Source organism: Triturus cristatus, chromosome 4_1 (genome assembly GCF_964204655.1).
Source record: "Triturus cristatus chromosome 4_1, aTriCri1.1, whole genome shotgun sequence".
NCBI lineage: Eukaryota > Metazoa > Chordata > Amphibia > Caudata > Salamandridae > Triturus > Triturus cristatus.
In genome coordinates this window covers 209,429,615-209,501,703 of record NC_140585.1, presented here as the reverse complement: position 1 = coordinate 209,501,703, position 72,089 = coordinate 209,429,615, and positions in this window count along the sequence as shown.

Genomic DNA, 72,089 nt, shown 5'->3' with positions numbered 1-72,089 from the left:
TGGTGGTGGGTGTAGATTTCTTCAACCGGGAAAAAAAAGAATATTAAAACTGTGCAGGGCCCCTATTTCTTATCCGGAAGAATGCCTGTATGACTACAATCCGAAGGATAACGACCAGGTCCAGTAACAAAATGCACCTATGGAAATCAACACTGTGTGTATTTACTAATTTGTGACTCAGGTCTAATAAGCAAACTACTACTATTGAACTTTCTGCTTATGGTGAGGCTCATAAGACATAAACATATGTGGCCATTCCTCATTAACTGCTCTAGATTGCAACCACACTAGCCCAAAATGGTAAACTAAAGTAATACCACACTTTTCTCTGCACACTGAGGTGCATATTTATAAGTCCCTAACGCCACCGGAGCATCACTTTTTCTGATGCTCCTGTGGCGTTGCACCATTCCCCATATCTACAAGGTGGTGTTGAACCACTTAATGTGACTTAACACCACCTTGTGAAAATTCCCCTTTCTGCAGCAGTCCGCTGTGGCAAATGGGCGGGCAATGGGTGTTTCTGTGGGTGTTCCATCGCAACACCCATTGCTTTTTGACTCTGCCCCAGATTTATAAGGCTGGGGCAGTGCCAGAATCTAAGGTCAGGTAATATGTGGTTTTAGGATGGTGATACGAGGAGAAATTATAAATTTCTCCTTGTGTTTTGCTCTTTCTTTGTGTGCTTCACTCTGCAGCACACATAGAAAGAGCAAATCACCTTGAATGCGTGTTTATGTGCAGCAAGGTGGCACCTTCCTACACATAAACAATGGCCCCTGCAGTGCAGGCACCCTTGCAACATGGCAGCTTAGTGCCTGCGCTGGGGCTAGTCAGTTATTTTAGCACCAGTGCTAGGGGAAACAAAGGGGTGCCCCGTATTTTAGTAAATACAATGCATCCTTGCGTTTTAAAAAGGTCAACATGCGGCGTTGCTAAATTTGAGTTAATACTGCGCTCCAGCATTTTCTTGTAATTATCTCCCTCTGAGTTCTTCCATGTCTGAGTGTTACACTTACTTTAAATGTTGCGCTCGCTAAGATCTGCTGTTAGTGTTTGAAGCATTTGGATGGCTTTGGAGGTGCCAGTGTTTAACAATTAATTGGTCTTTTAATTTGGGGAGATAGAATGACACCAAACAGGCTTTGCTCCAGTGCACATCACAGAAAGATGCCTGCACTAGGATATAGAGTCAGGAAATCCATTGTGAAGCAATTGGTGAACATACTTAACATACACATTGTTTATGATTGATTTCAAATACCTGAAATAGAACTGAAGAAGTTGAATTTATCTTTTTAGGTATTTCTTTACTGTTGCTAACAATTAATGAAAGGTGGACTTTCTTGAAACATTCAATTCTTTCATTTTTAATAGAGAGAAAAAAACATTATTTTCTCCATTCGCTGGTATGTTAATTCAGTATTGTAAAATCAGTTTGAAACATTCAGCTAATAACAGAGGGAATGCTGTAAGATGGGGGTGAAAGACTTACTCAAATAATTAACACAATCCTTGTCAGGGTGAACTAAAAACAGTCACTAAATTAACCTGGGCATAACCCCCTATTAGCTTTCACGAAAGCAGTCAGGCTTAACTTAGCGGCAATGTGTAAAGTATTTATGCAGCACACAAACAGTAATAAAGTGAAAAAACAACACAAGAAAATTCTCAAACCAATCTAGAAACATAGAACATAGTCTAATACATAAAATGACACCAAAACTAATCAAATTCAACCAAAATAACTGGAATATACATTTATGTGAAAATAGCACTAAGAAGCAGAAAGCGGCACTCGCGCCTATCTACTTGCACTAGACCAAAAGAAAGTCACAAGCTTCTGCCGTCCATGATTGATGGGATGACGGGTTGGAATCATGAAACACGTTAGTCCCGCTGAAGAGTCATCTTCTCGAGTCTGAAATTAAAAGTTCAGTTTGTTTCGGAGGGGCCATGAGGATGAGTCTTTTGGTACAAAAGTCAAGCACCCCAGGCGCTCATTACTGTATCACAAATATCTGGTTAGCAGTTCAGTTGGTGCTGGTCAGCTGGGCAGTTGAAGGGACGCATCTGGTAGCTCGTGGTGTCATATAGCTCATAGAGGAGGTCAGACAAAAGACCCTTGGAGAAGCCTCGGCTCTAGGTAAGCAGGTCCAATCTTCCTTCTTCAGACAGCAAGGAAATCCTTCAAGCAGCTAGGCAGTCTTTTTTCTGAATCTTCCCCAGGTCCAGATTTGTTTTGATGAGATGTTCTAAATGTCCCCTTTTTCTACCTGTTGTCAGCCTTTGAGTGTTTGAAATACCAGATCACTCCCAAAATTGATTCTGGTGAGTTCTTCCCCTTCTCATGGTCCTAGCTACAAACTGTCTATGGTGACAAAGGCAAGGGCAGGCATAGTATCAGGTTCCTTTGTGTTTGCTGCAGGCATGGCACTTTGAAATGTATTCAGGGCAAGGTACAGCTCTTTCCCACCCATCCTGTCAGTAAGACCCTCTCCCCTCACACCTAGTTTCCGTTTTCTCTCATTGTCTAACTGCAATATACAACTCACAACAGTAGATCTTTTTAAATTCATGTGACCCAAGACACTGGTAGAAAGGCACAGATGGTTCTGACAGAAAAATGCCAACTTTAGTAAAGTGGCATTTTCAAAATGATAACTTAAAATCTGACATTACGATCAAAGAGTATTACATAACATTAATTTCAGTTGTAAACTTAATTTCCCTATTTGCTCCTCATCTGAAGTTAGCAGTTGTTAAGTGTAATAAGGCAACTCAGTGTTAGCCTATGGTTGAGAAGGCCTTACGACTGTGAAAAATGACTTACGTAATTTTTCACTGCATGGGGCATGTAAAACGTAATACAATATGTCCTAATTTTTAAAAGTCATGCACCTGGACCTATGAGACGAAAGGACTACCTTAGGGTTGGCTAACAAGTATTAAGAAGCAGAGTTTAGGCCTAGCATAAGGTTTATTTTTCTAGATTAAAATATCAGTTTAAAACTGCACTAAGGCTGCAGTGGCAGGCATGAGCAGTGTCTTAGAGGGCTTCTTAAGGGTGCAGCTCAAGGAGTGCTGCTGTCCACTAGTAGCATTTAATTCCCAGGCCCTTGGTGCACATACTTTAATATTATTGGGATATAAAATTAAATGTAATCAATCAATCAATCAGGTTTCGTATAAAGCATGACTACTCACCTGAGAAGCTCTCAAGGAGATGACTGGGGGGAGCGGTCTGCGGTTCACTCGATGACCCAGGTGTGAAGCGATAGTGCTTGCCTGAGATGCAGAGCAAGGAGTTCAAGGACTTTGCAGCGACGTAGGAGAAAGTTCTCCCTCCAACTCTGGTCTTGCGGATCTGTGGAATGGTGGCTAGGGCCAGTTGGATGGAGCGGAGATATCTGCTGGCAGTGTAGAAGTAGAGGTGGTTGTTGAGGTATGCAGGTCTGGCACTGTGGAGGGCTTTGTAGGAATGCGTGAGGAGCTTGAGGTAATTATTTTGTTGATATGAAGGCAGTAGAGTTCTCTCAGGAGGCAGTAATCTGGCTGTGGTGTGGGATGTTCAAGATAAGTCTGGAGGAGGTGCTCTGGATATTCTGCAGTTTATTTTGGAGTTTGTGGGTGGTAATGGCACAGAGTGGGTTGCCGTAGTCGAGTCTGCTGCTGATAAGTGCATTGGTGACTGTTTTCCTAGACTCAGTGTGGATCAACAGAAGATCTCATGAAGCAGGCAGAGGGTGTGGACGCAGGAGGATGAAACGTTGCTGATTTGGTGGTTCATCGAGAGTGAGACATCCAGGATCATGCCAAGGTTTCATGACTGGTTTATGGGTGTGGAGGGGATCCAAACACTGCGGGCCACCAGGAGTCATCCCAGACAGAGGGGGTGGTGTCCAGGATAAGGACTTTGGTCTTGTCTGAGTTAAGATTGAGGCAGATGTCCATTGTGGAAGTTGGTCTTGGCTGCTGTGTGTTCGTCTGTGAGGTAGAGAATCAGCTGGTTGTCATCGGCATCGGAGACAATGATGAGTCACTGGATTCTGGCAATGGCTGCAAGTGGGCTATGTAGATGTTGAAGAGGTTGGGGCTCAGGGAGTATCCCTGAGGCACCCCACATCTGATCTCTGTGGGTTCTGAGTTGAACAGTGGAAGTCTGATTTTCTGTGTTTGGCTGGTGAGAAAGGAACGGATCCATTTTAAGGCTTTGTCGCAGATGCCGGCATTGCAGAGTCTTGCACAGAGGGTGTGGTGGGAGACGGTATCAAATGCGGCTTGGAGGTCCAGGAGGATGAGGGCAACAGTTGTGTCTCAGTTGAGAATGGTGCGGATGTCATCTGTCGTGGCAAGGAGAGTGGTCTTGGTGCTGTGGTTCCTTCTAAAGCCCAATTGGGAGAGGTCCAGGATGCGGTACGTTTTGATGAACTTGGGGAGTTGGGTGCTAATTGTTTTCTCATTTACTTTGGCTGGAAAGGGAAGCAGCGATATGGATCTGTAGTTCTTGAGGTACATCAGGTTAGCAGAGGATTTCTTCAGCAGTTGAGGGTGCTGCAGAGATCAGGTGCAATTGAGGTGCCAACTCTGTTGAAGATGTGGTGAGGGCAGGGATCGGAGGTGGGTCTGGAGTGTATGCTCTTCATGATCCTGAGGGTGTTGTGCGAGGTAAGGGTGGCCCAGTTGGCCAAGGTCTGCTGAGGTCTGGAGCAATTAGATGTTGTGAGTCTTGGGTTGCAAAACTGTTGTAGATCTCCTTGAGCTTGTGGTGCAAGAAGGTGGCGAGGTTGTTGCAGATGTTTTGAGAGGCAGAATGCCTGCTGTCTCTGTGCTGGGTCTGGAAAACCCTTTGACCATGGCGAAGAGTTCCTTGCTGTTGTGTGCATTGGCGTTGGTGCATTCTTGGATGTCTGCATTCATTGTTGCTCTGATGAGGTGGTGATGAATGGTGACGGCGGATTTGAAGGCTGCATGGTCGGCCATGATCTTGCTGCTCCTCTATCTTTTCTCAATTTGTCTGCAGTTGCGGCTGGACTCTTGGAGGGAGGGGGAGAACAAACTGGCTTTCTTGGAGGGCTTCTTGGCCGAAGGATTCCTGAGGGGTCAGTTTGTTGGTGCAGTTGGAGAACCAGTGGTGGAGGTTGTGTGCTGAGGTGCTGGCGTCCATGGATGTCAGTGGTGGGATTTTGCTGAGGGAGGTGTTGAGCTGGTCTTTGGTGACCTTCTTCCAGCGTCTGCTAGGATCTTTGTGGATGTATTGACATATGGTGGCTTTGGTGAAGGAGAAGCTGACGAAGTGGTGATCGCTGCAGTATGGTTCGGAGGTGTGGTTGAAGGGGATGTTTTTGCATGGAGAAAGGATGAGGTTGAGCATGTGTCCTGCTGAGTGGGTTGGCATTATGACCAGCTGTTTAAGTCCAATGGTGGCAAGGTTCTTCAGTAGGGATGAGGTATTGTGGTTGTCAAGGTTGTACATGTGGAAATTGAGGTTGCTGAGGCAGATGTCGTCCAATGAGTTGAGAGCATGGTGAGCAATGAAGTCGGCAATGGCTTCGCTGAAGGGGCGACGGGCTCCAGAAGGTCTGTAGACGAGGGTGCCATGAACGGTGGCGTTCAGGTTGGTCGGGATCTGGAAGTGAAGGTGTTTCATGTCAGGTGAGTGGTCGCTGGTGCTGGTTGTGAGGCAAAGGATGTTTTTGTGTGCGTTGGTGATACCTCCTCCCAATTGATTGACATGGTCCTTGTGAATGATTTTGCAGCCTTTGGGGATGGTAGTTGTGAGGTCCGAGCTGAGGTCTGGTTCATCCAGGTTTCTGTAAAGAAGACAACATCGGGAAGATTGAGTCAAGAAGGTGCCAGTTCTCCACGGCCTGTCTTTTGAGGGTACAGGTGCTAAGCAGAATGCAACTGATGAGGTCGGGTCCAGTTCCTCTGGGTCATGGGATTGGTAATGGTGGTGTGTGTAGGCTGGCAAAGGTGCAGTTGCAGTTGGGCCTTCGGTGTTGTTCGGTGATACAAGGTGGCAGGCGGTGAGTGGTTCAGTGTGACTGGCGTGGAGGGTACAGGAGTCATAGTGGTAGATGGTCCAGGAACCAGGGCGTGTGGCGCTGGGTGCGGCCCAGACATGGACAGGCACAGACGAGCTTGCATTTGGCACACGTTTGACACATCAGCAACGCACAGCTAACTGCACACACTGTATGCCTGCGAATCAAGCACCATTTAATAGAGTTTGGGGAAGGCTGGACAGCTGGGAGGCAGGAAGTGGCAAAATAGCACTGGAGGAGGCAGGAATGTTGGACACAAGCAGCGGCTAGGGCACAGAAAGGAAAACAAAGGCAAAAAAGAGGAGAAAAAGGATAAAGTGAAAGACAGCAATAATACATAAGAAAAGCAAAAGATAGATGAAAGGGAAGGTGAAAAAAGAGCAAAAAGGCAGAACACAGAAAACAGAGGGAAGAGAGTTGCAGCAGAGCAGAGATGCTCCCCACTTGGACACCAGGGATCAGGGGCCTTAAACACAGGGCCTGGTAGAGTTAGGGGCAACAGCTACCAGGCAGAGCTGTGCAGTGAGGGAAGCAATTTACTGACAAGGTTAGAAAGATTGCTCCTTCACTGCTCAGTGGGAGCTATTAAGTAGTGTTTGGGGAGGGCTGGACAGCTGGTAGACAGGAGGCAGGAAGGTGGAAGTCAGAAAATGGCACTGAAGGGGGTCAGGCAGCGGGGGGCGAGCAGCAAGGGCTACGGCACGGAAAGGGAAAAAAGGCAAAAAAGAGAAGAATTAGCAGAAAGAGAAAGAAAGCAATAATAGATAGTAAAAGCAAAAGGTAGATGAAAAAGAAGGTGAAAAAAGAGCAGAGGAGCAAAAATGCAGAAAACAGAAACACAGCGATGCACCCCACTGGACCACCAGGGATCAGGTGTCTCGAACACAGCACCAGGAAAGTTCAGGGGGCAAGAGCTGCCAGGCGGAGCTATGCTGCAATGGGAAGTAATTTACTGACAAGGTCAAATTAAATGTACCAATCAGGTGTAGGCCAATTTGAACATGTTTTAGAGAGAGACCACAAGCACGTTATCACAGGTTAGAAGGGGTAAAGTGCACAGAGTCCTAAAAGACAGAAAAAACTAGTGCAGCAAGGGAAGGAAAAGAAAGGCAACATATGGGATTACTCTGCAGCAAAGACCAAGTCTAACAGTATCCATTAGCATTTATGTAAAGCATAGCCAGCATGCCAACTACAGTGCTCACAAAACCTCATAGTGTCGTGCTCTTCGACTCCTCGGGATCGGATCGATGCTCAATATGGTCCCCCTCTCGATAGCTTCAAGTCTGAGGGCTATTATAGGCGCAGATCAGTGAAGCGATCGAGCGAGGGAAGGAAAGGGAGGGGACAGCGGGGAAGGAGACCTGAAAAGACACAAGAAAACAACAACGTTATAATCCTAGTGTCCCCACCACTCTGTCTCTACCCTGACCCCGTGTGTGAGTGCCAGTGTTAAGGGTAATCACCTGTAAAGAAAAAGAAGGATATGTGTGGCTCCTAGGTGCAGATCACGCTCTCTGCCAAAGAACCTGAGACCAGTCAGACAAGGCCTCTTAGTACTCCAGAACATACACGTAACACTAAGATGGAGAAAACAGCGTTATTATCAGGTTTTATCTGCGTAGCCCCGGTCCCCATGGGACCCTTGCTCTTTGTTTGACCTACCCAGATTTATCTCTGATCATACGTCACAGAGGTTGTATGAGATTGCCTCATCTCACCCACAATCCCCTGCTAAGAAAACACAACAAAACACAATGATTAGTTATCTCTCATCCATTGAGATTAAATGGGACCCGCCCATCGATCGACGAACAATTCAGCTGCGTGTCAAAGCATTTTCCTTCCGCGGACGTGCAGAAGGCCGACAGGGTATTAGGGATCCTGACACATAGACAGGAAACTATTGAGTCAGCTGTAGACAATATGTTGCCAAGAATGCAGAAAGGAGGTCATGAAATGGCTACTATTCTGGAAGGGTTAGGCAGGATTTCACCAAGAAAGCCCACAAATATTCATCAATGTATACAGTGAACCACACTTGTAATATATAATTGCTTCTTTTGGGAAAAAATATCGTCTCTTGTCGACATATTGTAAAAACATTTACAAATTTCCCACAAAATGAAAATGCAACAATTAGAATAAAGTGAAATTAAATTACTGTCATAAGCATTTCATGTTCGCTGAACAAAAATATGTAAAAAAGTTTGAATTAAAAAACAGTCTGCTTTTTGTACTGGTGTCAGTCGTTCAGGTTAGACGAAATGGTAACTACTGATTACTCATTGACGGATATCTTATTGACCAACTCATGTATAGTATGGTAAATTATTATTGCTTTTGCATTATTACACAATGACTGCATTATTTAATGCTGTCTCTTGTAGGTTTCCTTAAGGAAGTGAATTCCACCCATTAAAACACACATTTGTTAAAACATTTTGAACCTCTGCTGTGAGCTAGAGCCCACTAATGGCATCTCACCCACTGTATTCTTTCTTTATAAGACAGATTTGAGCTGTAACCTTCAATGCCCACCATGAAAAATGAGATAAGCAGCTGTGAATCGCTGGGATACAGGGATTAGGGAGGTTGTGCGTTAACGTATGCTGACACATAAAAACCTCTACCTGAGATAGTCAGGCATGTGGGCGTGGATAGCACTGGGACCGAAGGCAGCCTATCCTAAATTAGCATGATTTTATAGGAGACTGGCAGGAATGGCACCACTGTTCCGGATAAGGTATATCATGTCTAATATTTCACTTTACACTTTATAGGTTGAATTGTGATTATATCTCCAGGTTGGCTTGCGGTACAACGTTCAATGATTCTGCTATGCAGCAAATGAGCGGGCTGGAATTCAAATATGGGTCTAGTTTTGCCATAAATCCATTCATGATTTGATCATCTATGTGACTTTATTTGATTTTAGACTACACAGTTGCTAATTCTCCTGACAGCCATATATTTTGATTGACCTCTTTAGTAATGAGACATAAAAGACAACTTCCAAGCAAATATTGAGATATTGGCAAAGTATGAAAGCCAGGCCATATGGAAGCTTGTTGACATACTGTGTCACGGAAACAAACCAAGGAGTTTTTCTTACAAGCAGCTGTCTACTATCTATACATAGTAATGGTGTTAGTACCTCTAGTTATCCACCAACCTCAAAGAGTCTTGTACCCTTTCTAGTGAGTCAGGACCAATCAGGTAGGATTAAGGGAAGACATTTAGCTTATAATTAGGACCTCTTTCCAAAAATATATGTTATCTTTTAAGGTAGAAATGTACCATCAGGGAATATAATTCTAAAGATATCTCATATAATTTCATTAGCTGTCTTTTTGCCTTAATTTCTAGTAAATCTGCTATGGAAGGACTATCCAGGACATGTGGGGCAGGCAAGTACAGATTTGAGCTTCTCTTTATTTTGTTTATTTTTTGGCACTCCAATCCTGTACTGGCCAGTGGGTTGGATACATCTCTGGGCTTCTTAAAAGGTGATCTAGTGTCATGGTTAAAGTAAATGGGTATGTAATGTCTACTTCTACTTCTAGATGTGGTATAAACGGGAGAGGATGAAAGCAGTAGTGGCACAGGGGGCCTGTGTGCCCAAATTGGATAGCTCACATTTTGATGCTGCTGTAAAACCTATGATTTTAAATGGTTGTGTTAACATGTTTCATTTAATGTGCTGTTTTTTACGCACTTAATCAACTTTGATTACGAAAGGATTTCATGTTGATGAAAAATTGTCAGTCTGAGGTTAAGGCACTACGAACAAGGTTATTGAAGGCTTTCCTTGCTATCAACAGTGGCAGGTGAATTCAGATTTCTACTGATTCTGCTTGTTCATGCCCTTAACAACACAGTCTATTTCCCAGTGCGCATTAATGACTGATGCTGTGCACATCACAACACAAATTGTATCCTTTTGGATGTCAATGGAAATATCATTGATTACCACAAATTTAACATAATGGCTGTCAGTGGGCTAAATTTAATTGGTTTGCAAAATATAGGTGAAAGATGGGACAACTAGTCCCTGGAAAAGTTCTGTATTGTCTGCATTCACTGACAGCAGAAGTCCTTAAGTTCTGAAACTCTGGCTCCATGCAGAGACATCTTGACAAAGTATGCATGCTTGTAGTTCTATGGTAATCACAAGGTATTATATAGATAAAAATGTTCCTTAGTCATCCCACTAACTGAAATATCTAGGAACAGCATATGTACCCATCAATCTTTTTTTTATATACCTTCCCATAAAGTTCTGTAGTATTACACTGGGGCTTCTAGGAGGGATAGGTCTCCAGTCTGTTCTCTAATTTAAGAAGAGATCACATTTTGAGCTCCTAATTGCTTCGGAATACATGCATCCCGAATGATCAGTCTGAGTGCTTCCTACCTGGTTCTTAGGTTGTCCACAGATCTTTCATTTGGAGTACCATACCCTGTTTTTACCTCTGTAATCTTTGATCTGATTATTAGGTTATCAATAGTCAAATTTGTGAAGTGCCACCAGCAGTTGCTTCTGGAACTTTGGTCTGAGCCCAACAGGTGAGTGGTCAGACTCTGAGCTTCATTTAAAGAATGATCGGTGGCCAGCCAACAAGCTGAGATGATAGCCTCCAAACTCTTGCTGATCACTGCATGGCAGCCCACTATAGTTAGCAATCTTTGCCTACATTGTGAAGAGCTCTATGCCTTCAAAGACGCCTCTGTCACAGAGGTTCCTCTTGCTGAGCTTCTGTCATGCTTTATACAAATGCACCAAAACCCACAAAGCATGAGTTTGTTTTGGAAAAACACACACCTATTGACCCTGACACTACCAGCATTTTTTTCTAGAGTATGGGGAAAGTGTTCTAAGTACTGTTCTAAGTACATGAAACGCCCAGCCTAAATAGGGCAGACTGTCTAAACTGACACACACTGACAGCCAAAGTCCATCTGGCCATTGCTTGTTTTCTTCCAGCTATGCCATCAGGGCCTCCAATGATGGAAATTCAATGGTTCACTTAACTCTAAATAGAGTGGCAGACTGTGAGTTTAGCGTACATAGTGCTCTTGCTGTTTGTGGCACAGTGTCCTGCTCACTGAAACCTAAATGAGCCCCTCTGTCCAGACAATGAGTTTGACTGTACTTGTCTATGCACAAACATCTCTCGTTCTTTTAATAATTGGTTTTCTATGGCAGGGTTGTGTAGATCATAACAATAGCATGTCTCAATTATATCATGAAGGAAATAGCTGTTTTGGGGTCATTCGCTCAATGGGGAGTCCTAAAGCCCCTTTCTGTATGCATATGTTGCATGTTGTGTTTGGAGTGTGGTGTTTGTTGTGTTTGAGAGGACATGAATTCCTGCCAGGCACATACACCTTTCTCTAGGGAAGACATAAAAATGGCAATCTGAGTTATGATTTGCAAGGCTTGTTCATAACCAAAGGGTATCATTTGTAGCATGTTTAATTGGCTCCATTGGGAACATTGATAACACAGAAGCAGTGGTACCTTAGCGAATATTACGTCTCACAAGGAAATTGGCACATATTTAAATGACACAGCCGTACCAAAGATGTATTCAGACCAGTTTGTGGGTCAGATGCATCTGTGACCTAGGTGAGGTTGTTTTATTTGTAGCTCATGGTGTTTTATTTGAGATTACACAGATTATTATTTTGATTAACAGAGAGGTGGGTGAATGGTCCGATTTCCCTTTATTTGTGCACAATAGTTATTGATTCATTTTTCCATTGCTTGTCCTGCAGAGTGTAATGTGTCTTACATATAGCATTATCCTTTGACTACTTTGGTTCTGACACTTTTTTCATATTTTAAGTGTTGTGTGGGTTAGAAGAAGTGAATCACTGACATCACCTATATTAATGCCATTTGTTATAAAATAAAAAATGTGCAATATATGCCCTTGCACATATTATCCTTATCCAACTGGTCATTTGTGTTATTCACATGATTGTTTTAATGGTAGTATGTGTTAATTAGCCATAGTCCTTTAATACATGCTTTTCATTGTCTTTATGATGAATAATGCAGGAGACTGGTTACACTTATGGTTTAATGTAAGGTTCTCAGAACAGTAAATTAGGATAAGTCTGTTTGTTTAAGGGCCTTAGTATGAGTCTGGCGGTTCACAGACCGCCAAATTCGCGGGTGCGCTGCAGTGGCAATCTTCCCACTGCCCCATTATGACCAGGGCGGTCAGGCTGATCTGGGTCAACCGCAACCTCCAGGGATCAGAGATCCCTGGTGGTGGAGTGGTGGTCTTGAGGGTGCATATGCTTGGTAGGGCCGCTGCGACCTGCAAAGCATATTAGGAGTTTTCTCACCCCCACACATTTCATGGAGTTCCGAATACCATGGGGCCCGCTGGTGCCTCATGTCATGTGGATGCAGACAGGGGGGCACAGCATGTGACCTCCTGTTTGCATACACACCAGTACCTACATGGCATGCACTGCAGTGGTAATGCCATGCAGGTACTTACTTTGAAGTTCCCATTGCGGTGCCTATTTCATAAGCACCGCCTTGTGAACACCAAAGAGCAGCCCGCTGGAGAGGAGAAAACTCCTAATCTGGTGGGCAGTTCAAACTCATAATAAGGCTCTAAGATAAGATACGCTGACATCTTTGGTTAAAAGTGGTTTCTAAGACCCGTAATATCGATTTGATTAACAGTTGCCTGAGGGGTTCACATTTTAGAAATGAAAATGCTCTTGGCATTCATTTAGGACTAGTCACATAGCCCCCATCATTTCTATTGTTTCTATTATAGACTCAAAATGTTCTTTCATTTCAACATATACCACATTCTTTATTTACATAATAATTTGTACGGATGAAATGCACAATCTCTAATGAAAGGGGCTGCTCAGGGGCTGTTGGCCCTTTCCATCAATATTTTATAAAAGGGCTGATATGCAGGATTGGTGCCGTCTGAGTCCCAAAGAATGAGGGCCCAAGACAAATAACCGCAACTAATGCAGGGCTCTATTCAAAGTTAAAACCATGAAGGTGTTTTTAAAATTTAAGCATCACCACAGAAAGCAAGAGGAAGTTAGTTAGTCAGGTTAAATCAGCATCAATATAGCTTACAAGCAAAGGTTTTGACATGAAGAATAGACAAAAAACGTTGGCAATAAAAAATATTTTAAGTACATAATCAAGTAACAGTTCAATACAGTGATTCTAAGTATGAAAGCAGCAAAATATCAAAAATGTACAGAATGTAATAACAAACTAACATAGGGGCTGCTCAATTTAAAGGCAAGAATGAAGGCACATGAATAATATAAATCAAATACCCGTCCGTTATAAGGACATGCTTGATAAAAGTCTCAAAAAGTGTGGCACTCATCCCAGAATAGGTACTTTTTATAGTTCAGAGGAGTGAATGAGAATGCTCTCAGCGTAAGGTGGGTAGTTTCCGAGGACTGAACTAATAAAGCTACATCCCATAAACCAGAGAGTATTTTGGACATTGTGCTTTGTAAAACAGGCGACTGAATAAATATTAATAATATAATGTATCTGTTAGCCTACATACTAGGGGAAAGGCATTGCTCTACTAAATGATAATTTATATAAATTAATAAATAAATGGGTGGGACTGAGATCAGCACCAGGCTTGGCCATTTGCAAGATTACAGGAGCGTCTCCATCATGGCTTCTTTCAAAGCACAAGTTCTATACAGAAGGGGAAGTCGCACTTCAAAACAAATCCTATTTCAACTATTTTCTAGTTGATGGAAAATAATTGCGGCAGGGCTTTAAATTTGTCTGTATAAACCAGCATTACTGGTATTCGAAGACCTAGCGACATCGACGTGATGACTGGTCATGCTAACTGAAACATCCACACAGGAAGGCTAGCATTTCAATTATTAAATCTGCTCTAACGTCATTAGCGATTGAGTATGTGGAAGTTGGCGAATACAACGCCCCTGATCAACCGCGATCAACCAAACCACAAAAGTCAGAGAAGATGAGCAAAGTCACCAACTAGATTTTGAAGTTCAAAAGCAGTTTTCCTTCTGTTGAGCAAAAACACATTAAACAAAGTCCTGCGCAAGTACACATATCAGTCCTAAATAGGAAAGTTCCACTGATGAATGCTTTACATACCCCATGTAGACACCACTCATAATACCAGCACATAAGATACTTGAGCTCACAGGTGGGCTCCAGGACAGACATTATCCCATGAAAGGACTACAACTGAAAATGAACTACAATCGACTATATGCACAAAGCAGATCTCAATATAAGACCAAGGTGCTCTCCCAAGCAAAAGAGAAAACATTTCCTACACACTCAATCAACAGGATGAGGGGAGACATAAATGAAGAAATGACATGCTGAAGACCATGATGGACAGAATAAACACAACATATAGAGGTATATAAGTGGAATACTTACATTAGGTCAACTCTTTAAGCGTCAAGATATTCACAATAAAGAAATATATTAACATGGAAGATATCGGACAACTCTCCAAGGCATACCTGCCTAAGAAGAACTGAACTTCATCTAACTTGTAAATGGCAGTGACATCTAGCACACCATAAAACTAGTATTCATAGGTTTACATATTAAGGACAACTTCTGCTCCTCTACCCATACATTCCAAGCATGGACAGATTTCAGGAACTTTTGGAGGTGTTTTAACCAATTGTGGCAGCTAGGGAAACTGGTGCTGCACCACCTGAAGTTATCACTTTATTCCAAGCACAAGTTGCCTTTTCCAATGACCAACTGCTCATTGGTCATACAACAGAAACATTAAACCTAATGTTTGGAGGAGCACAGGTTCAGCAGTAAACTTGACCCTGCACGAATAGTTAAATTCTAAATGTTTTTAAAGTGTGCGAATGCCAAGGGGCGTCTTGGCGCTCATTTCCAGCTAGAAGTAACACTATGTGGGCCCTAAATAAGCATGTGGATAAAAAAGCCAGGTTTTTGTCATTGGATTAGGCTCTTAGATGCCGAGGCATTCTATTCAGAAGCTTGCACATTGAGAAAGTAAAGCTTCTGGCATCCCAAGATGTCTAAATCATTTTGGGTACTTCTACTTTTGTTGACATGGTTGATTGAAGAGATTTTATTGGAGTGTATCATCTGAAATTCTTCTTAAGGTACTCAGCACATATATCGTCAAGGGCTTTGCCAGCCATGACTAAAGTCTTAAAAGCTACTCGTATCCTAAAAGGAAGTCAGTGTAATTCTGACAAGTGAGACAGATTTAAATTTAGGGAATTTACTAGAACATGGGCTGCTGTGTTTTGTAAAATTTGCAATTTGCAATTTGCAATTTATTCAGATATTGTTGGTGGATGCCATATAAAGAGTGTTACAGTGATCTAACCTGGAAAGCCCAAAGGTAATGATTACAAATTTCGGTATATCGGATGGTATAAATGGGTGAACCTTCATCAGGGATTTTAACAAGAAGAAACAGGATGAGTTGAATTTAGTTATCTTTCCAGAGAAGGTAGGTTTAGCTTTGGAGATTACCCCAGATTCCTAACTTGGTGAACCGGCACTGGGAGTGGGCCTAGATGTTGGGGCCACCAAGATGCTGTGACGGACGGTGCAGGTAAAAGCGATGGTGCGGGGGGAATCGACAGACAGTGATGAGGGAAAATAAAAAAAAATTAAAAGGAAATACACTTACCTTGCGCTCCCCACTGCCCACCGCTCTCACCTGCACTGGCTGTCACTGCATGATATATCCCAATAGGAAGTGTCTTTCCCAAACAGAAGAACGTCCACTTTCTCTGAATTTGACAGTCGTTGCTCATCCATCGAACTACTTTGGTCATGCAGTTATTAAAACATTGAGCAATGTCATCAACATCAGTTGAAATAGACAACAGAATTTTTATATAATCTGCGTACTAGTTTGTGGAAAAACCAAAGGATCAAATCAACAAGCCAAAGGAACAACAAAAATATAAAAAAGGGTGGGACTCAAGGAGGAACCCTGAGGAACACCACACAGCAGTTAAAAAGGTTCCACTGTAAATTCATCAAAGAGATGGATTGTTCTCAGTCTGAGATAAATGAGTGCAAGAGCTTGAGGGCTGAACCCCCAATGCCCATGGCTTTGAGTCAGGCCACTAGCACCGTGTGACTTACTGTGTCAAAGGCTGCGTATAGGTCGAACAGGATCACTGCAGCCTTTCCTCCATACTCCACAATTGATCTAACTTCATCAGTAGTGACTATAAGTACTGATTCAGTATGTTGGTTTCTCCTGAATCCATATTGTGTTCCGTGCAATGCACAATTTGTGCCTAAGATAATTGAGAATTCATAATTTAGATGTCTTTCCAAGATTTTAGCTGTCATTGGAAGACGTGAGATGGGACAATAGCTTTTGGCCTCATTGGGGACCAGAGAAGATTTGTTATCAATGGAAAGATATATGCTTTTTTCCAAGCCTTGGGAAGCTGTCAGTAAGATAGTGAGGAGGCCTACTACGATAGCTGCTATTTTCTGATCTCCACCTGCAGGTGGAAAGTTACGGATAGTAATAAATACAAATTGTGTTGTAGGCAGTGTGGATATATGGTAGTGGTATACATAGGTGTAAATCTACACTCAGAAATGGTGAATAACTACAATTAGGAATAGTGAATAGCAAATCACTCACATAGGTGTAGTATTACACATACCTTTGTGAATCATTCCCTCTGACAGATACTGATATGTTTTAGCAGTGACATGTGACATTCGATCTGGGAGAACACCTGGCTTTGCAAAAGCCTGTTTGCTGATGCAGTGCAAGAGCTGCTGACAGAGTGCAAAACAAATATGCCCAGTGAAACCCAGCCAAAGCTTGAATGAATGTTGTGAGATATGTAGTGTTGTCATGTTTGTATGCCTCGGACTAGAGGGGATCTGTGCACTAAGCACACAGTCTTTCTTTACCACATAATTATAGACTGTGGTTCCAAATAATGGCTGTTGATCTTCATGGCTTCCTCTCTCACTGAAAATGGGTGAGCAGAGGCCAGAAAGTAAAGCTGTTATTTGAGCACTTGTGTGAAAGCTGCAAGCCCAATAAGGGATAATATGTCCTTTACTGACAGGCCACACAGAGGACTAAGACATGTTCAAAGTAGAGCTGAAGGAAAATATGGAATAGTAAGGTCATTTGTGCATCACAAAAAGAGCAATGTGAAAACTTCAATATCTGATTGTGCTAAACAAATGGGACAATGTGAAAACAACCATTGAGATGTGTGCCTGACATAAATGGCAAGGTGTAAATGCCTATTTCATACATATTCTCACATTTACCTGTAAGTAAAACAATTCGAGAGCTCACAGAAGGCGCAAGAAACATATAAGGTAAAGTAAAAATGCCAGTGGAATATAAAGTAATGTTGAAAGTGAAATGATAGTAGTGATTTTCTAACAAGGAACTATGCAAGCAGCAGCATTTTACCACAGGTAGGCAATGGACATCCACAGACTTCTACCCTTGTGTCAAGGCCAGCATGTTACCAGGACGAGAATGAGCATCATTCCATTGATATCCACAAGCTGCCATCATTTCAAATCCATTATTTTACCATGCTGGGCAATGGTCATAATCCCAAGGATGCCCACACGTTTCCATGAATTACACAATTATATATGGCCTTGTTTTTACCAGAGATAGACAATTCGGCATCATCCCATGGATGCCTCAATTTTGTCATTGATTACCACTATTCAGTAAGGCAATGGACATCATCTCATGAATACCCACAATGTGGAGAGAGTTACAACCTGTACGTCTGTCCTAAATGTATGTAGTTTTTTCTAGAATTCTAATTACAATTCAGTTCTCTCATTAGACCCGGGTTTTCTGGTGCTTTGAGTTTCTACATTGAGGTGAGTTCATGTTCCTAGTAATAGTACTTGTCCTATCTGAGTTAATTTTTTTTGTAAATGCAAATATTGGATTGTAATATATTGATTTTTATCACTTGCTATAATAAACCTCATAATTCATATAGAAAAGTGTGCCTTATTTTAGAAATTATCACAAATTGATAATATATATGACGTAGTGTATCCCAGCAGGTTTTATTTACCAATGACATGGAAGTTGGAAACCAGACCACTGTGATGAGGTTCATCCTTGCGGGACTCACCGCTGACCCTAAAATGCAGATTCCTCTCTTTTTCTTCTTCCTGCTGGTCTACGTCATCACCGTGGTGGACAATATCGGAATAATCTTTCTGTATTGGAGCGATGTTCATCTTCACTCACCCATGTACTTCTTTATCAGTAACCTTTCCTTTGTGGACCTTTGTTACTCCTCAAACATCACTCCCAAGTTGCTGATGAGCTTCTTAGTTGAGAAGAATGTAATATCCATGAGTGGATGTGCCACTCAGCTATTTTTCTACATCAGCCTAGTTGTTGCTGAGCCCCTCCTCATTTCGGTCATGGCATTTGACCGCTATGCCGCGATTTGTAAACCATTACATTATGCAATTCTAATGACAGATCAATTTTGTAACCAGCTTGCAGCTGTACCTTATGCAGGGGGTGTGATATATGGAGTGATGTATACATTTATAACATTTAGGCTCTATTTTTGTAGGCAGTACATTTCTCACTACTTTTGTGATATTTTCCCATTGTTTAAGCTCTCCTGCCTGGATACTTCCCTTAATGAGATCATAGTATACTCAACAATAGCAATTTTTGGATTTTTTTATGTGATACCTTTCGGAGTATCCTACACCAATATTGCCATCACCATCCTTAGTATCCATTCATCCGCAGGGAGGCGCAGAGCATTCTCCACCTGCTCATCCCACCTCCTCTGTGTGGTTCTCTTTTATGGCACCGGCCTCAATATGTATCTGCGCCCCAGCAACAGAGGTTCAGATGAAACTGACAAAGTCTTATCTGTCTTTTACACCATCATCATCCCCATGCTCAACCCTCTGATCTATAGCTTGCGGAACCAGGATGTGAAAGCTGCATTAAAAAGAATTCGAAAAAGCAAAAATTGCTTCTAGCTTCTCATGTTAAGAATCACCATCAGGACCCTTCAGCAACCTCAGAAGGTTCCGGTGTTGGACATCTCCAAAACTGTGGCCATACCACAACCTCATTATATCAACTTCTAACAGATCGTCAAAAGCAATTATTATTTGACAGTGCACTCTCAGAAACAGAAATAATGGCAACAGAGTAACCCAACGGATTCAACCCAGTAATTGAATGTCCGGTTTTGAAGAACTTCTGGAAAGAGGTCGGAGATTCACTTCAAGATATTTTTAAGATCAACATTAGCATTAATTTGTCATTCGTGTTCTTTGGAGACGATGGGCTAAACAAGTCATATAGTCACTCCACTACAGAGAGGCCCCTTGCTATACTTGGTTCTCTTGGCCCGGAGAGAGATCTGCAAGAAATGGAAAGACCCCCAACCACCAACAAGGGAGAACTGGCTCAGGGCCTCATTTAGTATGGCTCGTTTGGAGTACGAAAGTGCTGCAGACAAGCCATCTAATGTCTGGTATCCTCTTATTTGTTGGGGACGTAGTCTCCGGTTAATAGAATTGGTCCAATGATTACATCAAGCTACCCTAAGCTAAGGGGTTTGGTCGGAGACCAAGGTGATTGCGGTAAAGCCAGGAGGCCCTCAGAGTGTTAAAAAGGCTTTGTAAGATCCGCATAGAAAAGCTTGGTAAGATGAGGACAAAAAAAGAAAAAAGAAAAGAACCAGGGTAAATATATGTGCCATTAGAACTATGTTGAACTACAAAACTGTGCGTAAACTTTGCGATAAAATCTTTTCAAACGTATGTGAAATTTGTGAAAGTACCCATGTTCTCATCTGTTGTTATTTGTAGGTCAATAAGTGGGGAAAAAATCACCAGGCATCTGTATTTCCCACAGTGTTAAACATGACATGTCCTGTTCAAGTTATCCTAATGTTTAAATAAAATGTTAGGACACGTGTCCATTTAGACTGTAAATGTCATTTAAACACATCAGATCATTTAAGTGGTGGTGGGTGTAGATTTCTTCAACCGGGAAAAAAAGAATATTAAAATTGTGCAGGGCCCCTATTTCTTATCCAGAAGAATGCCCGTATGACTACAATCCGAAGGATAACGACCAGGTACAGTAACAAAATGCACCTATGGAAATCAACACTGTGTGTATTTACTAATTTATGACTCAGGTCTAATAAGCAAACGACTACTATTGAACTTTCTGCTTATGGTGAGGCTCATAAGACATAAACATATGTGGCCATTCCTCATTAACTACTCTAAATTGCAACCACACTAGCCCAAAATGGTAAACTAAAGTAATACCACACTTTTCTCTGCACACTGAGGTGCATATTTATAAGTCCCTAACGCCACCGGAGCATCACTTTTTCTGATGCTCCTGTGGCGTTGCACCTTTCCAAATATCTACAAGGTGGTGCTGAACCACTTAATGTGACTTAACACCACCTTGTAAAAATCCCCCTTTCTGCAGCAGTCCGCTGTAGCAAATGGGCGGGCAATGGTTGTTTCTGTGGGTGTTCCACCGCAACACCCATTGCTTTTTGACTCTGCCCCAGATTTACAAAGCTGGGGCAGTGCCAGAATCTAAGGCCAGGTAAAATGTGGTTTTAGGATGGTGATACGAGGAGAAATTATAAATTTCTCCTTATGTTTTGGCTAGGCATCTTTTTAGCACCAGTGCCTGGGGAAACACAGGGGTGCCCCGTATTTTAGTAAATATAATGCATCCTTACGTTTTAAAAAGGTCAACATGCGGCATTGCTAAATTTGAGTTAACACTGTGCCCTGGCATTTTCTTGTAAATATCTCCCTCTGAGTTCTACCATGTCTGAGTGTTATACTCACATTAAATGTTGCGCTCTCTCAGATCTGCTGTTAGTGTTTGAAGCATTTGGAAGGCTTTGGAGGTGCCAGTGTTTAACAATAATTGGTCTTTCAATTTGGGGAGATGGAAGGTTACCAAACAGGCTTTGCTCCAGAACACATCACAGAAAGATGCCTGCACTAGGATATAAAGTCAGGAAATCCATTGTGAAGTAATTGCTGAACATACTTGACATACACATTGTCTATGATTGAATTTTAAGTACCTTTCATAGAACTGAAAATGTTGAATTTATCTTTTTAGGTATTTCTTTACTGTTGCTAACAATTAATGAACGGTAGACTTTCTTGAAACATTCAATTCTTTCATATTTAATAGTGAGAAAAAACATTATTTTCTCAATTCGCTGTTATGTTAATTCAGTATTGGAAAATCAGTTTGAAACATTCAGCTAAAAACAGAGGGAATGCTGTAAAATGGGGTGAAAGACTTACTCAAATAATAAACACAATCCTTGTCAGGGTGAAATAAAAACAGTCACTAAATTAACCAGGGCATAACCCCCTATTAGCTTTCACGAAAGCAGTCAGGCTTAACTTAGCGGCAATGTGTAAAGTATGTATGCAGCACACAAACAATAATAAAGTGAAAAAACAACACAAGAAAAATCTCAAACCAATCTAGAAACATAGAACATAGTCTAATACATAAAATGACACCAAAACTAATTAAATTCAACCAAAATAACTGGAATATTTTTGTGAAGATAGCACTAAGAAGCAGAAAGCGGCACGCGCGCCTATCTGGTTCCACTAGACCAAAAGAAAGTCACAAGCTTCTTCCATCCATGATTGATGGGTTGACGGGTTGGAATCATGAAACACGTTAGACCCGCTGAAGAGTCATCTTCTCGAGTCTGAAATTAAAAGTTCAGTTTGTTTTGGAAGGGGCCATGAGGATGAGTCTTTTGGGACAAAAGTCAAGCACCGCAGGCGCTCATTACGGTACCACAAATATCTGGTTAGCAGTTCAGTTGGTGCTGGTCAGCTGGGCAGTTGAAGGGACGCATCTGGTAGCTTGTGGTGTCATTTAGCTCACACAGGAGGTCGGACAAAAGACCCTTGGAGTAGCCTCGGCTCGAGGTAAGCAGGTCCAATCTTCCTTCTTCAGACAGCAAGGAAATCCTTCACGCAGCACGGCAGTCTTTTTTCTGAATCTTCCCCAGGTCCAGATTTGTTTTGATGAGATGTTCTAAATGTCCCCTTTTTCTACCTGTTGTCAGCCTTTGTGTGCTTGAAATACCAGATCACTCCCAAAAATGATTCTGGTGAGTTTTTCCCCTTCTCATGGTCTGAGCTCCAAACTGACTTTGGTGACAACGGCAAGGGCAGGCATAGTATCAGGTTCCTTTGTTTTTGCTGCAGGCAGGGCACTTTGAAATGTATTCAGGGCAAGGTACAGCTCTTTCCCACCCATCCTGTCAGGAAGACCCTCTCCCCTCACACCTAGTTTCCGTTTTCTCTCATTGTCTGACTGCAATACACGACTCACAACAGCAGAGCTTTTTAAAGTCATGTGACCGTATTACACTGGCAGAAAGGCACAGATGGTTCTGACAGAAAAATGCCAACTTTAGTAAAGGGGCATTTTCAAAATGATAACTTAAAATCTGACATTACGATCAAAGAGTATTGCATAACATTAATTTCAGTTGTATACTTAATTTCTCTATTTGCTCCCAATCTGAAGTTAGCACTTGTTAAGTGTAATAAGGCAACTCAGTGTTAGCCTATGGGTGAGAAGGCCTTCCAACTGTGAAAAATGACTTACGTAATTTTTCACTGCAGGGGCATGTAAAACGTAATCCAACATGTCCTAATTTTTAAATGTCATGCACCTGGACCTATGAGACTACAGGACTACCTTAGGGTTGGCTAACAAGTATTAAGAAGCAGAGTTTAGGCCTAGCATAAGGTTTATTTTTCTAGATCGAAATATCAGTTTAAAACTGCACTAAGGCTGCAGTGGCAGGCATGAGCAGTGTCTTAGAGGGCTTCTCAAGAGTGCAGCTCAAGGAGTGCTGCTGTCCACTAGTAGCATTTAATTCACAGGCCCTTGGTGCACATACTATAATATTATAAGGATATAACAGTAAATTTAATCAATCAATCAATCAGGTTTTGTATAAAGTATGACTACTCACCTGAGAAGCTTTCAAGGCGATGACTGGGAGGAGGGGTCTGCGGTTCAGTCGATCACCCAGGTCTGAAGCGATGGTGCTTGCCTGAGGTGCAGAGCAAGGAGTTCAAGGACTTTGCAGCGACGTAGGAGAAAGTTCTTCCTCCAAATGTGGTCTTGCGGATCTGTGGAATGGTGGCTAGGGCCAGTTGGATGGAGCGGAGATATCTGGTGGCAGTGTAGAAGTAGAGGTGGTCGTTGAGGTATGCAGGTCTGGCGCTGTGGAGGGCTTTGTAGGTATGCATGAGGAGCTTGAGGTAATTATTTTGTTGATATGAAGGCAGTAGAGTTCTCTCAAGAGGCCAGTAATCTGGCTGCGGTGTGCGATGTTCAGGATAAGTCTGGATGAGGTGCTCTGGATGTTCTGCAGTTTATTTTGGAGTTTCTGGGTGGTAATGGCACAGAGTGTGTTGCCGTAGTCAAGTCTGCTGCTGATAAGTGCATTGGTGACAGTTTTCCTGGACTCAGTGTGGATCCACAGAAGATCTTATGAAGCAGGTAGAGGGTGTGGACGCAGGAGGACGGAACATTGTTGATTTGGTGGTTCATTGAGAGTGAGGCATCCAGGATAATGCCAAGGTTTCATGACTGGTTTATGGGTGTGGAGGGGTTCCAAACACTGCGGGCCACCAGGAGTCATCCTAGGCAGAGGGGGTGGTGTCGAGGATAAGGACTTTGGTCTTGTCTGAGTTAAGATTGAGGCAGATGTCCATTGTGGAAGTTGCTCTTGGCTGCTGTGGGTTCGTCTGTGAGGTAGAGAATCAGCTGGGTGTCAACGGCATAGGCGACAATGTTGAGTCCCTGGCTGCTGGCAATGGCTGCAAGTGGTCCAATGTAGATGTTGAATAGGTAGGGGCTCAGGGAGTATCCCTGAGGCACCCCACATCTGATCTCTCTGGGTTCTGAGTTGAACGGTGAAAGTCTGATTTTCTGTGTTTGGCTGGTGAGAAAGGAACGGATCCATTCTAAGGCTTGGTCGCAGATGCCGGCATCGTGGAGTCTTGCACAGAGGGTGTGGTGGGAGAGGGTATCGAATGCGGCTGAGAGGTCCCGGAGGATGAGGGCAACAGTTGTGTTGCGTCGTGAATGGTGCGTAGGTCATCTGTCGTGGCAAGGAGAGTGGTCTTGGTGCTGTGGTTCCTTCTAAAGCCCGATTCGGAGAGGTCCAGGATGCGGTACATTTTGATGAACTTGGAGAGTTGGACGCTAATTGTTTTCTCAATTACTTTGGCTGGAAAGGGAAGCAGAGAGTTGGATCTGTAGTTCTTGAGGTACATCAGGTTAGCAGAGGGTTTCTTCAGCAGTTGATGGTGCTGCAGAGTGCAGGTGGAATCGAGGTGCCAACTCTGTTGAAGATGTGGTGAGGGCAGGGATCGGAGGTGGGTCTGAAGTGTATGCTCTTCATGATCCTGAGTGTGTTGTGCGAGGTAAGGGTGGCCCAGTTGGCCAAGGTCTGCTGAGGTCTGGAGCCATTAGATGTTGTGAGTCTTGGGTCGCAAAACTGTTGTAGATCTCCTTGAGCTTGTGGTGGAAGAAGGTGGTGACGTTGTTGCAGAGGTCTTGAGAGGCAGAATGCCTGCTGTCTCTGTGCTGGGTCTGGCAAACCCTTTGACCATGGTGAAGAGTTCTTTGCTGTTGTGTGCATTGGCGTTGGTGCATTCTTGGATGTCTGCTTTCTTTGTTGCTCTGATGAGGTGGTGATGTGTGGTGACGGCAGATTTGAAGGCTGCATGGTCGGCCATGATCTTGCTGTTCCTCTATCTTTTCTCAAGTTGTCTTCAGTTGCGGCTGGACTCTTGGAGGGAGGGAGAGAACTGACTGGATTTCTTGGAGGTCTGCTTGGCGGAAGGTTTCCTGAGGGGCTAGTTTGTTGGTGCAGTTTGATATCCAGTGGTGGAGGTTGTGTGCTGAGGTGTTGGTGTTCATGGATGTCAGTGGTGGGATTTTGCTGAGGCAGGTGGTGAGCTGGTCTTTGGTGACCTTGTTCCAGCGTCTGCTAGGATCTTGGTGGGTGTAGTGACATATGGTGAGTTTGGTGAAGGAGAAGCGGAAGCAGTGGTGATCGCTGCAGTATGGTTCAGAGGTGTGGTTTAAGGGGATGTTTTTGCATGGAGAAAGTATGAGATTGAGCATGTGTCCTGCTGAGTGGATTGGCATTATGACCAGCTGTTGAAGTCCAAAGGTGGCGAGGTTCTTCAGTAGGAATGAGGTGTTGTGCTTGTCAAGGTTGTACATGTGGAAATTGAGGTTGCTGAGGCAGATGTCGTCCAATGAGGTGAGAGCATGGTGAGCAATGCCGTCGGCTATGGCTTCGCTGAAGGGGTGACGGGCTCCAGAAGGTCTGTAGATGAGGGTGCCATGAACGGTGGCATTCAGGTTGGTCGGGATCTGGAAGTGAAGGTGTTTCATGTCAGGTGAGTGGTCGCTGGTACTGGTTGTGAGGCAAAGTATGTTTTTGTGTGCGTTGGTGATACCTCCTCCCAATTGGTTGACGTGGTCCTTGTGAATGATTTTGCAGCCTTTGGGAATGGTGGTTGTGATGTCCGAGCTGAGGTGGGGTTCATCCAGGTTTCTGTAAAGAAGACAACGTCGGGGAGATTGAGTCAAGCAGGTTCCAGTTCTCCATGGCCTGTCTTCTGAGGGTACAGGTGTTAAGCAGTATGCAACTGATAAGGTCGGGTCCAGTTCCTCCAGGTCGTGGGATTGGTAGTGATGGTGTGTGTAGGCTGGCAAAGGTGCAGTTGCAGTTGGGCCTTTGGTGTTCTTCGGTGATACAAGGTGGCAGGCGGTGAGTGGTTCGATGTGACTGGCATGGAGGGTGCGGGAGTCGTAGTGGTAGATGGTCCAGGAACCAGGGTGTTTGGCACTGGCCGGCCCAGACATGGACGGGCACAGAAGAGCTTGCCTTTGGCACATGTTTGACACATCAGCAACGACAGCTAACTGCACCCACTGCATGCCTGCGAATCAAGCACCATTTAATAGCGTTTGGGGAAGGCTGGACAGCTGGGAGGCAGGAAGTGGCAAAATAGCACTGGAGGAGGCAAAAAAGAAGAGAAAAAACACAAAGTGAAAGAAAGCAATAATAGATAAGAAAAGCAAAAGATAGATGAAAAGGAAGGTGAAAAAAGAGCAAATAGGCAGAAAACAGAAAAACAGAGGGAAGAGAATTGCAGCAGAGCAGAGATGCTCCCCACTTGGACACCAGAGCTCAGGGGCCTTAAACACAGGGCCTGGTAGAGTTAGGGCAACAGCTACCAGGCAGAGCTGTGCAGTGAGGGAAGCAAATTACTGATATGGTTAGAAAGATTGCTCCTTCACTGCTCAGTGGGAGCTATTAAGTAGTGTTTGGGAGGGCTGGACAGCTGGTAGGCAGGAGGCGAGAAGCTGGAAGTGAGAAAATGGCACTGGAGGGCATCAGGCGGCGGGGGACGAGCAGCGGCTATGGCACGGAAAGGGAAAAAAGGCAAAAAAGAGAAGAATTAGCAGAAAGAGAAAGAAAGCAATAATAGATAAGAAAAGCAACAGGTAGATGAAAAAGAAGGTGAAAAAAGAGCAGAGGAGCAAAAATGCACTGGACCACCAGGGATCAGGGGTCTCGAACACAGCACCAGGAAAGTTCAGAGGGCAAGAGCTACCAGGCGGAACTATGCTGCAAGGGAAGTAATTTACTGACAAGATCAAATTAACCGCTTCTGTGCCCATGACAAGATAGTCTCGTCATGGAGCACGGTTGCGCTGTGCCCATGACGAGACTATCTCGTCATGAACCCCGCCTGCTAATGTAACGCCCGGCACAGGAGGGGGAAAGGGCGTGGCACTGAAGGGGTTAAATATACCAATCAGGTGTAGGCCAATTTGAACATGTTTTAGAGAGAGACCACAAGCACTTTATCACAGGTTATAAGGGCTAAAAGACAAGAAAAACGAGTGCAGCAAGGGAAGGAAAAGAAAGGCAACATCTGGGATTACTCTGCAGCAAAGACCAAGTCTAACAGCATCCATTAGCATTTATATAAATCATAGCCAGCATGCCACCTACAATGCTCACAAAACCTCATTGATAGGAAGCCACTGTGTCAGTTGTAGACAATGCAGAAAGGAGGTCATGAAATGGCTACTATTCTGGAAGGGTTAGGCAGGATTTCTCCAAGAAAGCCCACAAATATTTAACAAAAAGAGTCCACCTTTATGTGAGAGATAGACAGTATTTTGCCTAAAACGACCGGAATGCACACACACACAAATATACATATAGTGATACACATTCATGTGCACTCTCACTCACACAGGCTTACACACACATACATTCAAGTCTCTGCTCCTTCCTATGCTCAACGTATCTATTATCTACCTTCAAGGTGACCACAACCTGACACCTCTACAGCTCTATAATGTTTCTACAGCTTTCTGCCTTGTGGTGTCCTCTGGGTGTGCGGACCCCGGTGCCCTATTTTCCATGGGTGTCAAAATAGTGCATGGCTCAGGATATGGAAAGTTGTATGGCTATGAGTTTGGGAAGGAGGTGGGTGCAGCAATGTGAGGGTTTGGAGGAAATTCCCACCCACTACTCAGAACCATATAATCAGGATATTGGTGTTGGAGACATTCCTTTCATTCCATTATTTCTCACCATTGGCTGTGGTGGTGGAAGCAAAGTAGCTGAGCTCATGCCAGCCTGCAAAAAAGGTTGGAAATGGTGACTTTGAATGTGTGGCAAAACTTACTGCCTCATGTCCCACTTCAGACAGGTATCCAAGCTCTATGTCTGAAGCAGGACAGAAAATAGTTGGCTGTAGTGTTACTGCACTTCTGTAGGGATCTGGTAAGCAGAATACGATGGGCTCTGTCAAATCACCACATACACAAACTAGGCTACTCTGCTCCAGGCCAAGTTCAATGCTGAAGGGTACTGCAGACAGCAGCAAAAGGGTCATGGGCAGTAAACAGTGCAGTGAGCTACATGTATTGACAGTAGTAACAGGATAGAGGGGAAGCACACATAATAATAGCCACAACTGGTAGAAAGTGAGGTTTTGCAAGACAAATGGAAAGGAACCTCCAAAAACAGCCTTCAATTATGAAGTTCACAAGGCCAGGTTTTTGTAAAGCAGCTGCTATCATACAGCCAAATCGTTATTGAATTACCAAATTGCCCTCAGGATAATGCATATAACTTTACCTTTTCACACAACATTGCAGTGTCTTTTAATAGTTCAATTTGTTCATAGTCATTTTTTAGTGCAACCATCGAAGTCTGTATTCAATGAGTTCCTCATCAAGATTGTCCTGGACCATTTGCCCTAAACAAAACTGTTTATATGTGACTTTCTCCTGATGAAGCGACATGGTTATTCACAAGTCGCGAAACACACATCGGCTTCTGTTGCTGTAGAGAAAACTCTTTAATAGGACTTGACTCATATTCTTATTGTTAGGAGTCCTCCCTAATTGCCAAACCAATCTCAATTTTACTGCCTCAAAACCTGTCTGCTTTATTGTAACTAGGCAGTGCTTGGAAGGGGCTGTGAAGTTGGTTCACTTCGATTTATGTCTTGAATATTCAGAATAGGATAGTCTGCATCTGGGAAGGTTGAACAGAATATGGATATTTGTGAAAACTTTACCCACAGGAGAATAGAGAAAAGTGGGAAGCTGACTAAAGGTCTAATATGCCAGTGCAGCTTACACATTAGTATGGTGTCCCTGAAGGGTAGTCTGCAGCCAGGCATCGCCAAATGACACTCAGGGCCCTTTTTCCTGCTGGAACTGCAGCTGCACCTTCACCTGCCCCCTCACACCTGCCTCACCCTCTGCACAAGCCACTAATACAGTACCTGACCGACTCAATTGCATCCTGCTCAACACACGTTCCCTTCATAAACACGCTGTGGAGTTCTGGGACCTGCTTGACTCAGTCAACCCCAACATTGCCTTTCCTGCGGAAACCTGGATGAACTCTACCTCTTCCCTGGACATCACGACTGCCATCCCGGATGGCTACAAGCTAATTCACAGAGACCACATCAACAAACCAGGGGGTGGCATCGCCATCATACACAAAAGCATCCTCCGCCTCACCACCTACGCGGATGAACACAACCACCATGGAGCACCTCTACTTCCACTTCCGGGTCCAGACCAAATTAAACACTACCCACTCAGGCACCCTCATCTACAGACCCCCTGGACAAAGCCTACCCTTCAGCGATTCCATCATTGACTTCATAGCACCCCACGATCTCGCCTCCACAGACTACATCCTCCTAGGTGACCTCAAATTTTACCTTGACAACTCCAACAACAAAAACATTTTATCCTTGCTGGAGAACCTCATCACCGTTGGACTCAAACAACTGGTCACCTCCCCAGTGGACTCAAACAACTGGTCACCTCCCCAACCCACTCAGGGTCACATGCTGGACAACATCTTCTCACCCAGTGACTACACCGATGGATCTCCAACTGCTCCGTCACTCTGTCTCCCCTGAAGAAAGCCCAAAGCCAAACGAAACTCCAAGACCGCTGTCACTGCACACCACCATCTCTTCAGAAGAAAAAAGAAAGCAGCCCTACAAGAAAGGATTAATGCCAATGCACCCAAAACTAAAGAACTTTTTACTGTGGTCAAAAAATGTGCCAGATCAAGCATACATCCCACCGTCCCAAGGCCTCTCCAACAACCTCGGCACCTTTTTTCACTGCAAGATTAAGGAGATATAAACAATTTTCCCAGCCTCAATAACACCCCACCCAAAACCATTGCACTCAACATCACCAGACCCCAAAAGACCCTACTCAGCTGGACTCCCCTCACCATGTACAAGACCCTCAAGATCATGAAGAGCATCCACTCGGAAGCACCCTTGGACCCTTGCTCGCACCACATCTTCAACAGAGCAGGCACCACCATGGCAACTCTGCTGCACCATTAACTGCTCCATCAACTCCACCACCTTCCCGGAAGACTGGAAACATGCAGAGATCAACCCCTTGCTGAAGAAACTCTATGCCGTCCCAAAAAAACCTCAAGAACTTCACACCCATCTCTCTTCCCCCTTCCCAGCCAAGGTCATTGAGAAGGCCGTCAATGCCCAACTTTCTGAGTTCATTGAAGCAAGCCACATCTTGGACCTCTCCCAATCTGGCTTCCGATGCAACCACAGCACCCATGTTGCCCTCCTCGCCGCCACATACTATGCCCGCATCCTCCTCGACCAAAGCAAAATTACAGCCCTTATCCTCCTGGACCTCTCGGCCACCTTCGATGCCATCTCTCACCAGACCCTGTGCACAAGACTCCATGATGCCAGCATCTTGACAAAGCCATGTAATGGATCTGCTCCTTCCTCATCGGCCAAACACTGAATGTCACAATACCACCGTTCCTCTCAGCACCTACAGAGATCAGCTGCAGAGGGCCTCATGGCTCCTCCCTGAGCCCCACTCTCTTCAACATCAACATGGCCGTTATCAGGAACCACAAACTCAACATCATCTCCTTCACCGATGACACCCAGCTGATTCTCTCCCTCACCAATGAGCCCACAGTCACCAAGAACAACTCCCACGATGGAATGAAAGCTGTCGCTACCTGGATGAAGAAGAGGTGCCTCAAGCTCAACTCAAAGAACCAAATTCCTCATCATGGGTGCCACCCCATCTGCCTGGGATGACTCCTGGTGGCGCGCAGCACTTGGAACCTCCATTCACCCAAAACCATGCACAAAAACTCGACATCATCCTGGACTCACAAATAGTCGCCAGATCAACACCATCTCATCATTCTCCTTCCACACGCTACGCTCTGAAAGATCTTCAAGTGGATCCCCACCGATTCCTGAAAGACAATCACCCACACACTCATCAGGAGCAAAGTCAACTATGACAACACACTCTACTCCGGCATCACCCAGGAACTCCTCAGGATTCAGAATGCCTCTGTCAGACTCCTCAACATTCCCTGCTGCAGTCACATCACCAGCCACCCGAGAGACCTCCAATGATGCCCAGTCAACATAATAATTACCTTCCACCTCCTCACACACACCTACAAAGCCCTACACAACACAGGACCTGCGTACCTCAACCACCTCCTCGCATGCCACGCACCCACGAGAGCCCTTCGCTCTGCCCTACTGGCCCTGGCTACCATCCCACGTACCTGCAAAACGATAGCTGGAGGAAGATCCTTCTCCTACCTTACAGCAAAGACCTGGAACACCCTCTCCAATTCAGGCAATCACCATCACTGCCTCAAATCAGGAAGGACCTCAAGAATTGGCTTTTCGACGGAACCACATCGCCTTTAATGGACCAGCAGCACCCCCAGTGCCTTGAAACCCTTACGGGTAAATATTCATTCTTTACAAGCCACCTGAATGATTGATTGATTGAAAGTGACCCAGCTTAAGCCAAGCAGGGCAGTTTATAGTAATCCAGGAATGTCACTTACTTAAAATGGAGCTGGGGATACATTTACTGGTAGAGTTTAGAGATACAGGAAGCCAGGAGAAGAGGTATCCCAGTGCACCGGGAGCCACGTTTGCAGAGTGGTGTAAAAAAGGAGCGTGGCCTCAGACCACTCTCAGCAATCCAGCTGTGTGGCTCTTACTGGAGGTACCTGGTGGGCCAGCTGGCCCCCAGGGACCCTCATGAATGAAGGGGACTTAATAACCCAACTTAGAACGTTCCAGGGTGCGCATTTGCTGAGTGGTGGGGAAAGGGGGTGTGGCCTTTGTCTACCTCTCAGCAATCCCACTGTGTGGGGCTTACTGGAGGTAAGAGGTAGGTTAGTTGGCCCCTAAAGGACCTCCTGCAGCGAAGGGGACTTCAATCCCCACCCAATACTGCGCCGTGGAGCGTGTTTGCAGAGTGGTGGGTGAAGGGGGTGTGGCCTGCTCTGATAACTTAGCAATCCTTCTGTGTGGGACTTTTTGGAGGTAATAGGAGGGATAGTTGCCACCTAAGGTCCTTGGGGGCCAGCTACACCTCTTGTTACCTCCAGTAAGACCCACACAGTGGGATTGCTAAGATGTCTTCGGAGGCCATGCACCCATTCCTCCACCACTCTTCAAACGCGCCTCCTGGCCGACTATGGGATGGGGATGAAGTCCAATTTACTCTTGAGGGCCTTTGGGGGCCAGAAGCCCTCCTGGTACCTCCTGTAAGCCCTATGCAGCGGAATTCCTGAGCGCTGGTCAGAGGCCCAGCACCCTTTCTCCACCACCACTCTGCAAACCTGACTACTAGTTAAAGAAGTGGTTGCAATGTAATAGGTTTCACATTTGCGACAATTAGAGCTACTGGCGCTGTAAATGCTGTAGGAAGGTGGAATCTGACTGAATGGTTGCCCCACTTTTTTCCTGGTGTTTTGATGGTTTTTGACTTAGTTTGGCTGGGAACCTGCTTTTCGAGTCCCCAGCCTATCTGCTTTCTCTTTTAAATTGATTCCCTGTACTTTAGGTACAACACAGATTGGATCTTGAGGTACCCTTGTGAGTCCCTAGTATATGGTATACATGTACCCAGGGCATAGGTACCCCAGAGGCCTACCAGGGGCTGAAGCATGTATTATGCCACCCCTGGAAAGTCACCCAAAATGACATCACAGGTCTGCTACTGCAGCCTGGGTAAGGTGGTGCATGCACCCCTTACTGAGGTATAGGTTCACTATACCTCACCTATCACTGCACATAGTAACCTATCAGTCACCCCTATGGCAGGCCTTATCAATCCTGAAGGCATGGTGGTTGGTTATATGTGAGAGGGTGCCCAGGCATGAGCTGACCCCTCTGAAGCCTTCAGAATCTCTTCTCCGGGGTTTTCAGTGGTGCAGCCTGACCATATACTCTTAAGCGCATTATAACCAAACGGTAAATGCTAACTTTGGACTGGCTGCACGGAAACATGCTGTGTTTGTTGTCAAACATCTTGGAATCATACCCCCACACCAGTAACTGGTGTGGGAGTATGATCCCACCCTTCTAGAGGGAGAGAGACATGGCAGCACTGGTATAACCGGTACAAACTTAATAGAGCCCTGGCATCACAAAATGGATGCTGCAGCCACAGACACAAGTCTGACCTCCTACTGCTGACCGAAACTCCGGCAGGGGAGGCCTGGACAATAGGTTTCCTGTTACTGGGAGGTGTAACCACCTCCCAGACAGGCTTATGTGAATTGGGGCTGAGTGGGAGCACTCTCTTAGTGCTTTGAAGTCCTGCACTGAGGGCACATTTGGTGTCCCTGTGCATAATCCAGCTCAAACCAGTTCAGGGACTTCCAGCCCCTGTGCAAAAAGAAACTACGACTGACTACTAGTTTAGCACTTAAAATCCCAAAGTCTCAAGGTTAATATTCAATTCCTGTGCACAAATCTTCCGGAGTACGCCGTAGGACAACTCCACTGAAGGTCAGATGAAGATGGAGAAAACAAAAGAGGAAGGTGCACCAGTCAAAAGAAGTCCAAATCCAAACAGGTATCTTTAGTATTCCCTTTTATTTTCTTTAAAAGACTCAGCTAACGCGTTTCGTTCCACACAGGAACTTTTTCAAGGCAAATTCAATTCTTTATGGCAAATGGAAGCGAAGTGCCATGTGACGAAATCCCACATGCATAGAAAATTTCCAAAGTCAATGATCCACAGTATTAGTATTGGTCGTCTTGAGGTAAATTCACCTCAAACATCCAGAGCTGGTAGTTTATATTTAGCATTGGCTCCATAGTAAGAGCACGATCTGAAAGGGTTTCAGTAATCTTGGAAGTCCCATAGCCCCCCCCCCTTCAGTTGGTTAATGCAGATGAGGGGTGAGAATCAAAACTGTTGAGGTGGTCCATCTCTCTATAGGGAAGGGACTTTATGGTGGAACACCACCCGGGTACAAAACACGCCAATGCTGATGGTCTGTCCAGATTCTTCCTCCTTAGTGATAAGAACTCCGAAGAGAGTGGGTAGTTATCCCCACCTTTCAGCTGGAGGGGACAGGTTTTAGACTTGGCAGCTCTGGTGTGGTTTCCCATGACTTTTTGTCTCTAATTCCTGTATTTTTTATGCTGTGCTGGATTTCATTTTTGCTGGCTTAGATGCTTTGGGCACTTTGCCAGTCTGATCAGTGTCAAAGTGTAAATGCTCCCTGTGTAAATTGTTGTCACAATTGGTTCTCCCTGATTGGCATATTTGATTTACTGGTAAGCCCGTAGTAAAGTACACTGAAGTATGCCATGGCCTGTAAATCAAATGTTACTAGCTAGCCTTGGGCACTGATTTTGCCACCCACATGAGTAGCCCGTGAAAAGGTATCTCAGACCTGCCACTGCACGTAAGGCACCCCTATGGTGGGCCAAGGGTACCCCGCTCGGCAGGGTGCAGTGTATGTGAAAGGATAGACATGTACTGATGTGTGTGAGATGTGCTGATAGTGAAATACTGTCAATTTCATTTTTCCCTATTGAAAGGCTATCTTGCTCCATAGGATAGAATGAGAAATGCTTTGTAACATCTTACAAGTATAATTTCCCATTTGGTCAAGATAGAGAATTAAAGTCTAGGCTCTGGGAACTCAGAATTTAATAGCAAATTTTTAGTAAAGATGGTTTTTAAATTTTGTGTTTGAAAATGCCACTTTAAGAAAGAGGGCATTCTCTTGTTTAACCATTCTGTGTGATTCTGCCTGTTTGTCTATTGTCCGTCTGGTTTTGGAGTGACAGGGGCTGGGGATTTGCATTCACTGTAGACAGACACGGGGGAATTGAGATGTGCCTGGCCCTTCCTGGATGTCTCGGAGCTGAGCTGAATAAACCTTGGCTGAATTTAGAGTAGGGGGAGATTTCCTTGCACCTGAATAGGGCGTGTCTCCGTTGCACAATGTTGCTCCACCCCTGGTGTTCATACTGCAGCAGTGAGGACAGAACTGGTTTAGACTAGGCTCAGAGACCCTTGCACAAAGAGAACAAAGATATTTTGGAGTATAAGTATTTTACCTAAAACACCAGAACTATAGACTACTTCTCGAAACAAGTGGAACCTTTATGAAGGAGAAGAGCTGGGGAAACCGGAGGAGGAGTACTGTCCCTTTGCTGTGTGCTGTCTGGGATTCGTCTGCAGTAGCTGTTTTTGCCAAGGAAAGGGCAAGGAATTTGCTGTGTGCTGTGCCCCCCTTCTTGAGGAAGATCTCCAAGGGCTTGAGTAGAGCTTGACTCCTGTTCCGAAGTCTCAGGGACACAAATACTTCACCTCCAGCTCCCCTGAACTTCCTTCTGGGAGTTCTGACCGGCCAAGAAGTGCATTTGACTGAGTTGGGCCTCTGGAGGTTGTCCCTGCTGTTGGGAGTTGGAAATGCAATGCAACTACAAGAAATTCGATGCATCGCTCTTCTTGCGGCTGTTTTTTCAGCGCAGTACTGATGTGCAAGAAGAATCTCCACAAATCGCCGTGCCGCTGCCTAAACCAATGCAGCGCCTGTCAACGCTGCAGGAATCGACGAAACGAGGGATCGCGGCTGAAGAAATTGATATAGCACCGATCAACAAAGCCGCATCAATTTGCGACGCATCCCAGATTTCCACGCATCGTACCTGTGCGGCAAGTTTTCCTGACACATCACCTGCAGACAGAGCCGTCTTGGAATCGATGCATCACTTCCCCCTACAGACTGGATTTGATGCATCACTTCTCCTGCATGCAGCAGAACTGTCGCATTGCCTCCCCATGGTCTCAGGAACTGACGCAGCTTTGTTTTTCAATGCTTCTCATCTCTGCAGCTGTTCGGCCTTGTGAATTTTTTCACAACTACAGGTACTTTGAGAGGAATCCGGCATCCGAAGTTATCTAAGGACCAAGTTTCTTGAAACATTTTTAAAATCATATTTTTATTACATGAATGTCAGATTTGGGTAGTTTTGGTCTTGTTGAGTTTAGATAAAGATACTTGATATTACTAAACTGGAGTGGTGTCCATTTGTGGTGTTATCACTGTATTACTGTGTGTTTTGAGTGCAAATACCTTACACATTGCCTTAGGGATAAGTCTGTCTGCTTGGTCCAAGCTACCTAGGGGGTGAGCAGGGGTTATCTTAAGTTTGTATCCCCTTTACCCTGACTAGAAGCAAGGGTCCCTATTTGGACAAATGTACATGCCTCTGCCAACTAGAGACCCCCACTTCTAAGTTGTGGGATAGCAAAGCTAACCACTCAGATTTCACCATTCTTCGTGATTTTATTTTTCAGCTCAAGAACTCATCAGATAAAAAATCCTCTCAGCCCCTCGACCTGATGTCTAACTTAGGCCTTTCACACTGGTCAACAGACTCACGCATTCAGCTGGCCATTCTTTTGAAGTTTTTTTTCCCAACAATCCTTTTCTCCACGTGACTTACTTTCTTCCACTGCTTTGGTCCGACTTAAAATCAACTTGGAAGCATTCAATTTATGTTAAGGGCAATCTAGGGCAGAAATCACGTCAGACCTCGATCAAGCTGCCGTAAATTATCTTAGATGCATTGATTCTAGCATTTTTTTGCTGGCTCCACCTAAAATAAATAAAAAAAACACAGAAACTCCCTCTCTGAACCTTGGTTCCATAACAATCTTAGAGTTAAAAATAAGCCTTTAGAAATCTAGAACGGAAATGGGGCTCTAATTATAACCTTAGTGAGCAGTTGGCTTATAAACAGGATCTAGGGCTTCACAAAAACATGTTTTTCAAAGCCAAATCCAGCTATTTTATGATTAAAATTAAATCCTCTTCGAATGTTCCAAAGGAACTTTTTGCTACAGTACATGTAATGTTCCAGAATCTAAAAGTAAGTCAGCCAGCCGAGCATTGTGTATCACATTAGCCATCTTCTTTCAAAATAAGGTAGAAGCAGTCTACAGCATGTTCTCTGCTAATCACTCTGTCAAGGCTCTACACACAGAGATTGATGAGATTAATAACAGTGACTCAATAGATGACCGTCCTTCACGCTTTTCTGATTCTGCGGTAATCTCGTCTGATTCATCTACCATTTTACTGGATGTCCCTCCTTCAGATCCCACTGGGAAATCTATTCTAACATCCTTTTCCCCTCAATCTGAGGAATCTGTCCTGTACATGATGTGCCAAGCCATGTCTGGTTCGGATTCTTCAACTTGCGCCAGCAGTTATTTCTTATCTTAAGGACATCTGTAACAGGATGTTTATTTGGGGTTACTTTCCAAAGGAATGCAAAAAAGCTTCTATCCTGCCTTTCCTAAAAAAGCTATCTAAGTTAGCAATGACCCCAGCAATCGCAGGCCAATCAGGAGCTATCTCAATTTCTTACCAACAATTTACTTCTTGATGCTGTGCAGTTCGCTTTTAGAAGCCAACACAAAACCGAATTAGCATTGATTAGTGCATCTGAGCAAATTAGACAGACCCTGGAAAAAGGAGATAATGCTGCTCAGATTTTATTATACCTCTCAGCAACATTTGGCACTGTTAACCACAGACATCTCATTGATCATCCCTTCACCACTGACATCAGAGGAAGGCACTTAAGCTCCTCAATTCTTTTTATCTCAGACAGAGACCAGTTTGTCGAGCCTAATAATTTCAAATCTCCCACTTTCTCTTTGACTTGTGTGGACCCTCATGGATTGTCTTTGTGCCTGACCCTTTTTTAACTTGTATGTGACTCCCCTGGCCAACCTCATAAGATCATTTAGCTTTGCAGTACTGTCCTATCACCGAATTTGTGGTATTGATAGTTAGCAATCCTGATGATATGGCCATAAGATTCACGATTGCGTGCTCCAAATTGGGAAGCAGATTGGGCAACAATTGTCTAAAATTAAATTTGGCAAAAACTGAGGTTCTACTCTTTGGGTCTAATGCATCATTTTGGTCTCCTAGGTGTTGGCCTCAGGAATTGGGTGGGGGCATCTACTTACCCCAGTTCCTAAAGGAAAAATACTTTGGGGCTTATCTTGACAATAAACTCTCCTTTGAAGGCCACATTAATTTCATGTTAGAGATGGGATTTCTGGTTGGCCAGTGCATGCGCCTAAGCCAGGCAGAAACCATCACTCTAGTTAGGGCAAGGGAGTTACACACTGAAAATAACCCCTTCTTACCTCCTTGGTAGCTTGACAGAGCAGTCAGGCTTATCCCAGAGGCAATGTGTAAAGCGTTTACGCAGCACACTCAAACAGCAGCGACACACTAGGCACACCACAAAAGTAACTCCACACAAGGTTATATAAAAATAGCCTTTGTATTATCCATAAAAACACATTTGAACACCATGACATATATACACTGTGCCACCTGGCGCTTGTCATGAATTTACAGGGAATACATAAATCACTTGGGCAATTGGGCCATTGTCATAATCGTCACCAATCACAGTTAGTTAGGGTGACCAGTAACTACTGGTAATATGGCACTTAGCACAAAGCATCAAGCACAAACCAAATAACGACACTTACCATAGCACATATGCATATATATCATCAGCAGGGCATCATAGTGAGTGCTCACTAGGACATTAATTCACACCAAATTGCCCCACTAGTGAGAGGCAGCTGCCCACCACCCGTGGTGCAGCTGCCGTGGTAACTGAGGCGGGGCCCGTTTTGGACTCAGAGGAACAAAAAGAGGCCCCTAATAGGGCATTCAACTGGCAGCTGTTGCGACTCTCCAAGGCACAGCTGCTGGTGCCACATATGTTGGAGACCTCTCCCGGTCTCGGGTCCAAGGTTGGGGTAATCCCCACAATGCCACCAACAGGCAGCACAATGCCCCATAGGGCTGGAAGACCTCACTATGTCTCCCTCCACCCCCTGCTGAGACAATTCTACCAGTGGCAGCTGCCCGCAATGCTCAGACTCACCCTCCCTCCGGGGGGAGTCAGAATCCTGAGGTCGGTCTTCCAAACATGGCATGATGCCTACGTCGGATTACCTTCTGCCCTGGATGGCTTGTGGCTGTGAGCCCATCCCACAACCATGCAACAGCCACCTGGCTTCTGGCAAACAAATGAGGCGTAGTGCGCATCTGACACTGTCAAGTCTTCTCCCACTGCTTCTGCAACCCAGGTGACTTTCTGTTTCCTTGAATAAAGCCCCGCCCAAAACCAGGAAACCGTAGTAAGGAAGGGCTCCACGCACTCCTCTGAAGCAGGAGCCCACACTTGGGCATCCAACGTGAAAAGCACAAAATCTAAAGCGCTCCCCACACCCTGGGATGAATTCACCCAGAAACAGCCACACAGCCGTAGGAATGACTGGGGGCACCGAGCAAGGGGGCAGGCTCAGGCCAGCACACCTGCAAAGTCCAGATGGTGGTCCCCTGGCAGCATATCAAACCCCTGACCCCACGCAGTCTCATCCAGCTCCAAGTAAGCACAGTTCCAAAAACATAGAGTCACAGCCCCAATACTTATACTCCACAAAGTGGCACTTAAAAAGTATAATTTACAGTGCACAACACTCCCTATTGTAAGTGTAAGCCCCGGCCCGAGATACACCACAGGGGGGTGCAGCCATCATCGTAAAGCAGGCACAGCCCTATTCAGGTGCTGGTACTACTCCCCCTATCACTCCAAATACAGACCAGGCCTATTAAGCCTAGCGCTGACTCATCCAGATTCTCTGGAGCCACTGCATCTCCCCGGCCCCTGTCACTCAAAGGCCAGACAGTTAATACACAACAGGCAGGCATAAAGACACATAGCACACAGAAATGCCTACTTTTAAAAGTGGCCTTTCTAAAATAGTGATGATAAATCCACAAACACCAATACGCAGAATTTCTCACTACTATTCCAAACATACCAAACTTGATCACGCTACCCCTCTCATGTAAGGAATTACCACTGAAGCACATATCAGGGAATCCCAAATGCATGCCTATGAGAGAGCAGCCTCACAGCAGTGAGAAACCAAATAGGCTGTTTGTAAATACCAGGACATGCCACACAGTTAATGCACATGCCCTACCTTTTACCTACACTGCACCCTGCCCATAGGGCCAGTTAGGGCCTACCTTAGGGGTGACTGCTATGTGGTAAAAGGGGAGTCACAGATGTGGCAATCACTTTATGTACCATATCACAGCGGCAGTAAACTGCGGTGCAGTGGTAGAGGCCTGAGATAGATTTGAAAGGCTACTTTGGTGGGTGGCGCAAGCAGCTCTGCAAGCCCACCAGTAGCATTTAATTTACTGGCCCTGGGTATACGGGATACCATGGGACTGATAGGTAAACTAAATATGCCAAACAGCTGTAGACCAATCTTACCATGTTTACCAAAGAGAGCACATGCACTTTAGCACTGATCAGCAGTGATAAAGTGCCCAGAGTCATAAAACCACCAAAGACAGGTCATAAAAAATACAGGAGGAAGACAAAAAGTTCTGGGATGACCCTGCAAAAAGGGTCAGGTCCAACACATCACTTCAGCAGACTTTTTTGTACTTAAAGCCCATAGGAAAATTTTCCCTACACCCCCCCGAATTGCAGATGGCACTGACATCTGCTCTCGTTCTGTCAAATACTGATTACTGCTGTACACTTACCAATATTCCGAAAAGATTTTTAAACAAACTGCAGATCTTACAAAATACGGCTGCCTGGCTTTTTTTGGGTATTCCCAAATATCATTCTGTATCCCATAATCTTCCACTCCTACATCGACAACCAGTTAAGAGAAGGATTGCATTTAGAGCCCTTTGAATGGTTTTTAAAGCCCTACATGACTTGGGACCATACTTTTAGAAACATTTTTTTTCAATGATATGTCCCTAGCAGACCTCTCCGTTCCTCCACAGCATTCAATCTTGTCATTCAGGAGAAATAACTAGGGAGGAAGAAGTTTCATTACCTGCACGGCTAGATTGTGAAATTCTATGCCGTGGGATCCTAAAAATAAGTCAGATTTACTCTCCATACATGAATCCCTAAAAACCTGGCTTTTTATTCTATGATCCTTTTTGCAGTTGATCTGCTTTTTTCTTCTTAGGTTTTCTTTTCTTCTCCTCACAGAGCAGCAGTGCCTAGACATCCCAGGGAAGTAGTGCAAATGTATACATTTATTTTTCATTCAATTTATTTCTATGACAGTAACCTTTTTTCTATATATATGACTGCCTAGTACTGACTTGATATGGTGTGCTCACCTTATATGGCACTTGAATCCCTAACAGATTTGTGAGAATCTATAAATATGAAAACAGGATGCTCATCCTCATTTGTAAAGTTTAAGCATTATGTTTTTGTGAAAATAATGACTTTTGTGGTAAATTATTTTGCATTTATCAATATTAACACTAACAAACAGTCCTGGTAAACATGCAGCGATAAAGACTGCATACACGTTTCATAGAGACACCTGCATGTTTGAAAGAGACAAACTAGAAAATGTGGCAAGTATTGCTAAGGGTGAAAAATGAGAAACATTTCAAAACTGTCCAGTCAGAAAATTTATAAACTGTGCAGACCTGTAGAAAAGATGTTTTAATAATTTTTGGATGGTTTATCTGAAAGCCTTTATTTGAATATTTCGTTTTGGAAGACAATGTCCCCAAAGTTTAAAAATAGAGTAAAACGTTCTAAGAGATACCTCATCTCCCCATTGCACTGCATTGAAAATATAAAATGGATGAGTGCAGGTCATTTGCATAGACTGTAACACAATGCATGGTTAATGAGCCCGAAGGAGGAAAACATACCAAGCTAACAGAAACAAATGCAAATGCTCTAGCTACTAGATGAAAGGCATCTACATATTTTTATGCGGGGCACACTACCTGGAGAGACGGATCTTTGTGCTCTTTGGAGCAAAACAAACAATGGGTAATGTTTGATAGCAGAATTCCTGAAATATGGGCCTCAATTAGAGAAGGCCTTCCCTCATTGTGATTTGAGTTTGAGTGTGAGCCTGGATATTATATGGATGTATTCCTGTTCCTCAAGGTATCTGGTAGTCCTCAGGGATAGGCATACAGAACGCAAATTCCTGATTTTATTAAAGTTGAAGGATCCAATTTTAAAGTAAATTTCCTCCCTGACGGAGTCAGCTGAGAGATTGTCTGGCTAATATTATCTCTTTGGCTCAACTACAGCATTAACCTAATCAGCATTTGGTGCTTATTGTAGTCAGTCAATTTGATATGAGCGTATTATAACTGCAACTTTATATTGCAACTTAACATTACATTGCAACGTTTAAATCTTAAGGGCAGAGAGAGACAACAAGTGGAGGTGGAGTAGTTATTGTACCATAGTTCATGTTAGGTCTATAGATTAATCGATCCCTTCCTGTTCCTGGCAGTGTTCCTGACAGTGAATTATGCAGCTGAAATTAAAGTGCCTTATCTCCAACACATGTCCTTGAACACAGGAGCATAAAAAGTTATTTTAATTCCTTTGCATTGCCTGTGCTCCAAAGTCTCTGGGGAAATTGTTAGAATTGTCTCTGAATTAGCTTCCTTGAGATTCCATTTCTGCTACCCATCATACAGCTTTGTAAAAAGCTCTCATTGTACTTCTAGGAAACAATTTCCATCTTGAACACAAATATCTCATTACCTAATGCCTGTGCCGTAGTTATTCCTTCAGGCAAATCCAACATCAAATTCTCAATCTTAAAGATGGAAGCTCAGCTAACAGAAATATAGCCATCCATCAGGCTCCCCATGCAACCCATGCCTTTCAGCCCAGAACTAACACCTCTCCCCTTTCTTGAAAAGAACATCTGCTGACACTTTTAATTGCTCCCCCTCTCAAGCACTAGTCCCTGATGAGTAGAAGTAGACAATTGTGAAACCCTTGCTAAAAGGTCTTCCCTCAACTCAAGTTGCCTTCTAACATTTGGTCAATTCTACTGCTTCCCTACTAAGGGAAAATAATGGAAAAACTTGCCATCAGCTAACTCAAAGCGTCTTATAAGCGAATGAGCTTCTCCATCCTTTACAGTGTGGCTTTCGGCACAGAGCTGGTTGTTCTTATGCAAAGACCATAATAATAATATTCGCTGTTAGTGCAAGTCCATATTAACCTTCATTGAAAGTCCATTTGATAGTGAGGATTCTCCCGACAGCAGCTTTCACATCCTTGTTCCTGAAGCTGTAGATCATAGGATTCAACATCGGAATTATGATGGTGTAAAACACGGATATTACCTTGCCTTTTTCATCTGACTTTCTGGCATCAGGTCGTAGATACATGTAAAGGCCAGTACCATAAAAGAGGGTAACAGAGACAAAGTGGGCTGAACAGGTGGAGAAGACTCTCTGTCTGCCTCTGGACGAACGAATTCTGAGAATACCAATGAGTATACAAGCATATGACACTATCAATCCAAGGATATTGCAAGACCCTAAACTGGCAACTATTATAAATACAATCATCTCACTGAGCCAGGTGTCCTCACAAGAGAGACTGAAGAGTGGCAGCATGTCACAAAAATAGTGGGGAATCATGTTCCCACAATATGAAAGCCTAAATGTGACAATTATGTATACTACTCCAGATAGCAGTCCACTTACATAGGGACCAGCTACCAGCTGGTTACACAATGTTCTTGTCATTATGGTTGTGTAATGCAGTGGCTTACAAATGGCTGCATAGCGATCAAAAGCCATTACTGAGATGAGAATAGACTCAGCAATGCCGAATGTGGAGAAGAAATAAAGTTGTAGAGCGCATCCCTTTTTGGATATCACATTCCTTTCCACCAAGAAGCCAGTAATCATCTTGGGGGTGATCGTGGAGGAGTAACAGAGATCTGCAAAAGATAAGTTACTTATAAAGTAGTACATGGGTGTGTGGAGATGAGAGTCAAAGTAACATATGAGGATAATTCCAATATTATCCACCACAGTGACAAGGTAGACCATCAGGAAGAAGACAGAGAGAGGAATTTGCATTCTATGGTTATCGGTGAGTCCCATGAGGATAAAATCAATTATTCCGGTCTGGTTGCCTCCTTTCAAAGCATTCATACACGGTTTCTGCTGTTGCAAGAATAAAATATTATGTTAGTGTGGATATGTTACACCTTCCTTTCCAAAGAAAGCACAAACATGAACACTGGGGGTTAAAATCCCAAGTCAGGAGATAGGCCAGTAGAAACATGTCATGTGAAATAATGTATCACTGTGAAAGACAATAAAATTCAAATAATGTGGGAAACGATTTTCTACTATCTAGGTTTAGTAGTGGAAGTTAGCGAAAGCAATGCACCCAAAAGTGTTGATTGACTGAAAACCGCCTTCTCCAAGGTCTTATCAGATAGAAGTTACAGTAGTCCATGGTGGAGATGTACTTACAGTTTGTGATATTTGGCCCAGCATGGTATTTTGGGATTTACTTCCCAGTGCAACTCCTGATATGAATTAGAATGTTGCCCTAACTCTATTATGCACTACTTTGAGCCCTTGGGAGGTACAAGGACATTCAAATACAATAACCCATGGATTTTAATGCAAAGTCCTATTTACCTAAAAAGGTAGAGAGGACTTTGCACCAAATAGTAACACCACCTCGAAGTAGGCATAATACAAAACCTATACTTGACATCATACCTGCTCACACCTTTGCACTATGGTTCAATGCTTTATGCGCCAGCGCAAGGCACCAAGCACTGGAGGAGAGAGAGCAACATCACTATGTATTCATGGATATGGAGCTGTTCTGTGCTCTTCCTTTCACTTAACGCAGTAATGCATACATAAAAGCGTATAAACTCTGCCCCTTAGTGTCAAATTTGGAGGACTGCCAGACAGCAAGATGTCAATTATACACTGCCATTCTATTAAGAAGGTGCCGAAGAAGGTGGCTGGAACAAAAAGCCTCCTGAATTTTGACATATTTCCACTTACCTTATTTAGGTGTACCCAAGTTAAACTGTTCCCAATTAGGATAATATTGATTCCCTTTGAATGAAGCAAAATCCATCTAACCATGCTAAAATATCTACTTGAGGAAAACCACATTAATTAATTACCCATCCAAATGAAGTGTTCTCCCATTCAGACCGCATTTTTGATTTTGAGGTGGCAAATACAGGGGCATATTACAAGGGCATTGTGCCACAGGAATGTCACTTTTAACAACGTTCCTGTGGCGCATTGTCCTGCTCCAAATTTACAAAGTGGCATTGAGCTTAATGATTCATGCATGATAGGGGCATGTAATGGGTGTTACACCACAACACCCATTGCTTTTTGACGCTGCCCCAGATTTACAAGGATTTGTAAATCTGAGACAGCACCAAAAACTAATGCCATGCAAGAGCAGGCTTTACGATGGTGAAACGAGGAGAAATACTTTTATTTCTCCTCGTGTTTGCTTTTTCTATGTGTGCTGCATCCTGCAAAATACAGAGGGGCCAATTCCGATTCCGGCCGTAAATCGTACCGACCAATATGGACCGGGAACAGAGACCGACCGACACGGACTGGCACCGTACGACCCATGCAGTACGATGCAACACGTGTGAATTACAACCGACACGTACGAAATACAAGCCGTACGACCGAGCCGTAGGGAAACCAGTGGTTGGCCAGAAAACGGTACGGGATTCGCACCGACCGACACGCACCATAAATGAACCCGACCGACACGTACCCGAGATGTCAGACCCATGCAGTACGATGCAATGTGTGTAAAACCAGACCGACTCACACGGAGCCCAAGCCACATGACCGACACGCACAGAAAACAGGGATCTGAAGTAATAGAGATCTCTGCGACCGACGCGTATGAAACACAGAAGAAAGTCAGCGTGAAAGACAGGAGAAGCCCGCACGAGCCAACATCAGCATCTGTCTCGGTCAGAACGTCTACTTCATGCCTAAAAACCACAAAGGAAAAAATACAAAAAAAGAACTAAACAAGCAATGACAAAGTCAAGAAATATAACAAAAGAACTTGGAACAAAGACCCACCCACAACTCCACCTATATAAAGGCCACAAATCACTACCATGATCCTTTGCAAATTCAAGAGAACAGCCAGCAGAGAACACCATCAGACAGCAACCACAGACACACTCACAACTTACCAATCACACAACTTTCACACCATTAGCACCCCTCCAAAAGCACTCACACATACACCTAGCAAAACTGATACTCACCCACCCTCACTTGCACCCTCACACACACATCACTCACCACCACCACCCGTCACCATGCCCCCAAAGAAGAATCCAAAGTTCACAGATAGTGATTTAGAAGTCCTCGTAGATAAAATCATCAGAGTAGAGCCACATTTGTTTGGTACATTGGTCCAAAGGACACCCATGTCACAGAAAACAAAGATGTGGGCGAGGATTGTGGACAAGGTCAACGCACAAGCACCAATGTTGCGCACAAAGGATGACATCCAGAACAGGTGGTATGACATGCGCAGGAGGGTCAATAAACTCATTGAGAAGGATCACGTCTTGAGTCAGCACACTGGTGGTGGCCCTCCTGCCACACCAGTATACTTCAGGTCCTGGGAGGAGAAGGTGCGGGACATCCTACCACCAGAGAGCGTCCATGGTCTATCAGACATACCAGAGCCTGGTGAGTACACAACCAATATACTCAATATTGTGTGGCAATACACACCCATCACTGTCAAGGGGACAGTGAAACAATGCACCGTGAGCAAAGCCACAGTAACCAATAGATAATCATCCCAAGATGTGTATGCTAGTCAGACAAACACAATACCTGCCATCTCATAGTGACTTGTAACTGTGTCATGACATGTACAAACCTACCAACAAATAAAGCAAGGTGTGAGAAGTTGGCCTGATATGTAGTGCTCACTATTCTAGTGATCACTGTGTATCATTCCAAACGACCCTTATTGATGATTGGTTGTAAGTCAACCTTATAGACCAGCTATCCTAGTAGCATGGACAAGAGCAGTCTTTAGGCTAAACTCTAGAGGGCGTGTTAAGCCAGCTGTTTTACCACCACATTTACCCCTTGAACACCGCTTGAAAGGACACCACACAAGTTGTTATGAAAATAAAGGGTATTTATTTATAACACGACTACCCTGGCTCTTTATGAGTCAGGGAGCGAAGCACACTACAAAACTCTTATGAAAATACTTCAAGTGGCACAATTTACACAAATGCCCGAGGGGCATGAAAAACCATCTACACTAACAGTGGGATGCGAATGGTTAGAGTCTGGAGTTACTGATTCCGGAGTGATCCGATCAGTGGGACTAAACGAAAAAGGAGCTGGACACTTGGAGAGCGAACCTGCGATGGAGCACCGAAATGCTCGAGTTACCTAGCCCAGAGGCTGCGGCTGCGTGAGGTTCGGCAAGATGTCGGGAGTCCCCGTTGTAGTCTCAGGAGCCTGAAAGAAGAAGTTGCTGGCAGGCGACCAGTGTCGATATTCAGCGAGATCCAAGCCTGGATCGGTGATGAAGGAAACCTGAAAGCAGAGGGGACTCAGTTCTCAACCGCTAGCCAGCGATCGTGTGGGCACCAGGCGGGTACCGGCTGAAGTCACCTTGACCAGGTGAGTGGGTGACGTCGGACTCGGCTGTTCCTCGGACCAGGAGGCGCGGCGGCGGCCAGGATGGAGGGCGAGCTGTCCCACGCAGGTGTCTGCTGTCGATGAGGCTGGGCCCAGGAGTGGGGCAGCAGGTCTTGGCAGTGGCAAGCCCACGCGGTGGAGTCAAGATGGCGTCTGGAGTGGACCAGGAGGGTCCGTGGTACTCCTCTGTTGAAGGTGTGCAAGAGCCAGTCTGGAGCAACCAGACCAGTGATGAAAAACTATCGTGGTGCGTCGTGAAGGGGGCCACAGCCGGTCGGCGAGTGGCCGGACAACGCGGTGAACAGCAAGGAGCGGAAGGGCCCCCACGCAGATCTCGGGGATGCTGGGGAGGCAGACTTCGGTGCTGGAGCTGCTTAGGGTTAGGGCATCTCAAACCCTAGGTACACTCACTCGAGGGTCCCTCGGTGGGTGTGCTAGATAAGCGTCGTGCAGGTTCTGAAGATAGCCGGTCCCGCAGGTCTCGTCACACCTACGACTCTCAGCTGGGCTGACGATGTAGGTAGAGGTCAGAGATGGCAGGGAACTCGGGTCTCGTCGAGCTGGGCAGTCTTGATCCATAGGAGAGACGTACAGCAAACCGCAAGCGCTTAGGTGGTGCCTGCTGGTGCAGGGTGGCTACTCCTTAGCCACAAGGGAGAGTCTTCAGAAAAAGTCAAGAGTTCCTTTCGTGGAAAGTAGTTCAAGATTCAGAATTATCCAATTTGGGAAGGGGACTCGCTCCTACCATTATTCTAAGAAAAGGGGCTGGCCCGTGACTAGGTCCTACCTATGGGTGGGGCCAAGAGGGGGGTGGTTACACCCCTATCCTTTGTCTGGCTTCGCCCCAGCTCAGGGGCAGGGTTGCCCCCGAAACTGGTTTGAGCCGGGCTATGCACAGTGAGCACCGGGGTGTCACTTGCAATCACCTTCCTTTCAGCCCTGCCTACCTGGGATACACAAACCCTGTCTGGGATGGTGCTAACACCGCCCTCGACAGGAAACCCTTTGTCCAAGCTCCCTCCGCTGGAAGGTCTCCCAGCAGCAGGAGGTCAGACTTGTGTCTGGTGGCAGCATCCATTTTGTGATGCTGAGGCTTGAGTCAACTTTTAACCGGGGTTCAAGGTTACTTCCATGTCGTGCCCCTCTAAAAGGGGGGAATGCTAACCCCGTCGCCAGAATTGGCGAGGGGTTCGTATTCCAATTCGTATGACACCTTACTCGACATGTGTGGGTGATGCGATGCCAAGGTCAGCAAATAACCGCGAGGATTATAATGCATTTTAAGGTAGTCGGCACGCGTCACCATGGAACGGCTACTAGGACTTGGTTCCGCAAGCCGTCGACGGGCTCAGCTCGCGCCAGAGCCCCATCCCACATGATTCCCAGCACTCTGCCCTCAGGATTGATAAGGCCTGCCATAGGAGTGACTGACAGGAGTCCATGTGTCCATTTTAGGGTTAGGCATAGGAATACTACACCTATAGCAACGGGTGATTACACCACCTTGCCCCAGCTGTCGCGCAGCCAGTTGTGTCAGATTTGGGCGGCCATCCAGGGGTGGCATAATACTAACCCCGGGCGTAGCACTACGCTTCGCCCACGTAGTGTACGTAGCGCTGCCTGCTTCGCACTTTCCGAAGTAGGCGAAGCAGGGCAGCGCTACGCACACGCCGAGGGCGAAGCGTAGCTGCCTGCCACCCGCCACCCACCTCCCGCCTGCCCTCCTTTTAAATAATATCAGCAATGAAAAATAAATTAAAGTAAAGCGACTTAACTTAAGCGCGGCGTCTCCGGGGCTCCCTCTTTCTCGTTTCTAATTTCTTCTGGCAAATGCGCATGCGCGGACACCCGCGCATTTCTTGCGAAAAATGCGCATGCGCGGGCGTCCGCGCATGCGCATTTGTCAGAAGAAATTAGAAACGAAGAAGAGGGAGCCCCGGAGACGCCGCGCTTAAGGTAAGTCTCTTTACTTTAATTTATTTTACATTGCTGATATTATTTAAAAGGAGGGCGGGCGGGAGGTGGGTGGCACGTAGTGGGGCTACGCGAAGCGCGTAGTGTGCGTAGATTTGGGCACACTACGTGCTGCTTCACGTAGCCCCACTACGCCCACTACGCCCACCCTTACATAATACATGCTGCAGCCCCTGGTAGGCCCTGGGTACACCGATGCCCTGGATACCTGTGGTATGCTGATACAGGGACTGATACGGCGGCCCAGTTCCAATTAGTGGATGCACCTAATGTACATGTGTGTTAATTTCGAGAGAGAACAGCTAGGCTGTGGGTCTGATTGGCAGGCCCACAGCCAGGGAAAGTCGTAAACCAATGAAGCAAAAGCAAAAAATCTGGGTGATCATAGGATTGCAGACCCTACTCTCCTACATGACCCCCCCCCAAACTTTGGGACAATAAGCTAACCTTGACCAGGTGAGTCTTCTTGCTCTAAGTGGAAATACCTGGAGAGCCCATCTGCATTGCCATGATCAGTGCCAGGTCTATGCTCCACTGTGAAGTCCATCCCCTGTAGGGAAATGGACCACCTAAGTAGTTTGGGGTTTTCACCCTTCATTTGATTTAGCCACAAGAGGGGCTTATGGTCGGTCTGAATCTTGAAGTGAGTGCCAAACAAGTATGGCCTCAACTTCTTCTGGGCCCAAACCACAGCAAAGGCCTCCCTCTCAATAGCTGACCAGTTCTTCTCTCTGGGGGTCAGCCTCCTGCTAATAAAAGCTATGGGCTGGTCATGACCATCAAAATTCAGTTGAGATAGAACAGCTCCCACACCCAACTCAGAAGCGTCTGTTTGGACAATGAATGTTTTGGAGTAGTCTGGACTCTTTAGGATAGGTGCTGTGCACATGGCCTGCTTTAGGTCATCGAATGCCTTCTGACAGCTCGCTGTCCACTGAACTTTTTTTGGCATCTTTTTACTTGTCAGGTCGTTTAGCGGGGTCACAATGGATCCGTAATTTCTGTCAAATTTCCGGTAATAACCAGTCAGGCCCAAGAAAGCTCGAACCTGAGTCTGGGTGGTTGGAGGAGCCCAGTCCTGGATGGCCTGTATTTTGCTCTCCAATGGCTGAACCTGGCCTCCACCTACAAGGTGGCCCAGGTATACAACCTGTGTCTGCCCTATCTGGCACTTAGTGGCCTTGATAGTGAGGCCTGCCTTTTGCAGGGCCTCTAACACTTTCCTCAGGTGGACCAGGTGATCCTCCCAGGTGGCGCTAAAGACAGCGATATCGTCCAGATACGCCGCACAGAAGTCGTCCAACCCAGTGAGAACTCGATTCACCAGCCTTTGGAAGGTGGCAGGTGCATTTTTCAAACCAAAGGGCATTACCACAAACTGATAATGCCCACCCGGGGTAGAAAATGCTGTTTTGGGCTTGGCCTCCTCAGCTAACCTGATTTGCCAATACCCAGCTGTCAGGTCAAACGTACTTAAGTAGTTGGCCGAAGCCAACCGGTCGATAAGTTTGTCTGCTCTTGGTATCGGGTGGGCGTCAGTCTTAGTGACTGCATTGAGACCTCTGTAGTCCACGCAAAACCTCATCTCTTTCTTACCGCCCTGGGTGTGAGGTTTCGGCACGAGAACTACGGGACTAGCCCAGGGGCTGTCCGAGGGTTCAATGACTCCCAGCTCCAACATTTTCTGCACCTCTGTCTTGATGCAGTCTCTGACATGATCAGGCTGCCGATAGATTTTACTCTTTACGGGCAGACTGTCCCCAGTGTCGACCTCATGGGTACACCAATTGGTCTGACTGGGCGTCAGAGAGAACATATGTCGAATGGATTGAAGAACCTGTTTACAATCCCTTTGTTGATGTCCAGAGAGGCTGCCACAAAAGACAACACCATCTACTGACCCATCGTCAGGGTTCTGAGAGAGCAGGTCCGGGAGAGGGTCACTCTCCTCCTCCTGTCCCTCATCTGTGGCCATGAGCAAGCCCATGCCCTCCCTGTCGACATATGCCTTGAGCCTGTTTACATGGAGCACCCTGTGGGGGCTCCGGGGAGTTCCCAGGTCTACCAGGTAGGTGACCTCTCCCTTTTGCTCAATGATCGTGTGGGGCCCAGACCATTTGTCTTTGAGTGCTGCTGGGGCCACTGGCTCCAGCACCCACACCTTCTGTCCAGGCTGGTACACAGTCAGGACAGCCTTTTGGTCGTGCCAAGCTTTTTGTAATTCTTGGCTCGCCTCAAGGTTTTTAGATGCCTTTTCCATGTACTCCGCCATCCGCGAGCGGAGACCGAGCACATAGTACACAATGTTTGATGCCGGCTTTCTGAGAGGTCTCTCCCATCCTTCCTTTACCAAACAAAGGGGTCCCCTTACAGGATGTCCGAACAGAAGCTCAAAAGGTCTGTAGCCAACCCCCTTCTGCGGGACCTCTCTGTAGGCGAACAAGAGGCAGGGTATCAGGACATCCCATCTCCGCCGAAGCTTTTCAGGTAGTCCGTGAATCATCCCTTTTAGGGTCCTGTTGAATCTCTCAACAAGCCCATTGCATTGTGGGTGATAGGGTGGGGTGAACTTGTAGTTGACACCACACTCCTTCCACATTGCAGTCAGATATCCCGACATAAAGTTTGCACCTCTGTCTGAGACAACCTCCTTAGGGAAGCCCACTCTGGAGAACACTCCAACTAGGGCCCGTGCCACCACAGGTGCTGTAGTGGTCCTAAGGGGAATAGCTTCAGGATACCTGGTGGCGTGGTCCACCACCACCAGTATAAACTTGTGCCCTGATGCTGTCTGGGGTTCCATTGGTCCGACAATGTCGATCCCCACTCGTTCAAAGGGTACCCCCACCACCGGCAGTGGTATTAGGGGGGCATTTGTCGTGCCACCTGACTTACCACTGGCTTGGCAAGTGACACAGGAGCGGCAAAACTCCTTCGTATCTTCGGACATGTGGGGCCAGTGAAAGTGTGGCACAATTCTGTCCCAAGTCTTATTCTGGCCTAAGTGACCTGCAAGGGGAATCTCATGGGCCAATGTAAGAAGGAAACCTCTCAGAGACAAGGGGATGACCAGCCTCCTGGTCGAGCCAGGTTTGGGGTCTCTTGCCTCGGAGTACAGGAGTCCATCGTCCCAGTACACTTTGTGGGTACCTGTGGCGTTCCCTGCAGCCTCAGCAGCAGCCTGCTGTCTGAGGGGTTCAAGTGAGGGGCAGTCTAACTGTGCCTTCCCCATGTCTTCCCTGGAGGGTCCCCCTGAGCCCAGAAACTCAACCTGACCAGGTTCAAGCTCTTTCGGCTCAGTTTCCCTCAGTTCTTTAAGGTCAGCCTCCTCAGAGACTTGATCCACGACCTGGGGCAAGGGGGAAGGCGAAGCCTTACCCTTACTGCTCCTTTTCTTGGAAGGTGTCTGGTCCGTTCTTCCAGGATCCAGCACCTGTTCAGTGGGGCATCTTTTGGCCTGTGACCTGGTCACAGCAAGGACATGTGCTGGCAAGCCTAACATTTCCATGTGAGTCCTCTGCTCCACTTCTGACCATTGTGACGTTTCCAAATCATTGCCCAACAGACATTCTACGGGGAGGTCTGAACTAACCACAACCTTTTTCGGGCCACTTACCCCTCCCCAGGAGAAATCAACAACTGCCATACTGTGATTGGTAGTGACGTTGCTGGCATTGGTCACTAGGTAATCGGTACCTAGCATGATCTGTCCAGGGTCCACAAAGTTAGGCGTCACCATGGTGACACTGGCACAAGTGTCCCTGTAGGCCTGAGCCACTTTTCCATTGATCAAAGGTGTCTGTCTGTATTTGCCCAAAGTATTGGGACTGGCATCAGGGGACATATCCATATCCCCTGTACAGACAAGGACGGCCTGAGTGAGCGTGCTGACTAAGTCGTTACTCCCCTCGGTTCCCAAGGTTAACCCAACTAATGCCTTGGGAGGTGCACTACCACTGCTGACTGTACTAGGGGGTGCAGGTGCCTTAGGGGCTGCAGTGGCAGGAGTTTGCCCTCCTTTCTTGGTGCACTCACTAAACCAGTGAGTCTTACTTTTACAGTATTGGCACCACCTTTTTGACTGGCCTTCTTGAGTCTTCTTCTTCTGTGAAGCCTGACCCCCACCCTCTTTGGTTTGTTGGGGACCTGTCGAAGACTTCTGGTCATTTTGTTCGTTCTTGTTACTACCCTTTTGGTCTGCTTTCTTCTGACCACCCTGGTTCTGGTTCTGGTTCTGCTTGACCCTTGTTCTGACCCATCTGTCTGCCTTCTTTCCCAATTCTTGGGGAGAGGTCAGATCCGAGTCGACAAGGTGCTGATGCAACAATTGGTTCTGACAGTTGTTTAAAATCTGTTCTCTCATGATAAGATTGTACAATCCTTTGTAATCAGTAACCTTGCTACCCAGCAACCAGCCTTCCAAAGCCTTAGTGGCACAATCGACAAAGTCAGTCCAATCCTGAGACTGAATTTTCTGGGTGTCCCTGAACAGCAACCTGTACTGTTCCGTGGTTAAGCCAAACCCATCAATCAGTGTATTCTTCAGGACTTGGTAGTTGTTTGCATCCTCAGCTCTAGTAGTGAGGAGCTTGTCTCGCCCTTTACCTTCAAAGGAGAGCCACAGTATAGCTGCCCACTGACTCGGGGGGACGCACTGGACAGTGCAGGCCCTCTCCAAAGCAGTTATCCACTTGTGGATGTCGTCCCCTTGTTTAAAGGGGGGCACTATTTTACTCAGGTGTCTAGTGTCTATACCCCTGTCTTTCTCTCTAATGAGAATGCTGCCACCAGTGGGATCTAACCCACTTCATTTCTGCTCTCGGGCCAAGGCAAGTCTTTCTTTCGCGAGGGCAAGTTCTTCCCACTCGATCCTCAGATTGACTTCCCTCATCTTCGCTTCATGCTCCCTTCTCTGAGGGGACGTCATTCCTCTCTGAGAAGATGCCTGAGAGACATGTGTACGAACAGATCTGTTAGAGCCTCTGGAGAGAGACCTAGCTCGTCCGTTCCCAAGGTTAGGCCTGCTTGAGCGTGGGCCCGGGGCTCCCCCAGTTCTATTCTCATGCCTGCTTAAGTTGGTCCTTGTAAGCCTGCTGACTACCACTGGACCTTTGTTTGCCTCGTCTCCTGATAACTCCTCCTCGTCCTCCTCCTCTGTATGGAGGTCGAGGTCGGGGTCACCAAGGGTTCCCTCTAAGGGAGGCATGTTCCCATCAGCATTGGGGGGACCTGTGATAGAGGACCTCCTAGCATCGTAAGTCTCTAAGCGACCTATCAGAAATGTGATGGTAGGGTTAGAACCCTGGTTTAGCTTCCTGGAGGCACACAGTTGTCTCATCTCCTTGAAGCTAAGGGCTGCATATCGTGACACGACCTGTGGAGGGTCACTGACCACTAAGGGAGTCTCCGCAGACTCTCCGTGGACCGACATGCTTTCTAGTGAGGTGTAAGTGATGCACCTACCTACACTATGTGTTTACCTACTGATCCCTTGCTAAGAGTTGTAGTCAGGGTGTGCTAAGCCCTGTTACACTGCAACAGCTGGTTCAGTAGAACTCAGAGTATTCTAAGTTAAGTTATATGTACCTGGGTACTTATGTGATCTTTCACTTCGATATTCTTAGGATACGTGTGTGGTAAAACAACAGCAAGCTCAAATCCCAACCGCTGCTCACCAATGTGAGAAGTTGGCCTGATATGTAGTGCTCACTATTCACTGTGTATCATTCCAAACGACCCTTATTGATGATTGGTTGTAAGTCAACCTTATAGACCAGCTATCCTAGTAGCATGGACAAGAGCAGTCTTTAGGCTAAACTCTAGAGGGCGTGTTAAGCCAGCTGTTTTACCACCACATTTACCCCTTGAACACCGCGTGAAAGGACACCACACAAGTTGTTATGAAAATAAAGGGTATTTATTTATAACACGACTACCCTGGCTCTTTATGAGTCAGGGAGCGAAGCACACTACAAAACTCTTATGAAAATACATCAAGTGGCAAAATTTACACAAATGTCCGAGGGGCATGAAAAACCATCTACACTAACAGTGGGATGCGAATGGTTAGAGTCTGGAGTTACTGATTCCGGAGTGATCCGATCAGTGGGACTAAACGAAAAAGGAGCTGGACACTTGGAGAGCGAACCTGCGATGGAGCACCGAAATGCTCGAGTTACCTAGCCCAGAGGCTGCGGCTGCGTGAGGTTCGGCAAGATGTCGGGAGTCCTCGTTGTAGTCTCAGGAGCCTGAAAGAAGAAGTTGCTGGCAGGCGACCAGTGTCGATATTCAGCGAGATCCAAGCCTGGATCGGTGATGAAGGAAACCTGAAAGCAGAGGGGACTCAGTTCTCAACTGCTAGCCAGCGATCGTGTGGGCACCAGGCGGGTACCGGCTGAAGTCACCTCGACCAGGTGAGTGGGTGACGTCGGACTCGGCTGTTCCTCGGACCAGGAGGAGCGGCGGCGACCAGGATGGAGGGCGAGCTGTCCCACGCAGGTGTCTGCTGTCGATGAGGCTGGGCCCAGGAGTGGGGCAGCAGGTCTTGGCAGTGGCAAGGCCACGCGGTGGAGTCAAGATGGCGTCTGGAGTGGACCAGGAGGGTCCGTGGTACTCCTCTGTTGAAGGTGTGCAAGAGCCAGTCTGGAGCAACCAGACCAGTGATGAAAAACTATCGTGGTGCGTCGTGAAGGGGGCCACAGCCGGTCGGCGAGTGGCCGGACAACGCGGTGAACAGCAAGGAGCGGAAGGGCCCCCACGCAGATCTCGGGGATGCTGGGGAGGCAGACTTCGGTGCTGGAGCTGCTTAGGGTTAGGGCTTCTCAAACCCTAGGTACACTCACTCGAGGGTCCCTCGGTGGGTGTGCTAGATAAGCGTCGTGCAGGTTCTGAAGATAGCCGGTCCCGCAGGTCTCGTCACACCTACGACTCTCAGCTGGGCTGACGATGTAGGTAGAGGTCAGAGATGGCAGGGAACTCGGGTCTCGTCGAGCTGGGCAGTCTTGATCCATAGGAGAGACGTACAGCAAACCGCAAGCGCTTAGGTGGTGCCTGCTGGTGCAGGGTGGCTACTCCTTAGCCACAAGGGAGAGTCTTCAGAAAAAGTCAAGAGTTCCTTTTGTGGAAAGTAGTTCAAGATTCAGAATTATCCAATTTGGGAAGGGGACTCGCTCCTACCTTTATTCTAAGAAAAGGGGCTGGCCCGTGACTAGGTCCTACCTATGGGTGGGGCCAGGAGGGGGGTGGTTACACCCCTATCCTTTGTCCGGCTTCGCCCCAGCTCAGGGGCAGGGTTGCCCCCGAAACTGGTTTGAGCCGGGCTATGCACAGTGAGCACCGGGGTGCCACTTGCAATCACCTTCCTTTCAGCCCTGCCTACCTGGGATACACAAACCCTGTCTGGGATGGTGCTAACACCGCCCTCGACAGGAAACCCTTTGTCCAAGCTCCCTCCGCTGGAAGGTCTCCCAGCAGCAGGAGGTCAGACTTGTGTCTGGTGGCAGCATCCATTTTGTGATGCTGAGGCTTGAGTCAACTTTTAACCGGGGTTCAAGGTTACTTCCATGTCGTGCCCCTCTAAAAGGGGGGAATGCTAACCCCGTCACCAGAATTGGCGAGGGGTTCGTATTCCAATTCGTATGACACCTTACTCGATATGTGTGGGTGATGCGATGCCAAGGTCAGCAAATAACCGCGAGGATTATAATGCATTTTAAGGTAGTCGGCACGCGTCACCATGGAACGGCTACTAGGACTTGGTTCTGCAAGCCGTCGACGGGCTCAGCTCGTGCCAGAGCCCCATCCCACATGATTCCCAGCACTCTGCCCTCAGGATTGATAAGGCCTGCCATAGGAGTGACTGACAGGAATCCATGTGTCCATTTTAGGGTTAGGCATAGGAATACTACACCTATAGCAACGGGTGATTACACCACCTTGCCCCAGCTGTCGCGCAGCCAGTTGTGTCAGATTTGGGCGGCCATCCAGGGGTGGCATAATACATGCTGCAGCCCCTGGTAGGCCCTGGGTACACCGATGCCCTGGATACCTGTGGTATGCTGATACAGGGACTGATACGGCGGCCCAGTTCCAATTAGTGGATGCACCTTATGTACATGTGTGTTAATTTCGAGAGAGAACAGCTAGGCTGTGGGTCTGATTGGCAGGCCCACAGCCAGGGAAAGTCGTAAACCAATGAAGCAAAAGCAAAAAATCTGGGTGATCATAGGATTGCAGACCCTACTCTCCTACACAAGGCAGTGGCACAAATCTAAATAAAGACTGTCAGACATTTTGCCACCACAAACACACTACTTCACAGTGAAGCTGACTGACAGGAAGGAATAGTGAGTATGCTGGTGAAGTGAGTGTATCCAAAAGCATGAGGGAGTTTGTAGTCACAGATAATGGTCCCCCTTCCAATTGGCCCATCAAGACCTCTCTGAACCATGCTCACATCACAGGGAGTGGAAAATAACTGAAAAGATGGCTGACACTGGGTCCTGATGTGGGGAGCACAAGGCCCTGGTAGGGGTTGTGCTCAAATCAGAAGCAGGACACCACTGCCTGACATCCTGAAAGCCAACTTGCACGCCCTGCAACGGAAGCACGTTTCATGGTGGGATGTCTGGCTGGGTGGGAAGGAGGACTGACAGCTCTGACCATACTTACCAGCATGTTTAGACACACACACCCCTCAACACACACTCCACACAACTCACCTGGGATAATGCATTGACTGACACTGTAGTGAAATATCACCCAAAGATACACCACACTGGGTACTGCTGTGTGAAGCACAGGGGCTCTCTTTGGACTTGTAGCCAAACAAACACCAGGACTGCACTGTCAGCCATCTTGCCATTGCTGTCACACTCCCTCACAGGGAAGCAGAGTCAAAAGGAAGGAAGGATGGGCATTCTGGGAAGAGGGGTGTAGCCAAGAGCATGATGGGAGTTGCAGTCACAGACAATCCCCACCCACCTACATGGCCCAGCAAGCTCACACTGAACGATGCTCACGTCACAGGGAGTGGAAATGGACTGACAAGATGTCTGACACTGGGCTCTGTTGTGGGGAACACAAGGCCCTGCTGGGAACTGGGCACCAACAAACACCAGGACTGCACAGCCAGCCATTTTGCCATTTCTGTCACACTCTCTCACAGGGAAGCAGAGTCAAAAGGAAGGAAGAATGGGCATGCTGGGACGGGGGGTGTAGCCAAGAGCATGATGGGAGTTGCAGTCACAGACAATCCCCACCCACCTACATGACCCAGCAAGTTCACACTGAACGATGCTCACCTCACAGGGTGTGGAAATGGACTGACAAGATGTCTGACACTGGCCTCTGTTATAGGGAGCACAAGGCCCTGCTGGGAACTGGGCACCAACAAACAACAGGACTGCACTGACTGACATCCTGAAAGTTAACCTGCACCCACTGCAATGGTGGCACGATTCATGATGGGATAACTGGCCTTGGGGGAGAAGGAGGTCCTGACTTGAAAACAAATAACACCAATGCTGGCCATACACACCTTCTCTGCTAAAACACATTGCACACGTGGTACCAGTCACTCACAAAGTAAATGCCTGGGCAAGATGGCTGACACATGGGCCTGATAAATGATGTGGCTGCAAATCACACATATGCACTGGCCAACCCAAACACGTTCGCACACACAGCCATTGCAACGTATGTTCAAACTCACTGTCTGGGGATGCAGTGTCCAGGGGTGCTCCCTGGCCTGGCTGTAGATGTGTGTCTTACAGATGACAAGTGTGGAGATCCATATATAGTACATAGAACAAAACACACAGGAACTCACATTTACATCATTGACAGGGGACATCTGACAGTAAATGGAATGGATACACCAATATAGCTGACACCGTAGCATGGTCTCATTCACACTAGGTGCTGTTGTGAGCTGCATTCCACTCCTACATCATTCTGCAACATATGCATCCTTAACACCACACACCACTCACTGTCATAGACACTGTAGACACAAGTGTCTACAGTGGCTTTTCAGGAGACCAAATGTCCGCTCAATCACCCTCCTGGTCCGACCATGTGCCTCATTGTAGCGCATCTCGGCTGGTGTCACAGTGTTTCTGAGGGGTGTCGGCAACCACGGCATGTTGGGGTATCCAGAGTCACCTACATACAAACAATTGAACAATTAGCTGAGTTTTGAAAGAGGGTGGAATATAACATTGCCAAACACACACAATGGTAAACAGTCAGTACACACCGACAAGTCAGGCACGCTGGTTTGGCATCTGTGACATCAGCGTTGCAATGCAACTACTCCTCATGATGTATGCATCGTGCGCAGAACCGGGGAAACGTGCACACACATGTGTGATACACATGTCCGCTAGACATACCCCCATAGCATTGATGGAGTGGAAATGTTTCCTGTTCCGGTATGTCTGCTCATGTGCCCGTGGTGGTACCAGGGCCACATATGTACCATCAATAGATCCAATGACGTTCGGCATCCTCCCCAGTGTATAAAAAGCAGCCTTTATGTCAGTGAGTTTACCTGAAATGAAATGAAATTTTGTACTTGTATAGCGCACTGCTGCCCCAGCGACGGGGCGTCCTGGCGCTTGTACTCATACCGCTGTGGAACCCTTCCTGGCTTTCCCTGTGAAATGTCCACTCCTGGGCACCTCCAAGGTGAAGCCAGGCATCCCCAGCGCTGTTGGGTCCGTTGTGGAGATTAAGCAAGCTATTGCCCAGAGTTGCAGAGTGGGACCCATGATTAGAGTAGGCACCAAGATGAGAATTGTCAGGTCCGAGGAAAGTGAGCCCAAGACCCGCCGAGGCGGGAAATGAACCCTGGTCCCGGGCCAGATCTCTGCATCAGGGTCTGCCACTCTAACCATTGAGCCACACTTCTCCTGGGCTAGGAAACGTGATGTACAGGTCAAGGAAATGCAACATCCCCTCCAAGACATTGCGTAGCACACGACTGAACATAGTTTGCGACAAACCACCAGCAGTAGCCACAGTGTACTGAAAGGTACCGGTAGCAAAGAAGTGGAGGGCTGCCATCATCTTCACCTCTGGGGTCAGTGGTGTAGGGTATGTTCGGCCAGGTAGCAGATGTGGCGCCAACTGCTCTGCCAACTCCTCAATCAGTGGCCTGGAGAAGCATTTCCGTCGGATGCAGTCGCGTTCCTGCATGGTTTCAAGGTCTGGGATCGGTCTATGGACAGCTGGTGCCCTGCAGTACAGAGATGAACAAAGGAAGATTGTCGATTCATCCACCCATGTGGCTATGACCAAGCAAAATATCACATGATACATCATGACAATACACAATGTACTGAGGTTTGTGCTGTTGGGTATGGACACATATGTCACCTACTTGCCCTTCATCTCACATCTCAAGTCCACATGTCTACATAACTTACATGTAGTGCAATGGCCAATCATTAGGCTGTGTCACAGTCCCTATGTACTGCTGTCACATTCCAAACACACACCACAGTGACAAGTGAGGACTAATGTCTCCCAGGCATCACAACTCTTTGACAGGCAGATACCCCGAGTCCCTGTATTGCCACATGGACACTGGCATGACATGGCGTATCATGTACATGCCACAAAACAACCATGAGTCCCACAGGTAGTGGTCCATGTTGTCTCTGCAGGCCATACATGGATGTCTCTGAGACAAACACACAACATCAATGATGATGCACAAACCACAAGGATGTGGAGACTGTCTCCCATTGGGCACATGGGATCAGACACATCCGAGAGACAACATGCACACAGACTGCGGGTGTACATCAGAATTGTGGCTATGGGTCTCACTGTGACGTACATACCATCCCACCCAGGACTCAGGGTGTATGTGACATGTCCTAACCATATCCAACCTGCAACTGTGTCCATGACTTATGCCCATAACTGTACAGTTGCACATCACAGTGGTAATGTGCACAACACACAAAGGATTCTGTCCCCATGAACACGTGCACAGCCTGGGAGTGGCTGCACCAAAGTACCGCACAGCAAACCAAATGTTGCCCCCTACACACACACACACACACAGCTAATGCAGCCTTACATGCCATGGGATACAGTGTGGCACATGCTGTGGTGTGGTTGGTGTGTACCTGAGTCCCTGGCAAGTAATTGTGTGTGGAATCCGTCAACAAGTCACACCAATGTCAACCGACGCGGGTGACTTCTACAGAGACGCATTGCACAGTTCTGGACCGAGCCGTGCGCACGCCTTGGCCATTGACTGCAATGTGAACCGATGCGGGTGACTATTATGCATACGCGTCGCGCAGGCATGAACCAAGCCGTGCACACGCCTTGGCCATTGACTGCAATGTGAACCGATGCGTGTGACAATTATGCATACGCGTCATGCAGGAATGGACCGAGCCATGCGCATGCATAGCCCGTTGAATCATATTGAGACGAGTGCGTGTGGATTTTCAAACTACGCATTGTACAGTTAGTTGACTGAGCCGTGGCATTGGACTGTCATGGAGACGGATGCGTATTCAAAACTTGTACGAGTTGCAATTTCTAGGGTGTCATGAAGGTGAAAATTTGAATGATGCGGAAGACGCGTACGAGTTGTACAATTCCATGGATTGGCCAGATTCATAGAATGAAACTGTTTTGGACCTATCACTTAGGACACATGGCACAGATTCTGCCTCTGCAGCACAAATATAAGGCTAACTGACCCCCAGGGAGTTCACTTGCCTGCACTACATGCTACTGTACCCCATCTCTGCTACCACTGCTGCTGTCTCTGTATCCTCTAGCTATTGCTATGGCACGTATTCTGGAGAGAGCCACAGCTTTCACTGAAGAGGAGAACCAGGCCCTGCTGGACGGGCTCCTTCCACATTACTGCAAGCTGTATGGGAAACCAGGGTAACAGGAGAGTGTGCAGTCCACTGCCTTCCTAATGGTGCATGTTGTCTGACTAGCACTACTAGCAGTGTGTAGACCAGTGGCAAGCGTACTCACTGAGTATTTTCAACCGGTATATGTGATGAACAGGTCTTCTGCAGCAAAAGTGCATTTGTGCAAGCTTTAACTTCCCAGGCAATGTTAACATGTCAGACATGCAGGGCAATTGTCCATTTCCATGGGTGCACTACCTGTGTACCTCTTTTCTCTTTGTGATGACTAGATGTATATCCAACTGTGTGCAGCACAAATATGTGGCATGTGTGGTAATGGCCTTTTCACTTTGTCATCCTCACGGGTTGATGCCCACCTGAAGCATGAGATATGGCTGACCATCACCCGGGCAGTTAGATCAGTGGGGGTCTACAAGCACCGGATCTGCAACTGCCAGAAGAGGTGGCAGGACCTTCGGGGATGGACCCGGAGGATCGCAAGGGTCCAGCTGAAGCTGTCACCTCCTCACAGGAGGGGCGGACACCGGACCATGACCCCCCACATGCTCAGGATTCTGGTGGTGGTCTTCCCGGACCTGGATGGGCAGATGAAGGCCAGACAGCAGCAAGGAGGGGGTAAGTCCATGCCTAATCTGTGAACTATGTCTGACATGCTATTTGCAGTCTTTTGGCCTGGTCACACTTCCACATTACATCAGTCTTGTAGTCCAGGACTCATGTCCCTCAATTGTGTAATGCACCCTCCTCATCTGATCCACAGGTGTGGCCCCTATAGTCTGTGGCTTGTTTCACTAGTGCACTGTGTCCCTGCAGTCAGCTATGCTTAAGGTTGCGGACAGCATCTGTTGCTGTGACTCCGTTGTATGTTTCATGGGTGGGTCAATTGTTTACACAATGCCTGAGATCTAACATGTGATCTGTGTGTGTCCTTGATATGTGTTCCAATTGCTGGTCTGACTCGCCACATGTGCCTGGGGTATTTCAAACACACCCAGGCAGCAGGTGACTCCAAATTTTGGGCCTCAGGAGTATGTATATCAAGTGTGTCACACTTGCTTAGCCACCTGCCTACTGTCCAGGGCTATACACTGTTTCACGTAGACCTGGGCAGTCATGCCTACTCCAGGGCATTTTAAAACACTCTGTACTCTCACTCCCATGTATCAACTTACAGACTGTGCTTAGTGACATGTGCCTTCAGGTGTCTGCCTCTGTGTCATTGTGGTGTGGCTTCCTTTTCAGGACAACTGGGGTGTTCATGAGTTTGAGGGTCAGCAGGACATACTATAGGAGACAAGAACTGTATGACATATAGGTGTGTGATCACTTGACAGTGCACAATGGTGTATGCAACTGTGAAGTTCAGACAGCTGTGTTTCATGCACAGCAGACTGTGAGGTGCTCATGTTCAGGGAGCTGTGTTCGCAGTCACTCATATGTCTGATTTGTATGATGTGGGGTCATCTGAGTCCGGGATATGTTGTTTGCAGGGGATGGACATGTGCACTTGTCAGCTGCAGAGTTTTCTTTACCCATGACCTAGGATTGTGACACAGTGCATACTGTTGTTGTTTGGATGTCCTGCCCCTGTGACAGGAGACAGTGATGACTGACTTTTCAGGCATGCCTGTGCCATGGCATTTAACTTGCTGAGAGGGATCCTGCATTGGAGTCAAATGTGCTCCATGCACCCCATTGTGGCATTGACTATCAGGACATGAGAACATCACAGTGTGTGTTGCTGGTATGCATCACAAGCATGTGAAATGAGACTCTGGCCATCCCTTCGCCACGACACCTGTACTGAGTCAGTGGCAGGAGATGTGATGTGTGTATATTGACAAACTTCTACATGTTCACTTACATGTCCAACGACTGTGTAGGCTGTGCATTTCTGCACATAGGGGTATTAGCATCCAGCATGTAACAGACATATGGGTGCAAGTCCATGAGTGATATGAGTGCCATGTTTGATGGTCAGACTGACAATTGGCTTATTCAAAACAGTGTGAGCACTTTGAGCAGTGTTCAGATGATGATGCCAGGGCTTGCCCTGTGATGTGCTGTACATACTGTGGTGTGTGCAGTCAGTGCAGGTGACTGATGTTGTTCTGTTTTTCCTAATTCTTTCCAGATGCATCCATGGCCACAGGAGTGGACAGCACCACGGACCAGGAGGTGCCGCAGAGCCAGACTGGGACAGAAAGCGAGGAGTTGGAGGGACCTAGTGGCACAGAGGGTGAGTGGAGCCACCCCAAGGAGTCCTCGGCACCATCCACCCCTGCTGAGGACCACAGCAGCTCAGAGGATGACTCCCTTGTGGAGGCGGGTGTCAGCAGCCAACAAACCCCAGCTAGTGAGGCTGTCCCCGCCACCACCACCACCATCACCACCCTCCCATCGGCTCCCGTCCCAGAGGTCCGTGGAGGCTCCCGTGTTCAGGAGCTTATCTCCTTTGTGCCAGGCACTGCACCCCCTGCCCCTGTGTCCCCTGCTGCCCTGAGTGTGGAGTATGTGGACTTGCTTCAACAGATCCATGTAGGGCAGACATCAATGCTGAGTGTCCTCCATGCACACACCAGTCTGTTGACTCAACTGGTGTCGTTCATGGAGGGCATGTCATCAGGCATGTCTGCCCTACAGAGGACCAATCAGTCCATGGCCTCCTCCCTGACGGCAGCAGTGTCCCTCCTCCAACAGTCCCTCACCCCTTCTACCCCTGCCCCATCCACAATTTCTAACACCCTACCTGTCCCAAGCACACACACACCACCACATTCACCCAAACCCACAGACACAGGCAGCACACAAACACCCAAACCAATGTCTAGACGTGCACACAAGCAACCTCAGGGGACTGATACCACACTGACAGGGGATGGTTTGCAAACACATCAACAGGCATTCACAACCACTCCGCAGTCCTCTGATACCTCTCCCTCTAAGACCCCATCCCTTACCTCACATGCAAACCCCATCTCCCCAGAAGCTCTTTCTCTGTGACCTTGGCCTCTTCCCCACCAATCCAGCAGATCCAGTGTACAAAGGGAAAAGGAAGTCCCCACACACAGAGGGGACTGCCCCTCACACCCGGACACCCTCCCCCAGGCGCAGGCAGACTGAGGCCCCCACCCGCAAGTCCCCCCGGGCACAAAAGAGCAAGACCCCACTCCCGCCCGCAGCTCCACGACACAGTCTCCGTCCTCCATCCCTCAGGCCACCACTCCACAGGTTCCCCCGCCACACCCTGCCACAGGTTCCCCCACCCACAGATACACCATCCCCAAAATGCTCAGGCCCTCCCTCCCTACCACTTGCTCTTCCACCCCCACCCCCCCGGTCAGCCTGTGTTTGCCACTGGCGTGGGGACCGTGGCCCCCCTGTACTGCCGACCTCACCTGATCAGGTGTTAGAATAGCGCAATGAGGAGAAGTACATTTATTTCTCCTCGTTTTAGATCTTACTATGTGTGCTGCAGAAAGAGAAAAACGCCATTAATGATTGTTTATGTGCAGAAAGGTTCCCCTTCATGCACATAAACAATCAAATAATGTTGATTTGTTACATCTATACGTGCAGAGTTCTACGTTTTGGAAATGTTGGAGCTCAGATTTCCAAATTTGGTGCAATGGTGCAATGGTGCCTGCATTGCATGGAATGATTTTTTCTTTGAAGGAAGGTGTCCCTTCCTGCACATAAACAATCAATAACGTTGATTTGTTTCTTATATGGGGTTGATTCCGATCCGGGTTGGACAGCTCTCCGAGAGCTGTTCGTAGCCTTACCTTGCGACCGACATGTTCCGGGAGCCAGTGTGTCCGGGCAATGAAGTACAATGCGCATAACTGACACAATTCCGACCGATCTAAAAAAAGTAATAAACATACAAAAAGTCCGAAATCTCGGATAGAGGACCTAGTAGTAGGGGTAGATTTTCGCTCAGTTTGAGCTAAAAAATCCTGTACAAAAGGAAAGCTGTCCTTTCTTGAGTCCCCTCACTCACCGCGGTTTCCCCACAGTGACATGCTTCATCATTGGGGCCATCTCAACCCGCTGCGGGTTGAGGCGTGCTACGACTTGCGTAATAGGTAGGAGCACTTCAGTGAGGAACTATGTGTGGTGCAGTGGAGTATGTGGAGTGGAGTGACTTTAAAAATATCTAACTAGTGGGCGAATTAACTTTATTCTTGCTCCTGGTTGATATGTTAAAACCGGGGTTGGTCTCTAGGGTACCTGGTTTCAATGAGTCAGGGGTCCCTAGTAGAGGTCAACATGTTTCGAGCTACCCCAATGCTCTTCTTCAGGACTACACAGGGTCCAGCCCTGCGTGTACCACTCCAAAGTGCAGTGAAAAAGTGACTGAAGATGCTAAGTAATAAGCAAAAGGTAAACAATACATACAACACTTAATAGGTCATGTAGTCTGACACTTAATAGGTCATGTAGTTTCTGGAATAATGGAAAAAAACATGGGTTATGGATAAAAAAAAACGCCCGTAATACGGTGGGTACTAGGTTTACTGCAAAATAAAGACATTCCTCACGGTGCGTGCCTAGTTGTCAACGCCGTGTCTTGCGCCATGCTAGACTGAAAAGAAAAGAATTTCTGACACACCGCTTGCCTATGAACCTGAATAGAGTAAAGAGGCGCTGTGAATCTGTGCGCGGTGACTGTATCAAAGTAAAAAAGTAAAAAAGTCGATCCTCGTGACTGTGCTGTGGCGTGCATGAAGGACAAATGACATATAACATTAGAATATACAACCTTTGACATACCCAACACACTTATTCTAAAAGCAAATTTAAGCCTCCTGGTAGTCGGTTATGACGTACATGACAAACAACATAGAATATATATGACATACTTATTAAAAGGCAGAGCTTTGCCTCATGGTCAATGGAGGGGGCGTGAGAGATTCACAGCGCCTCTTTACTCATATCATATCAACTAGGAGCAAGAATAAAGTAAATTCACCCACTAGTTAGATATTTTTAAAGTCACTCCACTACACATACTCCACTGCACCACACTAAGGGCCATATGTAGATAGCTAAATACCGGCCGGTAACGGCCAAAAATTGGTAATTTTCCCGTTACCGACCGGTATTTAGCCCTTTCTAATGTAGGAGGCAGGTTTTAAGGATTCGGTAATTTACCGAATCGGTATTTTAAGAAATCGGTAAAATACCGAATCAGTAAATTACCGAATCTTTAAATCCTATGTAGGGAGCACTCAAGTGAGTGCATTTTTGGTTTAAGGATTCGTTACTTACCACCAACTACAAGTTTATGGTAAATACCGAATACCTTTTCAAAAGCAATTTTGTGCTTTTTTAAAAGTGCCATGTGGCAGACATACATGCCCTTAGGGCATGTATGTGCGCCACATGTGCACACATGCACGATTCAGGGGTGCAACAAGGTGTCAATGTGACACCCTGCCCCCCTTGAATATGCTCCCCCTATTACCGATTCGATATTTACCGAATCGGTAATAGTGAATGGCTTCCCATTCATTCCTATGGGCCTCCAGGCCCATAGGAATGAATGGGAAGGTATGCCTTATTACCAATTCGGTAAATACCGAATCGGTAGTAACAAATATTACCGAATCGGTAAAATTTACCGATTTTTTTACCTACATTCTATTTACCGATTCTTAAATACCGAATCGGTAAAATTCGGTATTTAGGAATCGGTGAATAGAAATTACCTACATATGGCCCATAGTTCCTCACTGACGTGCTCCTATGTATTACACAAGTCGTAGCACGCCTCAAGCCGCAGCGGGTTGAAATGGCACCAATGATGAAGCATGTCACTGCGGGGAAACCCCGGTGAGTGAAAGGACTCAAGAAAGGACAGCTTTCCTTTTGTACCAGATTTTCTAGCTCAAACTGAGCGAAAATCAACCCCTACTACTAGGTCCTCTATCCAAGATTTCGGATTTTTTGTATGTTTATTTCTTAGATCTAGCCATATTTGTGAAACACCAAAAAAATCCATGTGATGACATTTAGGAAGCATACGTCGGGGAATTCTATTGTTCATGCTAGTCTCTATCCAGTTGTGAGGTAGTTGACAGTGCCAAGAAGAAAGCCAGTCAAAAAGAAAGGGAACAATTGTTGTTTGCTAGAGGAGACAAGAAAGTGATCCTGTGATTCAATACACAACATCAGAAAATGAGGGAAGTCCTAGCGAGACATTGGCCTCTCATTAAAGGTGATCCAGTGACAGGCCAGACAGTACTAAACAAACCTCTCCTCACCTTCAGACGAGCAAAGTCAATGTGTCAAGAGGTAGTGGTGAGTAGCCCTGAAATGATTAAACCAGAGATGTGAGAGGAAACCCTGAGTTCCAGCGGTGTCAGAAGTGAAATGCTTATAGGCTTGGACTCAATATGAAAGAATTCACTTCAGCATTGATGATAATAAGCTTTATGTCCTGCTCGTTTTCCCTATGCCTGCCTTGACATCTATTTGTTTTATTTGTATACATGTACTTCCCCGCTGTTTATATTGGTGGATTATTAGTGGTTACCCAAACCCACTAGGGAGGAAGACACGTGCAACTCAATGTCAGTTGAGGTGATGTGCACAGTAGAGTGAAAGTACTATTCCATGCTACAGATTGACAACCACATAAAGGTACCATGAATAATTGGTACACACTTTATATGATGTGTTATTGTTTATTTAAATTTTATGAAATATGGGCACATAGAGCACTTTAGAAAAAACACCAGTGGAAGGAAGTGCATATGTAAAAGTATTTCTTTCATGCCTATGCTGCTCTGCATGCAACACAAGGCCATGTGTAAACATCAATCAAAATGGCATCTACGTATTCTGAGCAAGGCAGTTGGATCTGCCAAAATACGTCAAAGCCACTTGCAATAAAAATACTGTTTGAAGAGCTTAGCCTTGTCGGTACCCATATGTTTACCCTAAAGTTAACATGTGTTCTATACTTTAAAAAAATAAATAATATTTCATAGTATTTTTTAAATAATAAATCACAATAATCATTTTTTGATAAATAAACTTGGTGTCTTTTCTAAATTTGAATTAATTTGAAATAATATACTTAAAACCATTCTTTTATTTTTATAAATAAAATTAATGTACTTTAAAAAAAATGTATTTACCACCTTCTACATTTGCCTTTTACTATTAGATTGAAAATGTTTAACTCTAAACATGTATATCATATTTTTATACCTTCCCCACCTATCTCTTGCATCATTCTCCTAAAGCTTTTTTTGATATTTTTAAATTATTTTGTAAAACATATTTGCCTTATTAAATGGCTTAAGTTTATAATACTCAGTTATCACAGTTAATACGTGAGTAATAATACACTTCCCCACCCATTACCCCTATATCCCTTGCATCTCGCTCCTAAAACTTTAATTAGGAATAATTATCTTAAAAATATTTGCTTTCCTATTAAATGGAATACAAATGTAATACTCGGGTATCACAGTTGATACCTGAGTATTAATACACATTTCTAGCCATTATCCCTATATGCCTTGCATCATACTCCTAAAACCTTATTTTCATATTTTTAAATGTATGTGCAATAATTATTTTAAAAATAATCAGATAATTATCACTTAGATTACACATTTAAAACTCAGGTATCACAGTTGATACCTAAATGTTAGTACACTTCCACATCAATTACCCCTCCTCTGCATCCTGAACTTTAAGGGCCCGATTCACAGAACTAACTTAAGACAAAATCCTAAACTTACTACCATTTTGGTATTCACAGAAGGCACTTACTCATTTTGGTATTCACAGAAGGCACTTACTCATTTTGGTATTCACAGAAGTTAGGAGTCCTAAGTTTAGGACTCCCAAATGCCTTCTGTGAATACCGAAAGTCTTAAAATTAGGATTTTTTGCAGTTTAGTAGTAGTATAGTTAGGACTCCTAACTTTAGGACTCCTAAATGCCTTCTGTGAAAACCGAAAGTCTTAAAATTAGGATTTTTCTCAATTTAGTAGTAGTAAAGTTAGGACTCCTAACTTTATGACTCCTAAATGCCTTCTGTGAATACCGAAAGCCTTAAAATTAGGATTTTTCTCAGTTTAGTAGTAGTATAGTTAGGACTCCTAACTTTAGGACTCCTAAATGCCTTCTCTGAATACCGAAAGTCTTAAAATTAGGATTTTTCTCGATTTAGTAGTAGTAAACTTAGGACTCCTAACTTTAGGACTCCTAAATGCCTTCTGTGAATACCAAAAGCCTTAAAATTAGGATTTTTCTCAGTTTAGTAGTAGTATAGTTAGGACTCCTAACTTTAGGACTCCTAAACTGTGAAAAATCCTAATTTTAAGACTTTCGGTATTCACAGAAGGCATTTAGGAGTCCTAAAGTTAGGACTCCTAACTTCTGTGAATACCGAAGTGAGTAAGTGTCTTCTGTGAATACCAAAATGAGTAAGTGCCTTCTGTGAATACGAAAATGGTAGTAAGTTTAGGATTTTGTCTTAAGTTAGTTCTGTGAATCGGGCCCTAAATGTTTAGTTTCATATTTTTAAATTAATTTGAAATAATTATTTTTAAAATAATTAAATTAATATTATTTAGATTAATATTTTAATGCTCAGGTATCACAGATGATACCGAAGTATTAATACACTTCCCCACCCTTTTACCCCTATATCTATTACTTCCCCCTCCTAAAGGTTTATTTTTTTAATTTGTTGTGCATATGATATATATAAAAACATTATGGGGCCAATTCCGGCCGCAAAACGAACCGACCGACACGGACCCGGACCGAATACCGACCGACACGGACCAGCGCCGTACGACCCATGCAGTACGATGCAACGCGAGTGAATTACAACCGACACGTACGGAATACAAGCCGTACGACCGAGCCGGAGGGAAAATAGTGATCCGGCTGGAAAACCGACGTGATTTTCACCGACCGACACGAACCCGGAATCAACCCGACCGACCGGTACCCGCGATGTACGATTAGCGCAGTATGATGCAATGCGTGTAAATCCAGACCGACTCACACGGAGACCAAGCCGCACGACCGACACGCACAGACAACCCGGCACACAAGCAATAAAAACTGCCGCGAACGACGCGTACCAAACACAGAAGGCAGCGTGAACGAGGCGGAGAAGCCCGCACGAGACAACAGCAGCGTCCGTTTCCGTCACATGAACGTCTCCTTCATGCCCACAAAACACAAAGGAAAAAACACAAAAAAAGGACCAAACGAGCAATGACTAAGGGCCCGATTCACAGAATTAACTTAAGACAAAATCCTAAACTTAGTACCATTTTGGTATTCACAGAATGCACTTACTACTTCTGGTATTCACAGAATGACCGTACTACTTTTGCGATTCACAGAATAAACTTACTACTTTTGCTATTCACAGAATGGATTTACGACTACTAACTTTACGTCCGCACTCGGGGTGGAAATTCCGGCCCAGAGGAGGAGCTTCCGGCCCGGAGGTGGGGCTTCTGGC